Source organism: Cetorhinus maximus, chromosome 21, assembly GCF_964194155.1.
Source record: "Cetorhinus maximus chromosome 21, sCetMax3.hap1.1, whole genome shotgun sequence".
NCBI classification, from domain to species: domain Eukaryota; kingdom Metazoa; phylum Chordata; class Chondrichthyes; order Lamniformes; family Cetorhinidae; genus Cetorhinus; species Cetorhinus maximus.
Window position 1 is genome coordinate 20,771,291 of NC_135899.1, and position 70,058 is coordinate 20,841,348.

At 45.6% G+C, this 70,058-nt stretch overlaps 1 protein-coding gene across 5 annotated transcripts; it reads right to left on the minus strand.

The window, feature by feature from the left end:
• Positions 1-27,263: 27,263 nt before the first annotated feature.
• On the minus strand, positions 27,264-52,213 carry LOC144695737 (hepatic and glial cell adhesion molecule-like). Of its 5 annotated transcripts, none has more exons than XM_078566701.1 (5): positions 52,097-52,213; positions 44,834-45,130; positions 35,635-35,904; positions 34,426-34,503; positions 27,264-27,989 (listed from the first exon to the last, which is right to left on the minus strand). In XM_078566701.1, the coding sequence occupies exons 1-5, from the start codon at positions 52,155-52,157 to the stop codon at positions 27,973-27,975; spliced, it is 723 nt and encodes a 240-aa protein (XP_078422827.1). In that variant the 5' UTR covers positions 52,158-52,213; the 3' UTR covers positions 27,264-27,972. The 5 variants fall into 5 exon arrangements, with proteins under 5 accessions (XP_078422827.1, XP_078422828.1, XP_078422825.1 ...); XM_078566702.1 differs by having other exon boundaries at positions 27,270-27,986; XM_078566699.1 differs by lacking the exon at positions 27,264-27,989 and adding an exon at positions 28,612-29,016 and having other exon boundaries at positions 44,834-45,125.
• Positions 52,214-70,058: the final 17,845 nt, after the last annotated feature.

A 70,058-nucleotide genomic window follows, 5' to 3' on the forward strand; every position in this document is an offset into this window, starting at 1 on the left:
CATTCACCGAGTCTCCTGTTCGGCAGATGGTTACCTGACCCTTTAACTGTAGCTGGGATTTATTAATAAATAAACACATCTTCAGAAGTTTTGCTATATTGATAAATAATTATTAAGTTGCCAATGTTCTCTTCTGTGTTATAACATGTATAATAGTGTCAGATTGGATAAATTGCTCTCTACCAAGTATTTACTTAATGATTTTCACAATGAGTTACAGCAAAGTTACGACGCAGATACAACATTCTGGGAACCCCATGATATAACCTTCCTTCAATCCAAAGAACAACCGTTCACAATGAATCTCTCTTCCCCTCGCTCAGTCAATTTCACACCTTTGCTGCTCACGTCCCTTCTATTCCATCGGCTCCAGCTTTGCTGACATCTCTGAACTTTGTCAAAAGGCTTGTTAAACCCTCGTTGAAAATGTCAAACATCAAACGCTCATTCCCTCCTCAAAAATGTCCAAAGAAGTTAGTCAAGCACCTTCCCTTAACAAATGAAAGCAAAATACTGCAGATGCTGATAACCTGAGATAAAAACAGGAAATGCTGCAAAAAACTCAGCAGGTCAGACAGCTTCTGTGTTGAGAGAAACTGAGTGGAATGTTTCAGGTCAAGGAACTTTCTTCAGGAGGGTTTTATTTCCCTGAACAAATCCTTGCTGACAGTCCTGGATTCAATCGGGTTCTTTCTAATTGTCGATTGATCCTGTCCCACAGATTTTCTTTCCAGTCAAGTGTCTTTTTTGCTGATGCTGCAGGTGTTTATTTTTTATTTGAAACCAATGCGGTGTTTTATAACCAGCCTCCTGTGTGAAAACTGTGACTCGGGATTTTAAACTGTTCCTTCCCGAAGCTGATTCCTTGTTTTTGATGTAGTTGCAGCCTCTGGAAGCGGTGTTACTGTGAGGGTCCAGCAGAGAGAATTGAACGGGACCGTGACCCAGTCTGTCCTTCTCCCTGTCTCCTACTCCACACTCACACCCTACTCCGCTTTAAAGATACGGTGGCGTCTACTCCCGGGAGAAACCCCATTTGTGATGCTGACCCGATCAAGCTGCTCCCGACACCCTGACAGACCCGGTTATAACTGTTCAGATCGCACGGAGACCGCTCCTTCCTACCGGCACCGAGTTCACCTCTACCCGGGGAATGGATCCTTGTTGCTGTGGGATTTACAGCCCAGTGACAGCGGCGTCTATGTGATATCTGTTTATGCTGATGGTGAGGATGCAGCCAGGGAAGACAATGTGACTTTAACCGTCTATAACCAGACAGGTAAGAGTTCATACTGTTTTTATCGCATTATTTCTCTCCCGCCACCCCACCACCAACCCCGCCCCCACCCCCCCCCCCCCCCCCCCCGCCCCCCACCTTAAGCTAGCTTATATTTCACCCCTCTCCTAATTTTACTCAGTTCTGTTGAAGGGTCATGAGAAATCGAAACGGCAACTCTTTTCTTCTCCGCCGATGCTGCCAGACCTGCTGAGTTTTTCCAGGTAATTTTGTTTGTGTTTTGAGGTAAGAGCTCACACTGTTTTTATCACATTATTTCTCGGTGCTATTTGTTAATAAATGAACATGTTTTAACTGCACCTTCCTTGTCCCTGTCACTTCGAATTGAACTGAATAATGCGAACAATTTGATAAAGAATTATTAACTTCTCTTTTCAATTTAAGGGAGTGGGCGGTGGGGGCTGAGTGGTGTCATGGTAATGTCACTGTGCTAGTGATCTGGAGCCCCAGGCTAATGCCCAGGGGACACAAGTTCAAATCCCACCATGGCAGCGAGTGGAATTTAAATTCAATTAATAAAATCTGAAATAAGTAACGGTGACCACGAAACTATTCTCCATTGTCCTAAAATCACATCTGGTTCACTCATGCCCTTTAGGGAAGAGAATTTGCCAATCTTACCTGGTCCTTTCTACATGTGACTCCAGACCCACACAGCAATGTTGTTGACTCTTAAATGCCCCCGCGAGCATTCAAGCGCAATTAGGGATGGGGAGCGAATGCTGGTGCCCGCATCCCACGAAATATTAATTTAGAAAAAATGAGGTTTTTCTAAGTGTCAAAATTCTTGTTGCAGATTCTGAGACCCCTCCCCCGAGTGTCTCGGAGCGAACAGAGACCCCCAGAGATCTCCCCGAGCACCGAGCCGCTCTCCTGCTCCGTCTGACCATCTTTGGCGGTGTCAGTGTTCTCGGGGCCTGTCTGTACTTGTGTGTGAGCCGGAGATACAGACAGAAGCGACAGCGGCACAACAACACACACACAGCCGGAGATGCAGATGTTCAAATGTTTGGGTAATTTCATCTATACAAGCTCTGATGTGCCCATAATAACTTCATTCCACTGTCCAGGCCCAATTCAAACACTGCTGGAGCTGTCATTAGGGGGAATGTAGACACATATCCAGCCTATGGAATCGATGATGTCCTGTCTCTCCATTTTGCATCATCTATTTTCCTTCATTGTTTCAGTTTCTGGAGTATAAACGGGAAATGTTGCGGATAATCAGCAGGTCAGTCCGCATGTGTGACGGGGAAATGACAGGAGATTGACATTCCCATCGGGAATTTTCCAAACCACTGGCTGACTTTCGACACAATCCCAGAAAAAAATAGTTTGAGCGATGGTTCGTGCTGTTTCTCCAGGGTTTCTGCCGGTCTTGCCTCGACTTTCGGGCAGAGTGGGAGAGCTCCGCTCCCTCTTCGCCTCTCCCCAGGACATTTTCTCCATCTTGAACACTTTTGTGAAACCCGCCTGCGGAATCCCAGCTACAATCCCAGCGCTCCTGACCTCAGTGTGAACTGGGGAGATAATTGTGATAATTAAATTCGGGTTTGGTCCCGTCACTGCTGAATGAACATTGGGGCGCAGCCAGTGGGCAAAGTGAGGGCAGAAATAATCACTGGAAGTGATTGAGTGGACAGGAACAACTGGAATTGGATCGTTCCCTCCGGGACACCCTGGTCCACTCCTCCATCACCCCCTACACCTCAACCCCCTCCCACGGCACCTTACCATACAACCGCAGAAGGTGCAACACCTGCCCCTTTACTACCCCTCTCCTCACTCTCCAAGGGCTCAAAACACTCCTTTCAAGTGAAGCAGCATTTCACTTGCACTTCCCTCAATTTAGTCTACTGCATTCATTGCTCCCAATGCGGTCTCCTCTACATTGGAGAGACCAAACGCAGACTGGGTGACCACTTTGCAGAACACCTTCGGTCTGTCCGCAAGCATGACACAGACCTCCCTGTCGCTTGCCATTTCAACACTCCACCCTGCTCTCATGCCCACATGTCCATCCTTGGCCTGCTGCATTGTTCCAGTGAAGCTCAACGCAAACTGGAGGAACAGCACCTCATCTTCTGACTAGGCACTTGACACCCTTCCGTACTGAATATTGAGTTCAACAATTTTACATCATGAACTCTCTCCTCCATCCCCACCCCCTTTCCAATTCTCCCCCTCCTTTTTGTTTTTTCCAATAATTTATAAAGAATTTTCTTTTCCCACATACTTCCATCATTTTTAAGTGTATTTCCATCCATTGTTTTATCTCTACCTTTTAGCCTATTTCGATCCCTTCCCCCCACCCCACCCCCACCAAGGCTATCTGTACCTTGCTCATCCTGCTTTCTATCCTTAAGTAGCACATTCCTTTAGATAATATCACCACCTTCAACACCACTTTGTCCTTTTGTCTGTGACATCTTTTGGTTATCTCCACCTATCACTGGCCCTCTATCCAGCTCTTCTTGTCCACACCCCACCCCCCCACACCCCCCTTTAACCAGCTTATATTTCACCTCTCTTCTATGTTTCTTAGTTCTGTTGAAGGGTCTTTCGGACTCGAAACGTTAACTGTGCTCCTCTCCGCAGATGCTGCCAGAACTGCTGACTTTTTCCAGGTATTTTTGTTTTTGTTTTGGATTTCCAGCATTGGCAGTTTTTTGCTTTTTACTAGAATTTACACCTTTCACAATCTCAGGACACCACAGGGCCTTTCGCCCGCAGTAAAGTGCATTTAAAGTGTAGTGGCCATTGTAATGTCAGGAAACGCCAAAGGCAGCTCGTGCAGAGCAAGATTCCAGGAATAATAAAATAATCCTGTCATTGCAGGAATTATTTAGGTGAACATTTCTTAGACTACCTCCATGGCAATTATATCCTTCCTTAGTAAGGACACCAAAACTGTACACAATACTCCAGGTTTCACCAAGGCTCTATACAATTGCAGCAAGACTTCTTTACTCCTGTGTTCAATCTTTTTGCAATAAAGACCAACAAATCATCTGCCTTCCTAATTGCTTGTGGCACCTGTGTGTTATCTTTCTGTGACAAATGAACAAGGACACCCAGGTCCCATCGGACATCAACACTTCCCAACCTCTCACCATTAAAGAAACATTTGCCATTTCTGTTTTTCCTCCCAATGTGGATAACTTTACATTTTCCACATCATATTTTATTTGCCATGTTTTTGTTCACTCACTAAACCTGTCTAAATCCCTTTGAAGTCTCATTGGATCCTCCTCACAACTCATATTCCTACTTAGTTTTGTGTCATCAGTAAACCTGGAAACAATACATTTGGTCCCTGCATCCAAATTATTGATATAGATTGTGAAAAGCTGGTGCTGACTCGTGGTACCCCACTAGTCACAGCCTGGCAACCTGGAAACAACCAATTTATTCCTGCTCTCTGTTAGCTGTTCATTAAGCATCTGTTCCATGCCAGTATAATATCCCCAATATCATGTGCTCTAATTTTGCTCACGGACTTTATCAAAAGCCCCCTGAAAATCCAAATACACCACATCCATCTGCTAACTACACCCTCAAAAAAGTGTTTAACAAATTTGTCAAACAAGATTTCCCTTTCTTAATTACATGTTCACTCTGCTCGTCCTAATCGTACCATTATTTTCCCAGTGTCCAGTTATAGTATCATCCTTTATAGGAGATTCTACATTTTCCCTACTACTGATGTCATGCCAACAGGCCTGTAATTTCCCATTTTTCTCTCCTGCCTTCCTTAAATGGTCAGTTTACATTTTCTACCTTCGAATCTGCAGGAATCATTTAGTTAAACATGGACCCAAACAAGGGTACTTAGCACCCACTTGTGAAGTTTAAACACCCAATTGTGGAAGGATGAGCCAGAGTTTGAGAAATATAAAATCTCAAGGCTTTTGGCCTCCAAGTGCCATATTGAACGAAGGAGACATTTTGCGTTCAAGTTGGAGCAGAGGTGAGAATGAATGAGCATTGCCAATTGCTGTTGCTTCATGGTGGTCTGGGCCCCAGAAGTGTTAACCCTGCAGTCATGTGATAGAAATTGGTTGTCAGGCTGCAGCACAAACAGAACCTCAGCAAAGCAAACCTGGGTGTGTGAGTAACATCTGAAGCATCAGGAAACATCTAAACATCTGGACCCTCAGAGCTGAAAGTCTTCCAGTTCAGCCAAAGTACTGCACTTATTCCAGCTTCCAAGTCCACTTGAGAACCAACCTCCAAGCTATTCATCTACAAGAGGATTCACGGTTTCATGAGAATCCTTTGTTTCTAAAAGACATTCGCCCTCAAAGCATCAATCAACCAAGAAGACAACAGGCCTGCTGTGTTATAAAGACTGAGTTCTAAATTCCATTGTTAAAACTACAGCTTTAATTTTATCTGTGCCTTATGGTTCTTGTCGTCTGTGATTGTGTGAATGAGATGCCTGATTGAGACATTTCAAACATCCAGGGCAAGTGCGTGTGATGATAAATAAACCTTCTCTTTTTAAAAAAAATCTCCTGAAAGTCTGCTGCTGGAATTTATTTTGAATTAAGAAAAATCACTCTGAGGGTAAGGAAATACAAACACCTTACAGAAAACATCCTGATTACGGATCAGAAGGGACCACACAAATCCTATCCCGAACAGGAAGTTAAGTTTGTTTTAAACCATGTATTAATTCTTCAAATGCTAGCTATTGCCTAAACGATCATACCTTTTAATGCAGTTTCCTATCTACAGATAATTTGCCTCTCATACCTTTGTTGTTTCCTTTGTTTACATTTAAGATGCTAGTTTCAAATTGAACTACATCACTTTCAAACTTAATATAAACTTCCAGCATATTATGGTCACTCTTTGATGAAGGTTCCTTTCTCATTACACAATACTAGATCTAAAATAGCCCTATGTCTAATTGGTCCCTCAACACACTATTCTAGAAAATCATCTTGAATATATTCCAGGAATTCGCCCTCCGCAACATTAGTGCTAATTAGGATTACTCGGTCTATATGTAACACTAAAACAGTCATTAAAACAAGGGACTGTGGGAAGAGACACTGAGAGCCTATGTGAGAGAGGAGGATTACTGTCCGCACATAGTTTTCACTCCACACTCTCCAGAAGTTACAAGAATTGTTCTTCGCACTGCCCCCCAGCGGTGTCACTGGGAAATACTGAACGCTGAAAAGTGGCGGACATGTGGCTGTTTAAATTAAAAACACCGATCTAGATTCATACAAGTAGCCTGTGCTTTGTGTGTATTTCTACTGATTCATTCCTAGTGACAAGGAGTTGAAAACTTTAAAATATGGATGACCCAGGGAAGCAGGAACAACCATGAAGCAGTGCAGGAATAAAATTGTCAAGTTTGCAATAGGGAAGGAGACATATTTCATATCATCACTGTTCTTTGTAATGGCCTTCGATTCGGTGATGCTGATGAAATATAACACAGTTACAATGCGGAGATCTACAGAAACTAATGGTTATTGTTAAAATGAGAAAGTTTGAGCAGCGGAACGTTTAAGAATCAAATAGTCCAGCTCGAGAACCAGCTCAGTTTGTCCCTGAGGTTTTTTTTTGGAAGGGCGGGGAGGTACCAAGTGGGGGAGGGCGGGGGGAGAGAGAGGGGTAGGTGGAAGTGGGTGTGAGAGTGATGTTAGATTAATCTGCACATCTATAACAACCACTGTTACCATTCGTTTTATGTTGATAATTTTCGGAAGATTTATTAACGGGTACATCAAATCAAGGAGCCCATCTTTCACATATTGTTAACAATGCTGGAAACACCAGAGATAGTTTGGAGCTCCCTAACATCACTGCAACAGCTCAAGGCAGCGGCTCACCAGCACTTTCTGAAGGACAATTAGGGATTGGTAATAAATGTTAGCTCTGCCAGGAATGTTGATTTTTCATGATTGAAAAGAAAAACTTCTTTTGTCACTAAATCATCAAACTTGGCCAAAGCAGGTGGGGAGATGGTAACATTATGACAATGTCAGTGGATGAGTAATCCAGAGGCCCAGGCTAATACTCTGGGGACATGGGTTCAAATCCCACCATGGCAGCTGGTGGAATTTAAGTTCAGTTAATGATATTGAAAGCTAATCTCAGTCATGGAGACCATGAAATGATTGTTGTAAAACTCATCTAATTTACTAATGTAAGGAAATCTGCAATCCTGGCCTTCATGTGATGCCAGACCCATAGCAGGTTATGTCAGCTGGCAGTAATCTCACCTCTAAACCACAAGGTCCTGGGTTCCAGGGCTCTAATGGAGCACTGAGTGAGCATTGCACTGTCAGAGGTGCAGTGTTTCAGATATGACATTAACCCAAGGCACCATCTGCCTGTTCAGGTGGATGTAAAAGATCCTGTGACACTATTTTGAAGATGAGCAGAGGAGATATTCTGCGTCCTTGTCAATACCTGTCCTTCAATCAACATGATGCAAACAGATGTTAATCTGTGATGCTGACACAACCACAGGGGTAGTGTGGTTGACTCTTAACTGCCCTCTGGAGTTCAGAAGAATGAGGGGAGGATCCCATAGAAACCTATAAAATTCTAACAGGACTAGACAGGGTAGATGCAGGAAGGATGTTCCCGATGGTAGGGGAGTCCAGAACCAGGGGTCACAGTCTGAGGATATGGGGTAGACCATTTAGGACTGAGATGAGGAGAAATTTCTTCACCCAGACAGTGGTGTGCCTGTGGAATTCATTACCACAGAAAGTAGTTGAGGCCAAAACATTGTATGTTTTCAAGATGATTTAGATGTGGCTCTTGGGGTGAAAGGGATCAAAGGATATGGGGAGAAAGCGGGAGCAGGCTATTGAGTTGGATGATCAGCTATGATCATGATGAATGGTGGAGTAGGCTCGAAGGGCTGAATGGCCTACTCCTGCTCCTAGTTTCTATGCTTCTATGTTTCTATGTTTTTGTGCTGTAACTACTTTATGATTTTATGATTTTGCTGGAACCACTGCAAGTAGTCTCAAGCTCCAAGAAAGCCAAGGTTGAATATATCTCAGCAGGTCAAAAACAGAATTACCTGGAAAAACTCAGCGGGTCTGGCAGCATCGGCGGAGAAGAAAAGAGTTGACGTTTCGAGTCCTCATGACCCTTCAACAGAACTGAGTAAAGTTAGGAGAGGGGTGAAATATAAGCTGGTTTAAGGTTGGGGGGGTGGGTGAGGGTGGGGTTGGGGGGGGTGGGGGGAGAGAAGTTGTGGGGGGTGGTGGTTGTAGGGACAAGTAAGCAGTGATAGGAGCAGATAATCAAAAGATGTCACAGACAAAAGGAACAAAGAGGTGTTGAAGGTGGTGATATTATCTAAGAAAATATGCTAATTAAGAATGGATGGCAGGACACTCAAGGTACAGCTCTAGTTGGGGTGGGGTGGAAAGACTGACAGGGTATTACAGTTATGGATTTAAAAATAATGGAAATAGGTGGGAAAAGAAAAATCTATATAAATTATTGGAAAAAACAAAAGGGAGGGGGAAGAAACGGGAAGGGGGTGGGGATGGGGGAGGGAGTTTAAGATCTAAAGTTGTTGAATTCAATATTCAGCCCGGAAGGCTGTAAAGTGCCTAGTCGGAAGATGAGGTGCTGTTCCTCCAGTTTGCGTTGGGCTTCACTGGAACAATGCAGCAAGCCAAGGACAGACATGTGGGCAAGAGAGCAGGGTGGAGTGTTAAAATGGCAAGCGACAGGGAGGTTTGGGTCTTTCTTGCAGACAGACCGCAGGTGTTCTGCAAAACGGTTGCCCAGTTTCCGTTTGGTCTCTCCAATGTAGAGGAGACCGCATTGGGAGCAACGAATGCAGTAGACTAAGTTAGGGGAAATGCAAGTGAAATGCTGCTTCACTTGGTCTCCTCTACATTGGTAGAGGAGACCAAGTGACACAGATGCCAATCGTCAGCAAATTTGAGTCAATTCACATGATATCAAGAAATGGCTGAAGGCACTGCATATTGCAAAGGCTTTGGGCCTTGACAAATATTCTAGCAATAGCACTGAAGACTTGTGCTGTTCCAGTACAGCTACAACATTGGCATCTACCCGGCTATGTAGAAAATTGCCCAGATATGTCCTGTACACAAAAAGCAGGACAAATCCAACCTGGCCAATTACCTCCCCATCAATCTACTCTTGATCATCAGTAAAGTAATGGAAGGGGTCATCAACAGTGCTATCAAGCAGCTTGCTCAGCAAAAACCTGCTCATTGACACCCAATTTGGGTTCTGCCAGGGTCACTCAGCTCCTGACCTCATCACAGCCTTGGTTCAAACATGGACAAAACATCTCAACTCATGAGGTGAGGTGGGAGTGAATGTCCTTGGCATCAAGGCAGCATTTGACCGAGTGTGGCATCAAGGAGCCCCAGCAAAACTGGAGCCAATGGGAATCAGGGGGAAAACTCTGCTGGTTGGAGTCATACCTAGCAGAAAGGAAGATAGTTGTAGTTGTTGGAAGTCAGTCATCTCAGCTCCAGGACATCACTGCAGGAGTTCCTCAGGATAGTGTCCTTAGCCCAACCATCTTCAGCTGCTTCATCAATGACCTTCCTTCCATCATAAGGTCAGAAGTGGGAATGTTCACTGATGATTGCACAATATTCAGTACCATTCGCAAATCCTCGGATACTGAAGCAGTCCATGTCCAAATGCAGCAAGACCTGGACAACATCCAGGCTTGGGCCGACAAGTGGAAAGTAACATTCATGCCACACAAGGGTCAGGCAATGACTATTTCCTAGAAGAGAGAATCTAACCATCGCCCCCTGATGTTCAATAGCATCACCAATGCTGAATTCTGCACTATCAACATCTGGGAGTTACCGTTGACCAGAAACTGAACTGGGCTAGCCATATAAAAACTGAGGCTACAAGAGCAGGTCAGAGACTAGGAATCCTGCAGCAAGTAACTCATCTCCTGACTCCCCAAAGCCTGTCCATCATCCACAAGGCACCAGTCAGTAGTGTGATGGCATAATCTCCACTTGCTTGGATGAGTAAAGCTCCCATTGTCACTCAAGAAGCTTGACACCATCCAGGATAAATCAGCCCAACTGACTGGCACCCCTTCCACAAACATTCACTCCCTCCACCACCGATGCACAGTAGCAGCAGTGTGTACCATCTACAAGATGCACTGCAGGAACTCAGCAAGTTTCCTTAGACAGCATATTCAAAACCACGACCGCTACCATCTAGAAGGACAAGGGCAGCAGATAGATGGGAACACCATCACCTGGAAGTTCCCCTCCAAACCACTCACCATCCTGACTGGAAATATATCGTCATTCCTTCGCTGTCACTGGGTCAAAATCCTGGAACTGCCTCCCTAACAGCACTGTGGGTGTACCCACACCACATGGACTGCAGCGGTTCAAGAAGGCAGCTCACCACCACCTTCTCAAGGGCAATTAGGGATGGGCAATAAATGCTGGCCTAGCCAGTGATGCCCACATCCCAGAAAAAGTCAGTTGAAACAAAATTACCTTCACAGAGCTGTGCGAAGCTGCTCAACAAGGCGACACTAAAATGAAGCCCTCGATAGTAAGGTTGAGGCTAAATGATGACATGATACTCATACCGAGAGCACAAATGATATGAGAGCCCAATGCAATGACAAGAAGGAAGATCTACAGTTCGAGCTCATATATGGGACACAATGGCCACTCATCCCAGTTGAAGCAAGTCTATAGTTTGGACTGGTAACCCTAAACGTGTCAATAGGGATTTACAGTGTGTCAGAGCAAACAAAAGCAGAGATGGCAGCACAGATCCTGGAGGGGTACAAAGGTGCGTTTAGGGCTGGGATGTCTACCTGGAGAATATCATCTCGAAGTAGATGAGAGTGTAAGACCAATTCAGCTGCCCTCAAGTCAAACCTAAAAGATCGAAGAGCTGGAAAAGAGCAGAGTTATCAAAAAAACTGACAACTCTTCCAGACTGGGCTAGCAGCATGGGAGCAGTGAAACAACCTGGAAAGCTATGAATATGCTTAGACCCAAAGGATCTAAATAAAGCGCCGAAGAGACCTCGCTTCCCCATGCAGACCATCGAAGGAATTTTGCCACAGCTTGCCAGGGCAAAGATATTCACCACCCCGGATGTGAAGGATGGTTACTGGCGAGTGAAGCTGGATGAAAGCAGCAGCTTCCTAACTAGATTCTGGACACCACTGGGGGGGATACAGATTGTTACCCATGGCCACTTGGCATTTCTATGACTCTGGAAGAGTATCAGCGCAGACAGCTTGTAATAGTCAGTGATCTTCCCGGGGTGGAAGCCTTAGTGGATGACCTGCTAGTCTATGGATGTGGAGGCACAGTGGAAGGAGCCATAGCTGAGCATGATAAGTATTTAACAGGACTGCTGGAGAGAGCTCGCCAGATGAACCTGAAACTGAAGAAGAAAAATTGCAACTGAAGGTGCCTGAAGTCAAGCACATAGGTCACGCACTGACAGCAAAAGATCCTCACCCAGATCCTGATGAGGGGAAAGCTGTAGCAGCGATGCAGCTACCGACAGATGTGAAAGCAGTTCAATAATTTGTTGGGTTTGTGAAGTATTTAGCAAAATTTTTTGCCTAGTTTGTCGGCAGAGTGTGAACAATTACGCAAGCTCACTGCCAAGGATGTGCTATGGTACTGGGGAACAGGACAGGAGCAGCGTTCACTAAAATCAAACAACTAGTGACAACAATGCCAGTACTGAAGTACTGTGGCATCAATGGTGAAGTCACCTTGCAGTTTGATGACAGCGAGACAGGTCTTGGAGCAACCCTAATGCAAGAAGGACAACCGGTCGCATTTGCATCCAGCAAATGGAACGACGCTACGCTCAGATTGAGAAAGAGTGCCTGGCTACTGTTTTTGCCTGTGAGCATTTTCGTCAGTACTTGTTTGGGAAAGACACAGTAACAGTGGAGTCCGACCACAAGACCCTTCAGAGCATTTTTCGCCAAATGCTACTATCTGTCCCAAAGCATCTGCAAAGAATGTTACTTTACTTAAAAAAGGTATCATCCGGACGTGACATACAGGCAAGGAAAACAGATGTTCATCGCTGACATGCTATCAAGAGCAGCACTGTGCATGAAGAAAGTTGAGGATGTTACAACAGAATGTGAAATCTTCCAGGTTCAACATGAAGCAGCAGCTCGACATGATCTGAAAGTCAGAACCCAGCAGGGAAATTTGAATCTGACAGACAAGCGTCTTGCTCAAATCAAGTGAACTATTCACCGTGATGCAACGCTACAAACGGTACAAGAAGTAGTGATTAAAGGATGGCCTGAGGGCATCAAGGACACACCCATGGGCACAAGAGCCTATTGGGCATACCGCGATGAACTGACAGCCCAAGGTGGCATCTTGTACAAAGGAAACAGAGTCAGCATACCTAAGGAGATGAGAGGAGAGACGTTGAAGAGCGTCCATGCAAGCCATCAAGGAATTGAATTGAGAAAGGCAAGAGAAGTGCTCTACTGGCCAAACATGAGCAATGAAAATTAAAAACCTCATTGGTCTGTGCGGTGCGTGTAATGAATACTAAGCTAAACAAGCTGGAGAGCGATTGATGATGCATGACATCCCAGACAGACCAAGGATGAAACTGGAGTAGACCTCTCCATTTTGGCAGGAACTGATTATCTGGTCACTGCAGGCTACTATGCTGACTACTGAGAGTTGGATCAGTTGATTTCAATGACAACAGGAGAAATTGTAGAACGCCTGAAAGCAAACTTCAGTCGTTAAAGGCATCCCAGATGTTGTGATTAGTGACAATGGTCCTCAGTTCATGCATGAAGAATTCAACAGATTCAGAAAGGATTGCAAAATGCAACACGACACATCATCTACCCAGTCGAATGGAAATGCTGAGGTGGCAGTGAAAATCACCAAAGGAATGGTCAAGAAATCAAGAAAATCTAGCACAGACACATACAAAGCAATACAGGAATGAAGAAACACACCGACTGAAGGCATGGAAAGTAGTCTAGTCCAAAGACGAACGCCACAACACATGCAAGCTAATCTTTCAATACCAGGAGGAAAAATTGTTTCACCCAGAGTGTGGTTGGGGTCTGGAACAAACTTCCCAAGAGGGTGGTGGAGGCAGGTTTGCTCGAGGCATTCAAAAGGGAATTGGATTGCTGTTTGAAAAGAAAGAATGTGCAAGGTTATGGAGATAGGGCAGGGGAGTGGGACTTGGTGGAATGCTCTTTCAGAGAGCAAGTGCTGACTCGATGGGCCAAATGGCCTCCTTCTGCACTGTAAAGATTCTGTGATCCTGTGATAGCAAAAAAGCTACTAAAACATGAAGTATTTACAGGCGTGAGTGAAAAAAATCAAAGTGAAACGACAGAAAGCCAAATTCCAGTTTGACAAGACTGCCAAAACATTACCAGAGCTGAGCATTGGAGAGCCAGTCAGGGTACAATCCTTCAATGTTCTCAACAGGAGTCAGCCCATGTGGAAGCTTGGGGTAAGCATTGAGAAATTGTCATCTTGTTTGTACACGGTGGAAATGAACGACCAAATATACCTGCAGAACTAGCAAAGCTGTTCCTTCACAGCAATCAGCCGGTCAGGAAGAAGGGGTCTCACCAGCCGTTCTGAGTGCAGAACTACCATCAACCCCAGAGGTCCATGTGTTCCCAACAACTGTAATGGAACAACAGTTACCACGACAACAAGTGCTGTAGGAACAAGACCGACCGGAGAGGGAACATCACCCAGACCAACAGCCAATGTCAATGAGCATGTGTACTATTAAGAGAACCGCATGATTTAAAGACTGTATGCAATACAAGTGCAGAGGCTGTTGTTAATGCGTGAGAATAGTGGGTGTATAGTGGGTAGCTTGGGTAACTCACAGTTACATATGATCATGCAAACGTATCATTAGAACAAAAGGGAAACGTTTGGATCTTTTACGTAGAAACATAGAAACATAGAAAATAGGAGCAGAAGTAGGCCATTCGGCCCTTCCAGCCTGCTACCCCATTCATTATGATCATGGCTGATCATCAAACTCAATAGCCTGCTCCCGCTTTCTCCCCATATCCTTTGATCCCTTTCGCCTCAGGAGCTATATCTAACTCCTTCTTGAAAACATACAATGTTTTGGTCTCAACTACTTTCTGTGGTAATGAATTCCACCGGCTCACCACTCTCTGGGTGAAGAAATTTCTCCACATCTCAGTCCTAAATTGTCTACCCCATATCCTCAGACTGTGACCCCTGGTTCTGGACTCCCCCACCATCGGGAACATCCTTCCTGCATCTACTCTGTCTAGTCCTGTTAGAATTTTATAGGTTTCTATGAGATCCCCCCTCATTCTTCTGAACTCCAGCGAATATAATCCTAACTGACTCAATCTCTCCTCATATGTCAGTCCCACCATCCCAGGAATCAGTCGGGTAAACCTTCGCTGCACTCCCTCCATAGCAAGTACATCCTTCCTCAGATAAGGAGGCCAAAACTGCACACAATATTCCAGTTGGTCTCACCAAGGCCCTGTACAATTGCAGCAAGACATCCCTGTTCCTGTACTCACATGATTACAGCGTGTGTGGTGGGAAGGGAGGAGCGGCTGATTACAGTGTGTGTGGGGGAACGAGAGAGGGGCTGATTGCAGCGTGTGTGGTGGGAAGGGAGGGAGGGGCTGATTACAATGTGTGTGGGGGAAGGAGAGAGGGGCTGATTGCAGCATGTGTGGTGGGAAGGGAGAGGGGGTGACTACAATGTATAGGGGGGAAGGGGAGAGGATAGTTTGGGAGGCACTACTTTTAGCCGAATTTGCCTGTTTCTGCTCCAAGTGCAGCCTTTGTTACAACGGATTCTGTTTGTTACGAAAAGGGGGATGTTTGTCCTGTTTATGACATGCCCTATCTGGCTTGCCTTGGTCAGGTGACCTCTGCCATGAGGTAATCTCTGTAAGCAGCCATCTGACAGTTCAATAAAGACCTCTCATTGAGAAAACACTGAGAAGCACTTCAGTCCTCAAATACAAAACAGGGTGCAAGAGGGGCCTAGTTACGTGTATGTGTGGGGGTGGGGGTGGGGGGTGGTGCAGGAGAGGTTCATGGGGTCTTAATACTGTGAGTGGCGGGAGAAGGTACAGTGCTGTATGGTGGGGGAAAGGGGGAGAGAGTAGATTACAGTACTATGTGTATGGGGGAAGGGGGAGAGGAGAGAAGCTGATTACTGTGTTTGTGGAGAGGTGGAGGGATCTGATCACAATACTATGTGAATGGGGGTCAGAGAGGGGCTGATTATAGTGTTTGTAGGAGAAGGCGGGGGGGCTGATTACAGTCTGTGCGGTGAGAAGTGGAGAGGGACTGATTACAGTCTGTGTGGTGAGAAGCGGGGGAGGGGATGACTATAATGTGTAGGGGGGAAGGGGAGAGGATAGTTTGGGAGGCACTACTTTTAGCCAAATTTGCCTGTTTCTGCTCTAAATGCAGCCTTTTAGGGTGGCCTCTTTAAAAGCAGAACCAACTGGCTCTGACTGTTCTGTTGAAGGGTCATGAGGACTCGAAACGTCAACTCTTTTCTTCTCCGCCGATGCTGCCAGACCTGCTGAGTTTTTCCAGGTAATTCTGTTTTTGTTTTGGCTCTGACTGTTTGTGCTCCAGCAGCTTACAAAGCATGCTGCTGTTGAATGTTGAAAACAGCAGCTTAATATAAACATCATATGATAGGAAACTCCAAGGATAAGTTTCAGTGGGTGTTCAATGTTTAGCTTCTTTGTTGCAGGAAGAGGATTTCTTGTCAGGAGCAGAGAACATAAAGAATGCAACCTACGATTTAAATCCAGTACCGTGGGCATCTACTTCCAGCCTATACTATTTAACAGAGCTTTGTTAGAATCTTTATTGAAGAAACAAATTTAATTTCAATGTCGCTCCCTCCTTTGAGCACTGTACAGCAGTGGAGATGCAGGAACACAGATCTGCTCAAAACACAGGGGTGTACAACCATAGGACCAGAGTTACGGTGCAGAAAGAAACCATTCAGCCCATTGTGTCTGCACTGGGCAAGAAGAGAAAAAAGAAACTAGCTGCTCATTTTAATCCCACTTTCCAACACCTGGTCTGCAGCCTTGCAGGTTACAGCACTTCAGATGCAGATCTAGGTACCTTTTTAAATGAGTTGAGCATTTCAACCTTAACCCGCAACTTAGGCAGTGAATTCCAGACGCCCACCACCCTCTGGGTGAAAAAGATTTTCCTCATGTCCTCTCCAATCCTCCTACCAATTACCTTAAACCTGTGTCCCCTGGTAATTGACCCCCAAGTCTTTCCTGTCTGCTGTATCTAGGCCCCCCCATAATTTTGTACACCTCAATTAGGTCACCCCTTAGGCTCCTCTGTTCTAAGGAAAACAACCCTAGCCTGTCCAATTTCTCCTCACAGCTGCAATTTTCAAGCCTTGGAATCATTCTTGTAAATCTCCTCTGCACTCTTTCCAGAGCAAGATGTCCTTCCTGTAACGTGGTGACCAAAATTCCAGCTGTGGCCTAACCAGTGTTTTATACAGTTCCGTCATTACATCCCTGCTTTTGTATTCATACCTCACTCAATAAAGGAAAGCATTCCATATGCTTTCTTCACCACCTTGTCCATCTGTCCTGCCACCTTCAAGGACCTGTGACCATGCACTCCAAGGTCTCTGACTTCCTCAACCTCTCTCAACCAACTTCCCGTTTATTGACTATTCCCTTGATTTGTTTGCCTTCCCCAAACGCATTACCTCACACTTTTCCAGATTGAATTCCAGTTGCCAATTTTCCACCCACTCAACCAAACCATTGATTATTCTGGAGTTGACAGTTATCCTCTTCACTATCAACTACACAGCCAATTTTTGTGCCATCTGCAAATTTCCCAATCATGCCTCCCACATTTAAGTCCAAATCATTAATATACATGACGAACACCAAGGGCCCCAACACTGGACCCTGTGGAACACCACTGGAAACCATTTCCCATTCGTAAAAACATCCATCGATCATTAGCCTTTGTTTCCTGTCACTGAGCTAATTTTGGATCCAACTCGCCACCTTCCCCTGTATCCCATGAGATCTCACTTTGCTGACTCATCTGCCATGCTGGACCTTGTCAAGTGCCTTACCAAAATCCAAGTAGAGAACATCCACTGCACTACCCTCTTTAGCCCTCCTTGTTACTTCCTCAAAAAATGCCATTAATTTAGTAAGGCACGATCTTCCCCTAACAAAGCCATGCTGACTATCCCTGATCAATCTGTGCCTTTCTAAGTGACAGTTTACCCTCTCTCTCAGAATTATTTCCAATAATTTGCCCACCACTGAAGTCAGAATGACCGGCCCATAATTTTCTGGCTTATCCCTCGCACCTTTTTAAAATAATGGTACAACATTTGCAGACCTCTGGGATCTCACCTGTATCTAGTGAGGATTGGAAAATGATCCTCGGACCATCCGCTATTCCCTCCCCATGGCATCAACAGCTGATATACAATCCACCCGGCCCTGGTGATTTATCCATCTTCAAAGGTGCCAGTCCCTCCAATACTTCCTATCTCACTGTGCTTATTGTATCTAATGTTTCGCTCTCCTCCTCTTTACATAGGATGTCTGCATCATCCCTCTCCTTAGTGAAGACAGAGACAAAGTACTCATTGAGAACACTACCCACATCTGCTGTATCCACCCACAAGTTACCATGTACATCTCTGATGGGCCCTGCCTTTTCCTTAGTTATTCTCTTGCTCTTAATGTGCTGGTAAGACATGATTTTTCCTGCCAATATTTCTTCATATCCTCTCTTTGCTTTCCTAATTTCCATTTTAACTTCACCCCTGTACTCTCTATACCCATCTATGCTTTCTACAGTATTAAGTTACTTGTGACTGTCATAAGATTTCTGCTTTTGCTTCATCTTGACCTGTATGCTCTGGATAAACAGGGGGCTCTAGATTTGGCAGTACCACCTTTTTTCTTTGTGGGGACATGTCTGCACTGTGCCCATAGAATCTAACCTTTGCCTCCCACTGATTTGACACAGTTCTTCTTTCTAATGACTGTATCTAGTCCACTCTCGCCAGTTCACTTCTCAGTTTTGTAAAATTTGTCTTCCCCCAATTTAGAACTTTTGCTCCTGTTCTATCTTTTTCCTTTTCCATAACGATGCTAAATCTAACTATACTATGGGCACTATCTCCAAAATGGTCGCCCACTGCTACTTCATCCACTTGCCCAGCTTCATTTCCTAAGACTAAAACTAGAATTGCACCCTCTCTAATTGTGCTTGTTACGTGCTGGCTAAAAATGTTCTCTTGAATGCAGTTCAAAAAATTTGCGCCATCTGTGCCTTTCACAGGTGGTTAACTCACCAATTCCAGACACTCTCGAGCTGCATATAATCTCAATTTAACCACAACCCCCTCCCCCCCCATACTGCCAGAGAGAGATAGGACTCTGTCAGTTAAAACAGCACTGCAGGAAGTGAAATTCATGGGATGGATCAGCATTAGCTGGGGGTGAAAGTGAACATCAGCGTGAATGGTAAACAGATGCCCATGTTACAACGCTTTCAATATTCATTTCCATTGAAATGAACAGAACTGAAGTTAGGGTGGGCTGTACATGATTATAATACAGAATTCACAGTCTGGAACGAGGTTTATGTGGAGCATAAAGACCGGCAGAGACCCATTGGGCACCACAAATGGCCTGTTTCTGACTTGTAAATTCAATTTGTAAAACATCAACCCATATGTTTCTGCCTAATTTGTGTCCATTTCCATGGTCCAATTTTTTTTATTCATCCATGGGATGTGGGTGTCGCTGGCTAGGCCAGCATTTATTGCCCATCCCTAATTGCCCTTGAGAAGTTGCAAGTGAGCTGACTTCTTGAACCGTTGCAGTCCATGTGGTGTATGTGCACCCATAGTGCTGTTAGGAAGGGAGTTCTAGGACTTTGACCCAGCTACAGTGAAGGAACGGCGATATATTTCGAAGTCAGGATGGTGAGTTACTTGGAGGAGAACTTCCAGGAGATCTGGTGTTCCCATATATCTGTTGCCCTTGTCTTTCTAGATGGTAGTGGTCGTGGGTTTGGAAGATGCTGTCAAAGGAGCCTTGGTGAATTCCTGCAGTGCATCTTGTAGATGGTACACACTGCTGCTACTGTGCATCGGTAGTTGAGGTAGTGAAGTTTATGAATGGGGTGCCAATCAGGCTTTGTCCTGGACAGTGTCAAGTTTCTTGAGTGTTGTGGGAGCTGCACTCATCCAGGCAAGTGGAGAGTATTCCATCACACTCCTGACTTGTGCCTTGTAGATGGTGGACAGACTTTGGGAAGTCAGGAGGTGAGTTACTCATCACACAATTCCTAGCCTCTGACCTGCTCTTGTAGCCACAGCATTTTTATGGCTACTCTAGTTCAGTTTCTGGTCAATGGTAACCCCCAGGATGTTGATAGTGAGGGATTCAGTGATGGTAATGTCATTGGACATCAAGGGGCGATGGCTGGATTCTCTCTTGTTAGAGATGGTCATTGCCTGACACTTGTGTGGCGCAAATGTTACTTGCCACTTGTCAGCCCAAGGTCTTGCTGCATTTGGACATGGACTGCTTCAGTATGTAAGGAGTCGTGAATGGTACTGAACATTGTGCAATCATCAGTGATCATCCCCACTTCTGACTTTATGATGGAAGGAAGGTCATTGATGAAGCAACTGAAAATGGTTGGGCCGAGGACACTACCCTGAGGAACTCCTGCAGTGATGTCCTGGAGCTGAGATGACTGACCTCCAACAACCACAACTATCTTCTTTTGTGCTAGGTATGACTCCAACCAGTGGAGAGGTTACCCCTGATTCCCATTGACTCCAGTGTTACTAGGGCTCCTTGCTGCCACAAGTTCTGGAGCACATGTCTTCAATACTAATGCCAGAATGTTGTCAGGGCCCATAGCTTTGCAGTATCCAGTGTCGTCAGCCGTTTCTTGCTATCATGTGGAGTGAATTGAATTGGCTGATGACTGGCACCTATGATGCTGTGGACCTCCAGAGGAGGCCAAGATGAACAATCCACTCGGCACATCTGGCTGAAGATTGTTTCAAATGCTTCAGCCTTGTCTTTTGCACTGATGTGCTGGGCTCCTCCGTCATTGAGGATGGGGATATTTGTGGAGCGTCTCCTCCAGTGAGTTGTTTAATTATCCACCACCATTTGCGTCTTGATGTGGCAGGACTGCAGAGAGCTTAGATCTGATCCGTTGGTTGTGGGATCGCTTAACCATGTCTATCATTGCTGCTTATGCTGTTTGGCACTCAAATAGTCCAGTGTTATAGCTTCACCAGGTTGACACCTCACTTTTAGCTATGCCTGGTGTTGCTCCTGGCATGCCCTCCTGCACTCTTCATTGAACCAGGATTGAACCCCTGGCTTAATGGTAATGATGGAGTGGGGGATATGCCGGGCCATGAGGTTACAGATTGTGTTTGATTACAATTCTGCTGCTGCTGATGGCCCACAGCACCTCATGGATGCCCAGTCTTGAGTTGCTAGATCTGTTTGAAATCTATCCCATTTAGTGCGGTGGTTTTGCCACACAACACGATGGAGGGTATCCTCAATGTGGAGGTGGGACTTCGTCTCCACAATGACTGTGCGGTTGACTCCTACCGATACTGTCATGGGCAGATGCATCTGCGGCAGGCAGGTTGATGAGGATAAGGTCAAGTATGTTTTTCTCTCACCGCCTGCCACAGGCCCAGTCTAGCAGCTATGTCCTTTAGGACTTGGCCAGCTCGGACAGTAGTGGTGCTACCGAGCTACTCTTGTACACACACCACCTCCTACCCCACCCTCTCCTCATCTCCTCCCACTTCTTTCTTCCTCTCCATCCCTCACCTCTCACTGCTCTCTCTGCATCTTCCTCTCAACTGCTCACCTCATCATGGCCCTCTCTCCACCTCCTCTCCTCTTTCCTCATATCCTCCAACCTCTCTTTCACTGTCCCTCAACTGTTCACCTCACCGCACCTCCCCCCATCTTCCACCCCACCTTCCCCCAACTCCTTACCTCCCCTGCCCATACCTCATCTCAACCCCAAATCCTCACCACCACTTCTCCCTCCTCACAGCCCTCTCCTTAGCTCCCCCAGCCATCTAATCCCTTCCCCCATAATTATCAACTCTGCTCCACTCCTCACCCCCTCACAGTTCATCAACAGTCCACATTCCTGTCTGCAGACAAAAATTCAAATGAGCATGAAGTTGGCAATCTGCCTCCATGTTAGTTAACAGATGTGAATTAATTGAGATTTTAGCTATTTTGATCCACATTAGAAGAATAGTTTTTTATTAAGTGTACAAAAAGCTTCTGATCTTTCAAACTTCAATGTTTAATTGTTAATTTCCTGGCAGAAGTCAAGACAGTCAATAATCAGCATATTTGTTGAGATATTTTGCATCTTATTTTCTTATTTCGTCATTGGGATATGGGTGTCACTGGCAAAGCCAACATTTGTTGCTGAATCCGATTTGCCCTTGAATTGAATGGGTTTCGAGACCATTCCAGAGGGCAGTTAAGGGTCAGCCATATTGCTGTGGGTCTGGAGTCATATGTAGGCCAGAAACCTGCCAGATAGGCAGATGTCACTGGGCTAGAATTCCAGAGACCCAGGGTAATGCTCTGCGGACCCAGGTTCACAGAATCACACAGTGCAGAAGAGGCCCTTCAGCCCATCGAGTCTGCACCGACACGGCAGATGGTGAAATTTGAATTCAATAAAAATCTGGAATTAAAGAGCTGATGATGACCACAAAACCATTGCTGATTGTCGTAAAATCCCATCTGGTTCACTAATGTCCCTTAGGGAAGGGAATCTTCCTTACCTAGTCTGGCCTCTGTGACTCCAGACCCACAGCTATGTGGTTGACTCTTATATGCCCTCTGAACAAGGGCAATTAGGGATGGGCAATAAATGCTGCCTAGGCAGTGATGCCCACATCCCATGAACGAATAAAGAAAAATTCCTTCCTTCAAGGGCATTAGTAAAGCAGATAGGATTTTAATGATGATTGATGATAGTTTCAGTATTAGCGATAATGAAACGAACTTTATTTTCCGGATTTCTGAATTATACCGCCCCTCCCCATCTATTTGCAATGCTGAGGGTATTATTTGGTCCGTCGCTCAGTCCTATAGTAGCACCTAGTAATTCAGTGAACAACTAGTACACCTTTCTCTTTCCAGTACGTGTGTCTATGTGCTTTTCCTTGTGTTTGTATTCGTACTTGTGTGTATATTTATATGTGTGTGTGTGTGTGCGCGTGTATTCATACATATGTGTATTCATACTTGTGTGTGTGTGTGTGTTCGTTTGTGTGTGTGTATTCAGATGTGTGTGTGTGTTCGTACGTGTGTGTGTATTCGGACGTGTGTGTGTGTTCGTACGTGTGTGGGTTCGTCCGTGTGTGTATGTGTATTCATACGTGTGTGTGTGTATTCGTGCGTGCATGTGGTTTCATGCGTGCGTATGTGTCTGTTTGTATGTGTGTGTATTCATACGTATGTGTGTTCATACGTGTGTGTATATTCGTATGTGTCTGTGTGAGAGAGTCCGTACATGTGTGTATTCATACACGTATGTGTGTGTGTATTTGTACATATGTGTGTATTTTTACTTGTGTGTGTATTTGTACTTGTGTGTGTGTGTATTTATACATGTTTGTATTTGTACTTGTGTGTGTATTCATTAGTGTGTGCATTCGTATGTATGTGTATATTCGTATATGTGTGTGTATTTGTACATGTGTGTGTATTCCTACGTGTGTGTTCGTACATGTGTGTGTATCTGTACATGTGTATTCGTACGTGTATGTGTGTGTTCATAAGTGTGTGTTTGTGCATTCGTACGTGTGTGTGTGTGTGCGCGCGCACTGGTACGTGTGTGTGTGTATTGGTACGTGTGTGTATATTGGTACGTGTGTATATTTGTACATGTGTGTGTATTCATATGTGTGTGTGTATTGGTACGTGTGTGTGTATTCGTATGTGTGTATTTATACGTGTATGTGTGTGTTCGTACGTGTGTGTGTATTCGTATGTGTGTGTGTAATTGCACGTGTGTATGTATTTGTATGTGTGTGTGCACATTCGTACGTGTATGTGTGTTGGACTGGTAAATACATTGCTTTGCTTTCATCATCACTGGATCCAAACTTTGGAACTCCCTAACATCACTGCAACAGCTCAAGGCAGCGGCTCACCAGCACTTTCTGAAGGACAATTAGGGATTGGTAATAAATGTTAGCTCTGCCAGGAACGTTCATTTTTCATGAATGAAAAAAACTTCTTTTGTCACTAAACCATCAAACTTGGCCAAAGCAGGTGGGGAGATGGTAGCATTGTGACAATGTCAGTGGATGAGTAATCCAGAGGCCCAGGCTAATTCTCTGGGGACATGGGTTCAAATCCCATCATGGCAGCTGGTGGAATTTAAATTCAATTAATGATATTGAAGGCTAGTCTCAGTCATGGGGACCATGAAATGATTGTTGTAAAACTCATCTAATTTACTAATGTAAGGAAATCTGCAATCCTGGCCTTCATGTGATGCCAGACCCATAGCAGGTTGTGTCAGCTGGCAGTAATCTCACATCTAAACCACAAGGTCCCGGGTTCCAGTCCCACTCCAGGGCTCTAATGGAGCACTGAGTGAGCATTGCACTGTCAGAGGTGCAGTGTTTCAGATATGACATTAACCCAAGGCACCATCTGCCTGTTCAGGTGGATGTAAAAGATCCTGTGACACTATTTTGAAGAAGAGCAGAGGAGATATTGTGTGTCCTGGTCAATACCTGTCCTTCAATCAACATGATGCAACCAACAGATTATTGGGTCATTAGCGCACCATCAACCACGTTCATAATAAACTTTTTGGTGAAATACAGATGTTAATCTGTGATGTTGACACAGCCACAGGGGCAGTGGTCGACTCTTAACTGCCCTCTGAAATGGCCAATTAGGGATGAGCAACTATTGCTGGCCTTGAAAGCAACACACACATTCCATGAAAGAAGGAAAAAAGGAGCAAGAGAATAAACAGGCAAAGAGATCTAGGCGGAGGGGATTTCAAAGCTTAGGATTTCGGCAGCTGAAGGCACAGCCATTACTTGGGTACATGCAAGAAACCAGATTTGGAGGGGCACGGAGACATCAACGGCAAAGCTGGAGGGGATAGGGAGAGGCAAGATGGAGGGATTTCAAAAGTAGAATGAAAATGTCAAACCTGGTGTCACTAGATGGGGAGCTAAAATAAGGGGTAAAATTAATAACAAATGCAGCATAACTAGTAACACAATTGGTTTAATTGACAATGCAGCTACAATAAAACAATAAATAAATACAAATATAATGCAAATATTAACAGATTATCTTAATAATCTTAATTAAAAAAATATTATAATTAATTATAATTAATCCTTAATCCTCCAAGATTGTTGCAAGGAGCTTTGTAAAACTGCATTCACTGCTAGGAAACACAGATTCACCAGAATGCTACTGGAGTTGAGAAGTGTTAGTGTTGTGTCTTGTCTGAACTCGGGAGTATTTGTCCTTCCTATTTTTGGTTTTTCCTATGTTACGTTGGGTTGTGTAATGCTGGTTGATCACCTTCGTGTCAGCCATCATTTCTGACAGGCTTAACAGCCAGTGGCACTTCCTGTCACTAACCATTCCCATTTAACTGGGGCGGGAACTGGCAGTGATACACACAGGCTTGTGTGCACCAGTGGCTGGATGCTTCTGTGGCCAGCAAGACCTGGAGTGGGGCTTGCAACGGGAAGGCCCCAAGTTCCGAGGCAGAAGAACTACCCACTGAGCCACGCCAGCTTCAATTTGTGAGTGTCAGTGCTGTACATCATCTCAACTGTGGAGTGTTATCCCTGAGTGGTATCTGAATGGAGTGGTACTCCTGAGTCAAATTACACATCTCCCACTGTATGAATGTCGTTGGTTGGAGACCTGACACTGCCAGGCTACAGCAGGAGAAGATCAAGTGACACATTCCATAACTGATAGTGTCACTGCACTTTTCTCCATTAATTGTTAACGTTGATTGTGTTATGCTGCAGTTAAAAGGATTCCGCAGTATCTATTAGGCAAATCATGAATGAGGGGATATAGCTTAACCAATGAGAAGGGAAATCAGGATATATATTTACATACAGTAGAAATCTGGAACGCCCCCCAACCCCACCCATCCCGGCACCCACCCCCAGCCCCCACAGGGGGAAAGGATGTGGATGATGGGGAACAATTAGAGTTTTCAATTGCGTTTAGAAGAATGGGAGAATTAAACATACAAGATACTGAAGGAGCTTGATACGGTAGACACTATCGTTTCTGCTGGTCGGGGAATCTAAAATACAGGGCACAGGGTAAAGGGTCAATTATTTAGGACTGAGATAAGGGGAAATTACTTCATTCGAAGGGTTGAAAATCTTTGGAATTCTCTACCTTAGAGGGTTGTGGATGCTTTGTCAGTGAACACATTTAAGGCTGGGATAGACAGGTCTTTGGTCTCTCAGGGAATTAAGGGATATGGGGAGTAGGTGGGAAAGTGGATTTGAAGCTCAAGATCAGCGATGGTCGCACTGAATGAAGGATCAGGCTCGACGGAGTGTACAGTCTATTCCTGCTTCTGTCCCTTAGGTGCTCTTGTTCAGATAAGGAGATTGATAAATTTTTGTTAGCTTACCAAAGGGAAACAGACTTTAGACTCAATACAGTTAATATGCAAATCTAACTGAATGGAGTGTTTGAACAGCCTTCTCCCCCATGTGAAAGGCAAATACTGTGGATGCTGAAAATCCAGAAGTAAATTAAAAGGCAATGTCAGAAACGCTCAACAGGTCAGGCAGCGTTTACGAACAGAAAACGTGTTCAACCCCCAATAGCTGGCAGGGTTGATCCAATGAATTGCTAATGCAATTTATTTCTTCGCACAGATGCTGTTGGATCTGTTGAGTGCCTCTTTTTCAATTTGTTATAAAGGCATGACTGACTCCGCGGTGCTAATTTGTGAATAAATTGACATAATACTGTGAGCTGTTCTGAGCTATGAAATAGGGTAGCAGGTTTTTGTGGTCAATTCATTATAAAGGTATGACTCCACGGTGCTGATTTGATAATAAATTTACATATTATTTTGAGCCACTCATTAAGCGTAAGAGTTCTAAGCTATGAAATACTTTAACAGGGTTCTGTGGTTTCTGGAAAGCTGCAGATTCTTTCAGTCCCGTCATGTTGAAGAGAGTTTAGTGTTCCCAAGACAGCCAAAACATCACAGCCCACTACTCCAGAATCTTTGGCAATCTGTTGGTAAATAAAACAGCATTCTGAGTTACTACTATTGCCCCAGTTTAACCTGCTTTATAAAATCGGGCCTAGTTCCTAAGGCTCCGCCACTAGGAAGTGGGTAGAGCATAACAATTATTTAGAGTTGGAATGAGGGCAAATTTGGTCTCCCGATGACACCTCCCTCTGAAGTAAGGGACTCCTCTTCCTTCTCGAGCCAGCGGCCCGGTATTCAGGGGGACGAGCCAAGCCCAGGTGGACTGTACCAGTGCCACACTGCCTCACAGCACACCTGCTCAATTGCAGCAACATCAAATCAAGATTTATTGTGTTTAGCTCATTTTTTCAAACAGTTTATTTTAGTTCTATTTCCATCAAATGGCAATGAAGTTCCCGCATCTGCTACTCTCTGTTCTTGACAGTTCCTATAACAAACATGATAATTGTTACTGCAATGTCAAGCAAATGCACTGGCTCAGAAAAGGAATAATTTAAATTGTTCAGCCTCAATCCTGCATTTAGTCAATTATTCTTAATAATTTTCTTAAATTTAAAATTTAAGACTTTTTTTCTCTTTTTGTCTCTCTCTCTCTTTCTTGATCCATTCTTTTCCTCTCTTCATTTTCTTTTCATTGTCTGGTTTGTGTCTAATTTATTCCCACTTTTCCAATGTTCCTCAATCCTTAAATCTCTTTGCCTGTACATCCCACCGTTCACTAATGCTTATGCTGTTCTTGCTGCACTGCTAACACCTTACACTTCCATCACTCTGCAAATTATCCTCAAGCTGAAAGGTGCAGCGGAAGAAAAATCTAACTAGAGTCTTAAGCTGCAAGATGCAGCCCACCAGCAAGATTCGGGTTGTTATATAATTGACTTGATTTTATTAACCAGATGTTTCATAATCGCCTCGTCCTCAAAATTAAGCAATGTAAAGGGTATACGATAATATCCTAAAATACCTACACTGAAGGTAAAAAAGGCTTAATTCCACAACAGTACAAATTTAAAGAGAACAGATATATAAAAATATATATTTTTTATAAAGCCTAACTTGTAGGCCTTGGCTCTTACCTTCACTGGGTAGATTCAAGACCGGCTCCCAAAAGGATGAATGGGCATTGTGTTAACTCATTACATCACCCATTTTCCAGGCTATTAGCAACATACTATTTCACCGGTCGAATCATGCTGAATGAGGCTGAGTTTGCTTGAGCCAGCATTGAAAGAGTTAACAGTTGCTTACCATCCTTCATGCGTCTCACTAACTTCACCATCCTTCAAGGCTTTAAGCTGGTCTTCCTGCTGAAATATAAGATTAATTATAGACTTCACCTCTACTTCTGCTTTTCTTAAATGATCATTTAATAATTTCAATGTGATTTATCCATCGCTCTCCCCCATTTCCCATTGATTTACATCATGTCAAAGAAAGTTAGAAGGACTTGCATTTATATAGCACCTTTCGCCACCTCAAGCCATCCCAAAGCACTTTACAGACAAAAAGAATCTTTGAAATGCAGTCATGCATTTGAAATGCAGGAGTTGCAGCAGTCAATTAAAATGCAGCAAAGTCCCTCCAATAGCAACAAAGTGATCACCGTTTACCTGGGCCAAGAATCTTTCTCAGCTCTTCTTTGAAATGATGCCACAAAATTTCATATGTTTATTGGCTGGGCAGGTGGAAATTCAGGTGAACTTTTACGCGGGGGAGGATGGTCATATTCCTCGCCACTCACCCAACAGTTTAAAATTGGGTCAGCACCACACCAACCTGAAATCCAGCTGCCCTGTGGCGTTAATATGCTGGGGACGGCCTTAATACTTGAGAGGGGGATTTCCGCCCTTTGAGGGACAGTAAGTCACCACCTGAGGTCTTGAGAGTTGCCGGCTGATCTGATTGGCAGTCCCAGTAACGTAAGCCGAGGCCACAGTAGAGACCCCTGAATGGGAGGGGCAGGGCATGGCAACCAGTAACTACATCCTGCCAATTTGAGTACATATCCATTATTATTCTCCGTCTCCTAACTAATACCCTACCCAGGTCCGCAAGTAGCCTCTATTCTTGAAAGCCACGTTTAATTCAAGTACAGGTAGCCTCCCTGATTTTCAGAAGCGTACTGGACTTAGTGCCTCTCTATAGCTACCAGAGTGTTGAGATTGTTGTAATTAGAGGTAGGCTTACTGTCAGCTGCTTAGAGCAGGCAAATTGTGTTAACACCAGGATGCCTGCTACAAGTGCTGAAGATTGTAATATCTTTGCCAAAGCAGCTGTCTCCTTTGGCCAGTGGTAGAGAACACACCAATACTGTTGGAGGCCCCAATTTACAGCCTGAGGAAATGTGAAAAGTGAAATCAAACCAATGACCCTGTACTGTTAAAACCCTACAATACAATGCCTCATAGTTGGCACTTATCAAAAAAAAACAGCGACAGAAATAAAGAACTTACTTTTATACATGTAATTTCACATCCTCAAGCATGGCACAAGCCACTGAAGTACTTCTGAAGTGCAGTCACTGTCAGAGGGAACTGCATAGATCTGCACACAGCAGGATCCCACAAACAGGAAATGAGAAAATTGATGGTTCTCATGGCACTGATTGGCCAGGGTATGAGGAGAACCGCATGAGGAGAGCTTTCAATTTGATTAATCTCCACGGGATCTTTTATATCCACCTAAACAGGTACATGGAGCCTCAGTTTAACATTTTGTTCAAAGAGAAATCTTCTCACAATGCTGCACACTCTCAGTACTGAAATCAAGTTTCATCCTGGAATACATGCTAAAGCGCTGTAGTAGGGCTTGAACTGAGCATTATCTAGAAGGCACAGTTTCCTCTTTGGTGTTCACTGCAAGAGCTGGGCTGCTGGGAAATGGGGTGCAGCTTGTGCTCGATTTTGTACCAGGGCCTCCATGTTTTCCAACATTAAGCCAAATCTGGCCCCTGAAGATTTTACATTCATGTGACAGTTATTCGAGTTTTGTTATACTGGAGCAGGCCCAATGACCATATGGTTTACTCCTACCCTTATTTCTTGTATTCTTTACATCAGCTGCACAGGCAGCTGTTTACTGTAAATGCATTGCTTTCAAAATATCTGTTTACATACCAAATACGTATGACATTTGGAATGGGAAAAGTCTAAGGATAGATTTAAAGGGACCACCTAGTTTAGATCATTAGACATAGATGATAGTATTATTGTGATTAAACACACAATCCTCACTACGGTGAGCTCTGTGAAGAGATCTTCCTCTTTCACAAGGGAACCAGGAATGTAATAAATGTGACATAAATTAACGCTGCAACAATATTCAGTTGATTGAAGGCACTAAAAAAATTATATTGAGACAAACATGTTTTCCTTGAATGGAGTGTGATAGTGAAAATCAGACTGATAATAGTTACTCTTATCCAACTACTGGCTGTATGGGGAATTCAACACTGATAAAATTAATCAATGGACAATAAATTTAGATCAGAAGGGAAGCCATCAGAAACCTCCCCATCCGTGGAAAGGCTGCCTCTCTTCAGAATAGAATTTTACATTTCATGAAAGCCCCTCTTTTCTGCTTTTTAAACTGGTTGACTAAGTATCTACAGAGTGCGCCAGCTCAACATCATCTGAAGGAGCATTCTAGACTTATCAATTACTTCAGTTATATTAGTGTGGAATTGTCCTCTTGCCCAAGTTAAAAGGTTGTGGCTTCAATCCCATTCCAGAGATTTGAGCACATAATCCAGGCTGACATTCCCAGTGCAGTTCTGACACTCCCAGGGCAGTTCTGAGGGAGTGCTGCACTTTCAGACCTCACCCTCGAACTCCCAATGTCGCATCTAATGGACAAAAATCTTTGATTAATCCCTGATAGAAGGAAACCTCTTTTATTATTTTAAATTTAAATGAATATTGCACATTATGTTGATGAACGTAGATGATCCCACACAGCAGTACTTTGAACAAAATTAAGGAAGTGCTCCTGTATCTGACACCAGGCCTCTATCTGCACTTAGGTGTTAGTTTTGGCTCTGCGCACAGCACTGAGGATGTGGGCAGTGAGAACAAGGCCAGCATTTATTACCCATCCAGAGATGCCCTTGACAAGGTGGGTGGCGGGTCTGCTTATTGAACTGCTGCAGTCCATAGGGTGAAGTGCTAGATAGAAGTAACTAATACTGTGCGGTTAGATAGTCAGTTCCAGGTTTTTGACTGCATGATGAAGGAATGGCAATACATTTCCAAGCCAGGACATTGTATGACTTGAAGGGGAATTAGGAGGTTTTGGTTTTCTGATGCATTTCCTGCTCTTGATGTTCCAGGTGGTGACGATCATGGGTTTGTCAAGAAACTATGGCAGATTTCAGCAGCGCATCCTGTAAATGTGGAAACAATCCCAGCTGTTAAGACAGGTAAAACATGGAATGAGCAGAGCTGGGGGAGGAGCAGTGCGCTATGCACAGGTGCCCTCACACTGGTAGCTTAAACTTATAGATTGAGTCACAATGTGCCCAATACGTGAAGCATGTGGTCTGAAGCAGTGGAGATGAGCACACTGGGGTAGGGAGAAAGACAAAGGGCAAGTCAGATTGCTGATGTTGAATCTCTCTGACCTGCAGAATTTCTCTTACAGAAGAGGTGTTAAACCAAGGCCCTGGCTGCCCTATTAGGTGGATTAAGAGATGCAGCTTAATTTTTTCAAAGAAGAGCAGCGGCGTTCCTCTCTGGTGTCCTGGTCAATATTTATTCCTCAACCAATACACAAACCAGATCAATTCATCATCATCTCACTCAGGTTTGTGGGATCTTGTGTGCAAATTAACCACTAACTCACCAAATATGATTCAAGAGTTTAACTGAATCGCCAAACATGAGGACAGAGCTTAACTACATAACCAAATACTCAGCACACACAAGGAGAGAGTTTAACCGGATCACCAGTACCACACCAGAGGACAGCGTATAACGGGATCACCAAATACGAGAACAAACTTTAATTACAGACATTGCGCGGAATTTTAGGGCCGTTTTGGCATGGACGGCGCTGTAAAATGTGGTGAGCTATTAAAAGTCCATTGACTTCGGCAGGGCTGTAAAATCCTGCTGGCTAAAATTCTGCCCATAGTAACCCTCACGAATATACTTCAAAGGATCCAATTTCTAAATAAAATTAAGCCTCATGCACAGTCTCGCAAGAGGGCTCCAAAATAGCGAGACTAATTAAAGCTATTCAGAATCATAGCATTTTGTAGATTGCTGGGCTCTGCTCCTCCCCAGATAGATCATGGTAAACAAAAAAAGGGGGAGGTGATGGTGTAGTGGTATTGTCACTGGCCTAGTAATCCAGAGACCCAGGTTCAAATCCCACCATAGCAGATGGTGGAATTTGAATTCAATGAAAATCTGGAATTTTAAGTCTGATGATGACCATGAAACCATTGCTTTGTTGTAAAAGGCCATCTGGTTCACTAACGGAAGGAAATCTGCTGTCCTTACCTGGTCTGGCCTACATGAAACAGGAACAAAGAGTCTGACGTTTAAAGACGAAGTTGCTTGGAATACACCTTGAAAGCACTGATACATTGAAAAAAAATGGGAGTCATTTATCTGAGATTCATTTCAGTTTTTAAGATCAGGTTTTACAGTACATGCCTAATTCAGGCAAGTTTACTTTGAAGCTGTAGCCAGGTTGCAAGAATAGACTGGGTGCACTGGGCCCAGCCTCTGTAATACACAGAGGGCTTGGGTTTTCACGTTGCCTATCATGTCAGAACGGAGATTTGGAGGGGGGAGGGGGTTTAAAAATGGTGGGCAGGACAAGATTCTGGGACCCAAGTTCCATTGCATTCTGAAATGGTGGAAGGCAGGTAGCAAGCCTGCATCATGCACTCCTGAACAGGCCAGCTCCGTTGCAGGGGTAAGCAATGGAGCTTATTCCAGGGACCTTGAAACCATTGTTGATTGTTGTAAAAACTAATGTCCTTTAGGGAAGGAAATCTGCTGTCCTTACTTGGCCTACATGTGACTTCAGATCCACAATAATGTGGTTGACTCTTAAATGCCCTCTGGACAAGGGCAATTAGGGATGGACAATAAATGCTGGCCTAGCCAGTGATGCCCACATCCCATGAATGAATAATAAAAAAAAAACACCTTGGCACTCATCTGCCCCCATGGTCCACTCTTCTATATCATCCCCACCTTCCCAGAATCCTTTACACTGAAGTGAATCCACCGAGCCAGGAAATTTTCCCGACTCGAGCCATCCCCCTCGGTAGTGAAAATCAGGCCCAGGGTGCTTAATGCCAGCTCCCATGGTTGTTGACTGCTGTAGTTTAATGTGGCCAGCAACAGGGTAAGTGTAACAGCCACAGCCCCAAGTACCATATGTTAACTGTCTCTCTCAGTAATTACTGTCTAAGACATAATTGGCCTGTGAAACACATTAAAGCTGCTTCCTCATTAACAGGGTGCAGAATCCATGTTACAGCAACAGTTAAGGAGCTGAGTCAGGTCTTGTGTTGTCAGTTATTTTTCTATTATAGAAGTCTTAGACTTTTGTGACATTCTTCCATTTTTGTGATCATGATCCAAAGGTAATAATTAAAAACAGTACGGTGTTTGTAAATGCCAGAGGTTTTTATTTGCAGAATTATAATATTATGGTGCAGAAACATGTAATTTGGCTGGCTGTGTTATAGACTCTTCTAAGTTGGCCCTCTTATGTCCTGTTCAAAACACAGTAAGTATGGAAAATAATCCCTCCAGTGATCTTCAGAAGCTATAATTGGAAGCATGAAGTGGATTCCACTGCTTCCAGTTGCAATTTTACTTAAATCTCATGAGGCTCCTCAGCTATTTCATCTAACTCTGTAAGCATTACTTCACTTTATTTTTACATCATGAATTATGACTGTGACCTGGAATGTACTGCATGCAAGAATGGTGAGAAAAGAGGCAATAGCAACAACTAAAAGGGATTTGGACAAATATTTGAAAGTGACAAGGCCATATGGAAAGAGCAGGGGAATGTGATTAATCAGAATAGTTCTACTCAATAGCCAGGGAGGTCTTGTGGCACAGTGTATAGCGTTCCTGCCTCTGAGACAGAAGCCCTAGGGTTGAGCAAGCCCACCCCAGGACTTGGTGGCCAAGGAAGGTATGTTCATAACGCGGCCAGATTGGAAGGATTTGCAGGTTGATATCCAACACACGCCAATGGCAAACAGCAAGAGTGGGAGAGATTCCTGGTCAGCCATGCGATGGAAAGGAAGTTGGAGCCTCTACCATCACTATCCACAGCTCCAGACTACAACCTGCATGTAAAAGTGCATGTTTCCGCTGCAGCTCAGGTTTCACTGAGTGAACTGTAATACATCACCACACCAAAGAGCCAGTATAGACACGATGGACTGAACGGTCTCCTTCGGCATTGTGCCATATCATTCCACTGTGGTGGAAGAGTGGATCCTTCACACGTGCAGGGATAAAAGGCAAGGTTTTTTAAAAAGCATTTTCAGATGCAGAAATATTTCTATGAAGTGATCAGACCTGTTTGGGATTAAATAAACTTCATTATTGGTTTATAAGCTACCTTCAACCTGTATTATTTTGTTTGAAAAAAATTTCTATGATTTTTCCATCAAAACTCTTGGATTTTTAAAGGTTTGCCAATTATTATCTTTGCCACTTGGTTTGAGATAGTGTAGTTGGCAAGTCGGTATCACGGAATACTCACCATACACGAGAACAAAGAGTATTGGCACATTCAGACCAACAGCCAGGATTAATCCATGTCGCCCTCTGGGTTCATCATCTAAAAGAAAAAATGAAATGAATCGTTTTTGACTAACCCTCATCAGTGTCGGTTCAGTACCCAATCCGGAGTCAAACACAAAATCTAGGTCAACACATTAGCATCTTAAAGATAGCATCTCCAATGATGTAGCCCTCCCTTACACTGCATGAGTGTGTTTAACACGCTGCCTCCACAAAGGCAATTATCTTACAATATCAATTTAATGAAGAGCAGGGGAGTTCTCTTGGTCAATATTTATGTCTCAGCCAACATCAATAAAGATTTTCTGGTCATTGCAGTTTGTGGGACCTTACAATTTGTAAATTTGCTGGGGGTGTTTCCTACATTACAACAGTGAATACACATCGAAGATTAATTTACTGGCTGTAAAGACTTTCGGGGCATCCTGACGTTATGAAAGGCATCACAGTTGTGGAGGTACCTGAGGGTTTGTGTTGTCTATGAAATGCTACAATGGTATCGATCAGTTAGGCAAGGGAGAAAATAGATAATCCCTCAAATCAAATGTCGACGAATGAAATTGTGAGCGAGAAACTGGGTTTCAAAACATATTTAAAAAGAAGAACAGGACACCAAGACAAGGTTAACATCTTGTTCCTGAATGTAAACCAAGGTACAGAACCTTGATTTGACCAGAGTTAGAAAACATGTTCTTCAGATTATATAAAAGATATTTATAGGGATGGAAGGCCATAATGTATCAGGAAAGATTATATATGTTGGGGCTCTTATCTCTATAAAAATAGACTGAGAAGTGACCTGGAGGTGTTTTAAGATTATGAAAAGGTTAAACAGAGTAGATTTAGAGATGTTTCCACTTGCAAGTGAGATCAGAACTAAAGGCCATAAATATAGTCATAAATTAAGTAGAAAATTCAGGAGAACGGTCTCCACCCAGAGAAAGGTTCGATTGTGAAATGTGCAACCCCTGGAATGGTTGAGATGAATAGTATATTTATCCTCCCCTTAAATGCATCTAAACACATGAGGGAGAATGGAATAGAATATACAGTGGTTAGGTTGCTGTGGAGTTAGTGTGGAACATAAACTTCAGCATGGACCTACTGAGCCAAATAGCCTGTTTCTATGTAATTCTAGAGTATGTAATTAGATGCTACCCTGGCTTACCCTTGATGGACAGCTGATAGCTGTTGCTCCTTCGACTGACTGGGTTTTCGATAGTGCAGTTATAATAGCAAGAGTCTGATTCCTCTACATTCCTAATGGCTAAAGTACTGTTGTCTGCGGACAGGAAATAACGCTCGTCATCTGGGAGTGCGAGCCCTCCTCTGGTCCACCAAACGGAACTGGCTGTCCCGCTCTGCACCGCACAGATCAGAATAACCGTGTTCTTCACAAGGCTGTCACTTCTGATGATGTTGGGTGTGGAGAGGGGATCTGGAGAAAGACACAAACAGAGGGTATGTCACTTAATTAACAAATTCATCAATTTGCAGTTATACAGCATCTTTCACAAACTCAGGAAGCGCCAAAGTGTTTTAAACCCAATGAAATACACTCGAGTCGAGGGAACTGTGGCACAGGGATAACATTACTGCAGCAGTAAACCAAAGGCCCCGACTGATGAGCTCAAACCCCACCATGGCAGCACCTGTCTCAACAATGGTGACCATGAAACTACCAGATTGTCATAAAAACCATTCTGATTCACTGATGTCCTTTAGGGGACAAAATATGCCCCCTTACCTGCTCTGGCCGACATGTGACTCCAGGCCCACAGCAACACGGCTGACTCTTAAATGCCCCCTGAAATGGGCTAGCAAGCTAATTATACCAGCTGCTACAGAAAAGTCAAACAAGGATAAACCCAGATCGCTTGACATACCTAGGCACCAGAAACAACAATGGCACACCTCACCTCATCAACCCTGCAAAACCCTCCTTACTAACAACTGAGGGCTGGTGTCAAATCGGGAGAGCAGACCACAGACTAAATCAAGCAATGGCCTGACACAGTCATACCATGTCCCAGACTCCTCCATCACTGTCCCTGGGTCTGTTCCATCCCAGCAGAAGAACAGAGCAGAAGAGAGGGGGCAAGACAATGGAATATAGTTGGGATAGAGCCCTCAATGTTGACCTGATGTTGTGAGACTCAGCAGAGTTAAATTAAGGGTGAGGATTACCAGCCATCACCCTCCCCTCAGCTAATGAATCAGTGCTCTGCCATATTGACCACCACTTAGAAGAAGCATCGGGGGTAGAAAGGGCTCAGAACGTCCTCCAGTGAAGAATGTCCACACCCATAATCAAGAGTGGTTTGGTAGCACCACTACTGTCCAAGTCCTGAAGGGCATTTCTGCCAGCCTGGGCCTATAACAGATGATGAGAGAACCAACAAGAGAGAAATGCCTACTTGACTTGGCTTTCACTAATCTACCTGTCACCGATGGAGCTGTCGATTACAGGATTGGTAGACGTGACCACCACACAGTTCTTCTGGAGAAAAAGTCCCATCTTCACTGAGGACACACTCAATCATGCTGAATGGTCCTACCACCACGCTAAACAAGATAGCAGGACAGTGTGCCAGGGCAGTACCAGGCATACCAAAAAATGAGATGCCAACCTGAAAGTACAAGATAAGGCCTACATGCATGCTGAAAGAAATAGGAACATTTAATAATGATGTTTTTTAGATTTGTATGGAACCCTTATGGAACTAGCTGGCACAGCATTAATACTCTTTCTCCCTTTCTGAAAAAAAAAGGTGAACAATTCTAAGGGAGCCAGAGGCCAAGACAAGGTAAAGGCGTGGATCACAAAATTTACACCTCCCACATTGAGGTCGCTAGACTCTACAGGTATTTGTGAACCAATAGCAGAAACCCTTCTGGCACCCTGCATATCCCCAGCGCCTGCAAGACAGGGTGACAGACAGGAGGGTGGTACCGGTCAGGAGGGTAGTATTCACTCTAACATCTTGACTACTTGTCCTCTATCCATTAGTCAGAAGGGTTTGATTGACCCTGGGTAGGCTACCAGCCCCTAGAAATAAAGGCCCATAACTTAATCTCCACGGCGTCATACCCAGGGGTTTTGGGAGGGGTGGTGTGGTCACAGTGGGGAACTGCTCTCCACAACCATTCCTCCCGGTTACAGAAAGTCCCTACATAAGGATTGTGGAGCAGTTGCCTAGGAAGTTCAAGCTACCGTTACGCAATTACCCTGAACTAGGAACCATCCCCCCCCATAGGGTGATCTCATAGAAACCTATAAAATTCTAACAGGACTAGACAGGGTAGATGCAGGAAGGATGTTCCCAATGGTGGGGGAGTCCAGAACCAGGGGTCACAGTCTGAGGATATGGGGACTGAGATGAGGAGAAATTTCTTCACCCAGAGATTAGTGAGCCTGTGGAATTCACTACCACAGAAAGTAGTTGTGGCCAAAACATTGTGTGTTTTCAAGAAGAAGTTGGATATAGCTCTTCGGGTGAAAGGGATCAAAGGATATAGGGAGAAAGCGGGAGCAGGCTATTGAGTTGGATGATCAGCCATGATCATAATGAATGGCAGAGCAGGCTCTAAGGGCCGAATGGCCTACTCCTGCTCCTATTTTCTATGTATGTTTCTATATATCTGATACTCCGATTTAATCAAATCGGTCTTCGGGTAGTTCCGACTGTCTTATAGGAATAGGTACCCACTCAAGGCTGGAACTAAAACCACTTCTAACCCATGGGTAACTATAGTATCGAGCATCCACAACTACCCTCCTGACCCATCACCACAGATCACTCCCGCTACTGCGTACTTCCACTCTCACCGATCACCCGGCTCTATCCACTGAAACCTCACGGGACCCTCCTCCTCCTCCTCCTCCTCCCTCCCTCACTTCTTCCTCTTCCCCACTCCAACTGATTGCCATTACACCTGGCTTTTCAACCTACACCCCACTGATCACCCAAACCCCACCCTCCCCTTCACCGGTCCTCTGACTACTGATCACCCTAGCACCTTGTCCTACTGACCATCCAAACCACCCCAGCCCCCTCACTGATCACCCAAAACCCACCCCCCCCACTGGCCACCACCACCCCGCTCCACCTGACCTCAGTGTGAAGACCCTCCCAACCCAACATCCTCCAACCTACCCGCTTACTCAAAGTATCTGGACCTTTAGCCTTACCTGCTTAGGGCAGCTAGTGCCATTAAAAAAAGAAGAGGCATGCTTTCTTTTCCCTCAGCTCCCTTGCACTCAACGGAAGGCCATAGGAACCTGCTGCACTGCAGCTTTCTCACTCAGCCCATGTCGGAATGGTTGGGTGGGAAAGGTGCGGCTTCACTTCAGTGTATACGGGGGTGGAGCGGCAATCTGACTGGGATTGCCACTCCACGGAATAGAGTCATAGAATTTTACAGCACGGAAAGAGGCCCTTCAGCCCATCATGCCCATGCTGGTCATCAAGCCCCTGCCTACTCAAATCACATTTTCCAGGCCCACAGCCTTGCAGGCGATGGAGCTTCAAGTGTTCATATAAATTCTTCTTAAATGGAATCTATGGCCCCCAAAGAATGTTAATGAGTCCTAGTCAGGAAGCCAGTCCCCATCTGGTGGCTGCCTTCTTCAGATGGAAGATGAACTAGGGAAGATGGAGGAAGACTGGGAGAAAGAGTTTCCTAACAGCTTGGCTTGAGAATGTTACTATCACAAGCTACTGAGATCAACACACTTTGTGCCAATCATCTGTTCATCCTCTGGGATCAATGAAACATTCTCCACTGGCAGGGGTTATGTATTTTTCTTGTCTATTAAGATATGATGCATTTGCTGAACTGTTACTTCATAAAATACCTTAAAATTACTTACGGGTACTCGACTTATGTATCTGTGACTCCCGAACCAGAAATCTTACAATGTTAAGCAGTGGTAGCAACATGCAATAGGCAGAACTAAGCAACCCCAAAACGAGCGGATCAAAACAAAGTCTGCAGTCCTGCCACATCCAGTTGTGAATGATGAACAATGAAACAACTAATCAAAGGAGGAGGCTCTCCATGCAACAGGACAGCATTCAAGCTTGGGCTGATATGTAGCAAGTAACACTTCCACCACACAAGTGGCCGGTAATGACCAAGGGAATCAAACCTTCGTCCCTTGGCACTGAGCAGCATTTCCACCAGTGAATCCCCACCTGGGAAACCAACATCCTGGGGGTTACCATTGACCAGAAACTGAACTGGACTAGCCATAAAAATACTGTGGCTACAAAAGCAGGTTAGAGGATGGGAATTCTGTGGCAAGTAACTCACTTCCTGACTCCCCAAAGCCTGTCCACCATCTCCAAGACTCAAGTCAGGATACACACAAATGTACTGCAGCAACTGGCCAAGCCTCCTTCTACAGGGCCTTCTAAACCCAATACCTCTAGTGCCCTGTAGCAAAAGGGTAGCAAACGCATGGGAACACCACATGCAAGCAACACACCATCCTGATCTTAAAGGTTTCAATCAAGTTGCCTCTTGCTCTTCTACATCCCAGTGGATACAAGCTGAACTTGTCCAACCCTTTCCTCACAAGTCAACCTGCCCACTCCTGGTATTAGTCTAGTGAACCTTCTCTGAACTGCCTCTAATGCATTTACATCCTGCCTTAAATAAGGAGACCAGTATTGCAAACAGTACTCCAGGTGTGTTCTCACCAGTGCCCTGTACAAGTGAAGCATAACCTCTCTACTTTTGTATTCAATTCCCCTGGCAATAAGCAATAACATTCTATTAGTTTTCCTAATTACTTGTTAATAGAATGTTATTGTTTATTGTCACAACTGCACAAAGCTGACTGTTGTGTGTCACCTTTAAACGAACGTGAACTGGTTGCAATGAGGTTCCTGTGTGCTGCTGACTTCATCTTGAAGGCCGCGCTTAATTTGGTTTTAAGATAATAAGTATTCATGGTATGCAAATGTAGTACAAGTCGGAACCCATGCCAGGGCTGCATGAGGCTTGACCTGCCACTGCCTTGCCGACAACATTTTTTATTCCGAATCTGCTGTTGTGATTGACATTTTGCCCGCTGCCTGATTTACTCAGTGCACCCGCCATATTTCCCCTCCCAGAGTCTTCATTAAATTCTACCCAAAGATTTGCTCTGCTAAAGACCACCTACTCCAGGTATTGGGTGCACAATCTACAAGTTCAAGCTAGCAGCGTAAGGTTATCTGTGCAGAGCGCTTTGCCTCTCTTGAACCCCTGCTTGTTCTGCAATTTGCTTGCTCTGTTTAAAAAAAAAATAGCTGGAACTATTTCCATATTCACAGAATTACACAGTGCAGAAGAGGCCCTTCGGCCCATCGAGTCTGCACCGACACAATGTCATCACTATTTTTTTTAAACCCCTCTACCACTTTAGAAGGTCATGCCCAGTCTAAATACTCACTAATGGGTGTTAAGTTGTGTCACAATAACTCCAACCCCACCATGACATAAATAAAGAGACCAAACTCTTAAGAATCAAGACCTCTCATGCAAAAGGCACAAGTTGCTTTTCCCTCCCCCGTCCCCCACCAAACATAAATCAATATGGATTGACAGATGGTTTAAACATTATTCATAGCCTATTTAATCTTTAGCAGGGTATGTTCATAGCCTATTTAATCTTTAGCAGGGTATATTCATAGCCTAGTTAATCTTTAGCAGGGTATATGAAGCTCAAAACTTAGTCCCATAGTTTTCCCCCAAGAAGATAAAGGCAGAACCAGAGTGTGGTTTGAAACATTAACTGGGTCGCTCTCTCCACAGATGCTGCCAGGCATGCTGAGTATTTCCAGCATTTTGTTTTTAGGTTGACTTTTCAGCACCCGCAGTATTTTGCCTTTGTTTTAGTAGATAAATGGAAGTTCTTTCTTTGCTACTACACCACCCCCTCCACCCTAAAAAACCCCTCATCCCCCTCCACCCCAACAAACTCCTCATTCCCCCTCTCCTCTCCCCCTCACCCCCCCTCCCCACCACAAACCCCTCATCCCCCCTCCCCTCTCCCCCTCACCCCACTATAAACCCCTCATCCCGCTCCCTTCTCCCCACCACCTCCCCTTCTCTCCTCCCCACCCCCCTCCTCCTCCCCTCCCTCCTCCCCCACCCCCTCCTCCCCCTGCCCGCCCTCCCCCTCCTCCCCACCACCTCCACCTCCCTCCCTCCCCCATCCTCCCCCTACCCCACACCTCCCCCTCCCTCAACACCTCCCCCCGCCACCTCCCCATCTCCCCTTCCCACCCGACTCCCCCCCTCCCCCTCCCCCCGCCTCCCTCCCCTCCCCCACACCTCCCCCTGTCCCCACACCTCCCCCCACACCTCCCCCTCCCCCACACCTTCCCCCCTCCCCCCCACACACCTCCCACCTCTCCCCCTCCCCCCCCTCCCCCTCCGCACCCCTCCTCCCCCCTCCCCCACCCCCTCCGCTCTCCTCCATCCCCCCTCCGCCCCCTCCTCCCTCCCTCCTCTCCACCCCCTCCTCCCCACCGACTTTCACTCCCTCCTCCCCCCTCCCCCTCCTCCCCACCCCCTCCCTCCTTCCCAGCCACCTCCCCCCTCCTCTCCTCCCCCTCCACCCTCCTCCCCCTCTCCCCACTCCCCCCACCACTCCCCACTCCCCCAACCCCTCCCCCTCCCCCCACCCCTCCCCTTCCCCCCACCCTCTCCCCCCCACACCTCCCCTTCCCCCCACCCTCTCCCCCCATCCCTCCCCTTCCTCCCACCCTCTCACCCTTCCCCCCACCCTCTCACCCTTCCCCCCACCCTCTCCCCCTCCCCCCACCCCTCTCCCCCTCCCCCCCCACCCTCTGCCCCTCTCTCCCACACCCTCTCCCCCTCCCCCCCACACCCTCCCCCTCCTCCCCACACCCTCCCCCTCCCCCACCCCTCCCCTCCCCCCCACCCACCCCTCCCCCTCCCCCACACCCACCCCTCCCCTCCCCCCTCCCAACCACCTCCCCCCTCCTCCCACCTCCCACCTCTACCCTCCCTCCCCTACTCCCCCCTCACCGCCTCCTCCACCCAAGCTACATATATGTAAGCATACACAAGTATGCAAACGTAAACAGGCTGTGGAGAGGTAATAAGAATCAACTGCAAGATAATAAAATCATACTGGGCCTATTTTTCCATAGCAACGGGAAACATGGAGATAAATAAATCATAGAATCAAGTACAAAGCGGTCACCATTACCCACACAGCCCAGCTCCTGCACCTAACACTGGAAGAAAATCTGCTTTATAAACTATAGAGCACTCAGTCTAAGCCCTGCTATAAGATAACAGCACTCAAATGCAGCCAACACTCAACTGCAGCACAGAGAGTGCAACATTGTCAGAGGTTCTGAGCTTTGAACGAGATGGTAAACCGAGGCCCCATGTACCCATTTAGATGGACATAAAAGATGCCATAACATTAACCAAAAGAAGAACAGTGATGTGCTCCTCATGCTTTGGCCAATTGATACCATGATAATTGCAGTAACTGATTAATCATTTCATTTTCTGTTTTTGGGAACTTGCTGTGTCTCATATGGATGACACCTTTCCCTACAATACAGTAGTGACTGCATTTCAAAAGTGCTTCACTAGTTTGTGGAGCAGTCGGTGATGTCCTGAGGACATCAATGGGGACGTCTTGGAAGGATTAGCAGGCTGATTATCAACCTGTCGAACCACATCATGAATGTTCCATCAAAGGCCAATAGATTCTTGTGATTGCTGAAAAAAAGGAGACACGTCAAAGCTTTTTGTCCTGCACTCACAGACACTTTGGAAGAATACCAATAAAAGGGGAAAACAACAATTTATACTGTACATGAAGAGAGTGCTGATTGGCTGGCAAGTGGACTCTGATTGGTAGAGGAAAATGCACCAATGATGGTGAGTGATGGTTAACTGCCAAGCCTTGTTTGAAATTTAAACCAGGCAGCTTTACTTTTGTTAGGCAAGTGAATCAAAGGTTATCAGGGGGGAGATGGGAACATGGAATTTGAAACAAACGGATCAGCCATGATCGTATTGAATGGCGGAGCAGGCACGATGGGCCGAATGGCCTACATGCGCTCCTATTCCATATGTTCATATGTCCTGGAGTGGGACTTGAACCTTGAGCTTGACTGAGCCACAAGATTTCCATCCTAAGGAAGCAAAATGTCCTGTATAAATGTTAGTGCTTTGTTTCGCTCGCTATTGCTGTTTGTACCAATAACTGCATTTCAGTGCTTGGTGGGACAGGAGAATGGGTTGATTATAGCTTCATATGTAATCAAGAGGCCAAAAATTGGGGCCTTCAGTGGTATTAAGATTAGCCATTGCTGGCCAAAGAGGATAGCTGTTATAGCAGTGATACAACAGCTGGGAACACTTATAGTAGACGTATTGATTTTGGCGCATTTGCCTTTTATCAGTAGCAGGTGGGAAACTGCACCTGGTTATAACAGTAACAATGGCTGGAGATCTGCCAAGTTCATTGCAAGTTCTCGGAAGCAGACGCACTGTGAAAGTAAGCTGATACCACAAAGGATTAAACTTCACACTATCCCTGCGAAAAGCTGCTGAAGCTGGCAGTCAATTGAAAACTTCAAAACGGAGAATAATAGATTGATGTTAGGCAGGGGTATCATGTTTTACAGAACCGAGACAGGTAAAGGGAGTTCAAACACAGGCCAACGGCGATGTAATTCAATGGAGGAATGGGCTGGAGGGGCTGAATGACTTTGTGTTCCTATGCTCTTTTCTTCAGAGTTTCAAGTAGTTTCACAAGCAAATGTATGTCATTCAGAACTCTTTATGGGCCAGCTGGTTTGAGACTCATGGTCCAGGTGTGTGACCTGATGCACTATGTCAGGATTGTCCAGCCCGTGGGCCAGATGCGGCCCGTGAAGCCCCTCTATTGTGGCCTTCCGGAGCCACTGTTCAAAATGATGGTCAAATGGGTGAGTGGAGCGGAAGATTGTGCAAGGAGCTGTTCCTCCAATCACAGGCCGTTCCTCTCCCACAGCAGCAAACGTGGGAGAGAAACAGTGTCTGATTGGAGGAGCATCAAACACCAGCGATAGTGAGTGTGCTGGGAGAAGGGAGGTTTTCAGGGCTCGGGGTAGAGACCATGTGACAGAGTGGACAATTTTATTGGGGGATGGGGTGAGGAAAGGGAATCCTCATCCATACGGTTGAAGGGACAGGAAAGAAGGAATCACTCAATTGCTGTTAAAAATTGGTTTCACCCACAATCACTAGAGTCAGATCACCATGGCAACTAATACGTCTAAACAACATTAAATATACACTTTGTTCAAACAGTGTGCATTGGAACATCTGTAGCTACTTACCATACACTGTAAGATTTAGAATTCTAGTCCTGGTCGGGTCCAAATCCACAGTCATTTTGTATTTGCCAGTATCCGCTTTGTGTAAATCTTTTAGCAATAAAGATCCACTTGATTTTCTAAATTCAACTCGATTCTTGTACTGATCATATATTTGTTCATAGTCTACACCACAATCTAAAATGGGAAGAGTCCTGCTCGGATTAGAGAATTCCCAATGGAGATGACGGAATTCTCTATCAGTTCCAGGGAATAGAACGGAGGAACCTGTAGCATTCACCATGTCTTTCGTCACCTGTGCTAAAATACAAATGAGTAAATCAGAACAGTTTATACAATACTACCAGAGAGATTTAATCATCACACAAACAGGAAGGAGGAGATGTGGTCAATGAACTCAGCTTCTCCCCTTAGCAATAGACACTAACATTCTCCTCCCTTTCCCCATCTCACTGTCACTATTTAAACTGTGCCAGTCTCCTTGGGAGATTTTAGTTATTCTCCAACTGTTGCCCAGTCCATGTAGACCCAATTTAATTAATGTTAAAATGATATACCTTTAGATAATACCAGTGGACACACAGGGCTTCAGTCTTAGGCAGAGACTTCCAAGAGGGAAGAGCACCATCAGGATCCAGAGTTGTACGACTGAGTATCCAAAATACAAACAGCAAACTAATTTAAAGGATGTTGATCAGCTCATGAAGGAGACGGTTGCACTGTAGAGGCTGGGTGTGGTGATGCAGTGTGAAAGGTCTTTATGGTAAGGAGCCTAGTTTCATTTAATCGTACCATGCAAAAGGAAGCCATTCAGCCCATTGCACCTGTGCTCTCTCTTTGAGCCATCCAAAGTAGCCCCATTCAATTCCATGAACTGCCCCACAACCCTATACATTTTTCCTTTCCGAGTATATATGCAATCCCCTTTTGAAAGTTATTACCGAATCTGCTTCCAACACCCTTTGTGTGCCAGATCACAACAACACATTGCCATAATAAAAGTATTTCTTCATCTCTCCCTCTAATTCTTTTGACGATTACCGTGCTGCTTCATGCTCTCGTCTGGACCTGGAAAAATTTATTAATTTTGCTTTCAATCTCCACCCCTCCATCATTTTCACATGGTCCATCTCTGACACTTCCCTTCCCTTCCTTGACCTCTCTGTCTCAATTTCTGATGATAGACTGTCCACCAATATCCATTACAAGCCTACCGACTCCCACAGCTACTTCGACTACAGCTCCTCACACCCCGCTTCCTGTAAGGACTCCATCCCATTCTCTCAGTTCCTTCGCCTCCGTCGCATCTGTTCTGATGACGCTACCTTCAAAAACAATTCCTCTGACATGTCCTCCCTCTTCCTTAACCGAGGTTTTCCACCCACGGTCGTTGACAGGGCCTTCAACCGTGTCCGGCCCATCTCCCGCGCATCCGCCCTCACGCCTTCTCCTCCCTCCCAGAAACATGATAGGGTCCCCCTTGTCCTCACTTATCACCCCACCAGCCTCCGCATTCAAAGGATCATCCTCCGCCATTTCCGCCAACTCCAGCATGATGCCACCACCAAACACATCTTCCCTTCACCGCCCCCCTGGCGGCATTCCGTAGGGATCGTTCCCTCCGGGACACCCCGGTCCACTCCTCCATCACCCCCTACTCCTCAACCCCCACCTATGGCACCTCCCCATGCCCACGCAGAAGATGCAACACCTGCGCCTTCACGTCCTCTCTCCTCACCGTCCAATGGCCCAAACACTCCTTTCAAGTGAAGCAGCATTTCACTTGCATTTCCCGTAACCTAACTTAGTCTACTGCATTCGTTGCTCCCAATGCGGTCTCCTCTACATTGGAGAGACTAAACACAAACTGGGCGACCGCTTTGCAGAACACCTGCGGTCTGTCCAAAAGAAAGACCCAAACCTCCCTGTCGCTTGCCATTTTAACACTCCACCCTGCTCTCTTGCCCACATGTCTGTCTTTGGCTTGCTGCATTGTTCCAGTGAAGCCCAACGCAAACTGGAGGAACAGCACCTCATCATCCGACTAGGCACTTTACAGCCTTCCGGGCTGAATATTGAATTCAACAACTTTAGATCTTAAACTCCCTCCCCCCATCCCCACCCCGTTTCTTCCCCCTCCCTTTTGTTTTTTTCAATAATTTATATAGATTTTTCTTTTCCCACCTATTTCCATTATTTTTAAATCTACAACTGTAATACCTCATCAGCCTTTCCACCCCACCCCCACTAGAGCTGTACCTTGAGTATCCTGCCATCCATTCTTAATTAGCACATTTTCTTAGATAATATCACCACCTTCAACACCCCTTTGTTCCTTTTGTCTGTGACATCTTTTGATTATCTGCTCCTATCACTGCTTGCTTGTCACTACAACCACACACACCCACCCCCCCCAACTTCTCTCCCCCCACCACCCCCCCACCTTAAACCTGCTTATATTTCACCCCTCTCCTAACTATACTCAGTTCTGCTGAAGGGTCATGAGGACTCGAAATGTCAACTCTTTTCTTCTCCACCAATGCTGCCAGACCTGCTGAGTTTTTCTAGATAATTCTGTTTTTGTTTTGGATTTCCAGCATCCTCAGTAGTTTTTTGTTTTTACCTTAAATGTATTCTCTGGTTAATGTCCTTCTTGCCAGTAGAAATAATTTCTCCTTGTGAACACCTCTTATTAAATCTCTCCTTCACTTTCAGATTAATCCCAATTTCTCCACATAACTGAAGTGTTCAGTCCTGCTAATATTCCAGTAAATCTAATCCTCCACAATCTCGCCAAGGTCGACTGCCAGGAAAGCTTAGAGGAAATGTAGCAGGCTGAGGAAAGACAATAGCAGTAGATCTATATGCTAATTTACTGACACAAAAATATGAGGATGAGGAACAAAGAACAGGGAGCAAATTAACAGTTAAGAAATGAAAATTAGGATGCAAATTACACCAAAATTTCCCCTCAGCTTCATAAAAAACATTGGCTCTTAGGAAACCTGTGCTAGATATATTGTAATAATATCTATCTAATAGTATAATGAAAGTAACCGCAGTAGAATTATGAGTTGAACAGTTCCAATCTGAAGCCAATATTTGAATAAGTATATTACAAAAATTAGATTGTAAACATCCCCACAAGCAACCATTCATGAAAAGGATTATTCCTTTGTTTAGTTTCATCAGAATGAATTCAAGGGCTGGATTTCACGTTTTTCGGCAAGGCAAGGGAGCAGGGATGCAAAGCAAGTGGTCTGCTCACTCCCGCCATCTAAGATGATTAAATCAAGCTTCGGGTGGCCAAAGGGTGTGGTGGGGGGGGTTCTCTGCATCCAATTGGGAGTCTAGGCTGGGACATCATATGGCAGAGGTGTTATGCTGCGAACAGAGGGTCCAGTCATGGGCTACAAATTCTAAAGGCCTCCCACTCTCCCAATCAGTCTTTATTTTTTGTACTGAAGGCTCAAAAGAGTCCCGTCCCCCCCACCCCCCCGCAAATAAAAAGGGAACTGAATAGTCATACAGACACTGCCACCTTCAGCAGCAGAATCTGTTGCTACACGCAGCCCTGGGGCTGAACAATACGGTGGTGTGCTGAGAGGGCAGGGTTTCTGCACCCAGAAGTCGGTGGAGCTCCGACTTCCAGCCCGCCTATGGAATGTGCCCGATAACATGTAAATTGCTGCTCGTTAGTGTCAAGGGTGGGTTAGAGGCCTTCATCCTGCCCAATGAGTGGCATGTCCCGCAACAAGATCATGGCCAGCACTTTAAAGGGTTCCCTGGCACTGGACAGTGTCAGGCAAGCCAGCGGATGAATAATCTTATGGAATCATTTTGGAAATAAAGACCTGCGCAGTTTCCAGTCTCACAAGATAAGATCATTTAATTTTTCAGTAGCCTCTGCAAACCTGGTCACTCTTCATGGGTGGCAGTCTCAATGAACAGCAGCAAGTCTCCCACCTCTTGACATGGAAGCGTTGTACATTTTACATGCTTCCACACTGAGGAACCCGATTTTGGAAAATTTGAAGGGCATTGAATCTTGGACATTCTTCATCCAGAGTTATTTTATTTATTATTTAACATTTTTTTAAAAAAGTTTTCAATATTAATTGAGGCTGTGAACATGCCATTCTCCGAGAAACACAGGTCAAGGCGGACATCCGGCAAGGAACACCTGGAGAGGGTAGAGATACTTTGTAGATCTAAGTTGACAAAGAACTGCTGTTGCTGGGCTAAAGGCTCTTGCTGACTGGTTAAAAACACCTGGCCTAAGTGAAGTATTCTTTGAACATCACAAGTCTTCAAAAGAAAAAGACTCATAGGCAGAGTCAGTGACTGCATGTGGGGTGTGCCTTAGAAGCAAGCTGCAAGGAAAAAGACTCCTTCTCGCTCTCTGCCCCAACTTCGTGCTGGAATAACAGTATCAAATGGCAACACCGATTGTCCAGTTTTGTGGGTGAATTAAACATCTAAACTATTGTTACAACCTGTGGAGAAGTGGGCCTAGAACTGCTATCATGGTCTGTAACAATACATAGATATCTGCGCCATTGGAACAAGGGGAGGGGTAGAGCAGAACGGCCAAACCAGCCCCTAGGTTCAGGGAGGACGAATTCAGAGCCTTTCTCAGTGCAATATCAGAGCAATGTGAGCAGCTCATGCCAACCGCTGGCAAAAAGAGGAAGCCCAGCCAAATACGTGCTGCCTGGGAGCAGCTGATGGCTGAGGAGGTCAGCTGTGTTGGGATGGTCAGAAGGATATGGTCCCAATACCAGAAAAATCTCAATGGCCTAATGAGGGCAATCAAAGTGAGTGAGACCTCAAACAAAACAAAACATCAACTCTGTCTGCCTTTCTCTCCACAGATGCAGTCAGACCTGCTGAGTTTTTCCAGCATTTTTTGTTTGAGTTTCAGATTTCCAGCATCCGCAGTATTTTGCCTTTATCTTAGTAAGGCCTCAGTATGTGCAATCTTGTGCCAGTCTGCTACTGGGCACACTCACGAATGCAGGAGGAAAGTCAGTTTGGCTGGACCTCAAAGGCAGCTTGATTCAACAAGGACACAGCTGTCTTCAGCAATGTAATTGTGCGTTTAAAGCTTCGGTCCAGTGGTTAGCAGAATGAGCATATGACAAATGAACACAGCATCCAGGCTGGTACGAGCTTAGCTAATAATGGGTAGAGGCATACCATAAAATAATCTGAAATTGTTAATAAGTGCACTCTTTACACCTCTATTCAGGAGAAGCAGGACCTCAATGCCCATCTCCTTCAGATACTTTATAGCCCTGGGAGATGGCCAGGAACAAAATATAGCACTCAGCAGAGCACTCAGCTGAGAAAAGGCCTCTAACTCATGATTTGAAACGGACAGTCTGCTCATTCAAATGAGCACCCCCAGTAGCAACAGGTCTACTAACTGCTGTGCTGAGACTCAGGGCTCAGCTGTAGCTTTTAAACCACCCCTAACAATCTGTTCCTTAAACAAAAACAGGAACCACACATGGCGTGAATCTGATGCTAAAGGTGTATCATAGCGTTCACGCTGTGTTATGGTAATTAATTGGGTCACTGATGACTTTAAATATACTGTTAATTGACATTTATATAACACAGGCAGGGTCCCGGCTTTTATGCTCACCCGAAACACAGGAGTAGATGGCATTGGCAGCACCATCCAACATCATCACGCCCAATAATACCTCTCCAGATGAGGGGAACGCTCCCGATTTGGGAGTGTTTAATTCTGCCCATGGTCCCAGTGGCAGGCCGTTTCTCCCGCCCTAGTGCTGCCTAGTTATACATCCTGTGTAGTGCTCCCAAACATTTTTCCGTCCGACACCCGAACAGCAGGGGGCGACAAAAACTTGTTTATAAGTAGCTCTTGTTAATTAGCAGCATCAAAATGGCAGATGGGCTTCCAATTTTGGCACCCACCCTCCTTCCATAATTTCTGAGGCTGGCGTGACGACAACTGGATCCCGCCGCACTGCATTTCATGTTTGCACAGGTCAGGGTTGATTTGCGGCCTTAAAATCCAGCCCCACAAGTCAGTGCATAGAAGATGCAACATAAAAATCAATACCTACAGCTTTTCTTTACCAAGTTTGATGGAGGATGAAAGGGAACTATATTTCCCTCAAAGTAACGTGTACACACACACAATTATCCCTCAAAACACATTTGGGTAGAAGATGCTTGTTTATTTAGACAAGATAAAGAGGTGTCAAATGCCTATAGCTTCTGTTGATGATGCTTTAAAGGTCAGGATGATTGACACTTTTATAGGGTTGTAGCAACAGCAGTTTTTAATTAAGAAAATGGGTTTTTAAGCAGTTGCACACATGCCACTGTTACTATAGTATTCATTGGTTCTGTACAGAGTATATAGCTGGTCAATGTCATGCGTTGGCATGGAGGTACATGAGGGGCCATGAGCTGGCACAAGTTACCATTCAAAATGTTCCAAAATCAAGTCTATGGTAATCAATCCCTTGGAAACCCTCAAACCACGAGCTATGAAGGAATTGGCCTGACTCCACAAAAATTGTTGGGGGCTAGGAATTCCTACCTTTGCAATGGACCTGGCCAGGTTGGGAGAGGAAAAATGAGAGTGATGCATTGATCCCCACTTTTTCCTGTTCCTCCAGACATTTGGCTACAGGACTTATTTTCTTGGACATCACTGTGACGCAAAGCTCCATATGATTGAGCTGAATCAGATTTTCTGTGTTTTGATCATTAACCTCACTCTGTCCAAATGCTCCTTCCTGGGAAACACCTCACGGTCAATCCTGTCACTGGGATATGGGGGGGGGCAAAATCCAACTTAGGGCAGAATGTACACAAGACACACGGTACCAAGCGGCTGCTTTGTTCTACACACAGACCAACAGCCTTTCCAGTACAGACACAGGGAGTAGAGGGTGTCCCGGAGGGTGGGCAGTATAAAATGAGAGTATCATCCAGCCAAGCTAGTGAATCGGAAAATGAAGCCAATTCCATTTTGCTTAAGAAAACTTTCATCTCCCACAGCCCCATCCTCAACACCATGAAGACCCCAGACTCCTTCCTCTGTTACTGAGCGACTCCAATCGATGTTAAAAACAAACACCGCGGAAACGAAGCCAATTCGCCCGAATGTCGGATCACCAGCGGTTTATTCCCTTGTAAGATCTTCTGTTTGATGATACAGCGAATTTTTATTTTCATTCCCCGTCACTGTGGATTTAAAGAGACTTTTAGAGACGGTTTTACCTGAAAACGGGTCGGTGAGAAGCTGCAGAAGATAAAGAACAGGGAGGATAAAGATCGTCATCTGGGCGGAGATCTCGACCCCTCAGCCATAAAATAACGGGAAGCAGAGGAAATAAGGCTGAAAACTCAGAATCGGAACTCGACCCAGAGAGAGAGAGAGAGACAGGAAACCAGGGGTGGAATTAGAGGGTTGGTTGGCTGATAGCTGTTGGGCTGGACGTGACTATTTAGAAAGGGATGTGGTAATGCAGGAACTTAAAGGGTCGGATGAGAATTTTAAATTTGAGGTGCTGGGGATCCATGAGCTAATGTAAGGACAGGGGTGATGGGTTCACTGCAATTGTGCGGGATAGAATACAAGCAACAGAGTTTAGGATGAGCTGAAGTCTATGGAGGGTGGAGGCTGTTGTGTTACTCCAGGGCTGTCATTATGTTCCATTATAAGTATAAACAGAAAATGCTGGACAAAACTCAGCAAGTCTGGCAGCATCCGTGGAGAGAGAGAAACAGAGTTAACATTTCAAGTCCGTATAACTTCTTCAGAGCTCTGAGGACGGGAGTCAGTAGATTATTTATTTTAGCCAATACAGGAGCATGTTCTAGACACGTCTTACTCTGTTAGACTACACCCACAGCTAACTGGTGTTGTAAGTATCCAGCTCATGGTTCCTGTGTTTTAGAATATAATTTTTAGTTTTAGGAATTACATTTTAACTGTGGAAAATGGGATAAATGAAACAAAAGCACCTTGGAGTCTATTACACCTAAAAGGCTGGGGCCATGTTGATTCAAGGGGTTAACAGCCAGAAAAGGAAAATCCTAAAATAGCAGGTGGGCTTAGCTGGAGACATGATGTCTACACGGTTTGAGAAAAGATGCAGTCCAAAGAAATGTTTTGCTTTGGGAGTTTGCTTTTAAAGTAATTCAGTTCTTTTAGTGAGCCCATTTACTTCATGGGATCAAAGGAGGAATTGTCAATAAGGGATAATTAATCTAAAGGGCAAGTTGAGGATAGCTCAGAGCAGGCTACATCATCATGGAGATGGGTGGAGCTTCAGAATGTTCTCTGGTTTCAGTTTATCTAAGTGAGTTTCTCAGAAGCAGGGAATGAGGCTCCACGCAGCTTAAGTGCTGTTATTAACCGGTCCTGCACAGTTGTGGTTCAGGGAAGCCCAAGGAGCCATTTGGTAGTTCCATGCAGTTGGGCTTCAGGAGAAGTCTTGGGGAGCTGAGAAGATGGTGGGTGAAAGGTCACTGTCTGTCTGCTGCTCAGGGGAAAATGGCTCAGAAGAAACCCTGGGAGCCATTGATAGCTCCGTGCAACTGAGGGTTGGGGCTCAAGAAAGTCCAGGGCAGTATTTGCTTAGTGCAGCTGGGGAGACTGGAGTTCGAAGAATCACAGGGAGTGGGTGGGGGCAGTGCCAACTTACTGAAGCTAGCAGTTTGCCAGAGAGTTGGAATTGTGCTGGTAGTTAGAGGTGGGAGAGCAATTTTGTGAATCCCATGGAATGCAGTCTCAGGAGAAGAAATTAAACCACCGGGATGTGAGCAGTCGTTCAGGCAGTTCATGTTGGAGCAGGTCTTGAGGGAATTCAGAGGCTAGCTCTTCTAAAGTGAAGAATTGAAATCCCTCATGAGGGAGACAGAGTGTTAATAAGATTTTGTGACTCAGTGGTTACTGAGGTCTGGGTGCGTTGTGAGAAACCTGTGGGATCTGCCACGTAATGTGAAGTGTGGTATGTTTGACCATTGTGTGTCTGTTAATCTATTATTTATCTTATGTTAATTCTGAATGTTAAGGGTATAAGATAGCTATTGTAGATTGTTTTACTTTTCTGACTTTGTATCGTAAAGTTTATTTTCTTTGTTTAAAACTGTGGAATCTTGTCGCTTTATTCTCCTTGTGGGTAACTGGGATTCAAACCTGGTCTACTTTAAACAAAAAGTTCCTGGTCCCTAACCGGATTGTAACATTGTGAGGTGGTGGTGTAGTGGTATTGTCACTGGACTGGTATTCCAGAGTTCTAGGGTAATTCTCTTGGGATTGGGGTTCGAATCCCTCCAGTGCAGATGGTGGGATATGAATTCAGTAAAAAAACCTGAAATTAAAAGCCAAAAGATGACCATAAATTGATTGTTGTAAAAACCCATTTGGTTCACTAATACCCTTTAGGGAAGAAATCTGCCATCCTTACCTGTGTGGTCTACTCCAGACCCACAGACATGTGGTTGACTCTTAAATGCTCTTTGAACAAGGGCAATTAGGAATGGGCAAGAAATGCTAGCCTAGCCAGTGACACCCATATCCCATGAATGAATTTTTAAAAATGACAATATGACACCTTCCTTCAGGGGCTGATCACTTACATTATCTTAAAGTGATCCCATACAAAGACTTATCAGGGGATTATTGGAATAGTCACATCTGGAAGATGGGGATGGACTCAAGAGTGACAAAAGGAGAGAGAATGAAGGGGTGCTCAGTTTCTGATCATCCAAAATGTCCAAACAATTGGACACAGTGGGAATTCAGGTAACATAGAAAAAATAGATAAAAACAAAAAGCTAAAAGCTACTGCGGATGCTGGAAATCCAAAACAAAAACAGAATTACCTGGAAAAACTCAGCAGGTCTGGCAGCATCGGCGGAGAAGAAATCAGTTAACGTTTCGGGCCTTCATGGCCCTTCGGCAGAACTGAAGCATAGTTAGAAGAAGGGAGAAATATAAATTGGTTTAAGGTGGGTGGGGGGGGGGTGGGGAGGGGAGAGAGAGAGAGAGACATTGAGGGTGTGGTGATTGTGGAGATGAGCAGATAATCAAAAGATGTCACAGACAAAAGGGTCAAAGAGGTGTTGAAGGTGGTGATATTTGTCTGAGAAAAGTGCTAATTAAGAATGGAAGACAGGATATTCAAAGTACAGCTCTAGTGGGGGTGGGGTGGAAAGACTAACAAGGTTTTAGTTTAGATTTAAAAATAATGGAAATAGGTGGGGAAAGAAGAATCTATATAAATTATTGAAAAAAAAGCAGGGTGGGGGGGAAGAAACGGGGTGGGGATGGGGGGAGGGGGAGTTTAAGATCTAAAGTTGTTGAATTCAATATTCAGCCCGGAAGGCTGTAAAGTGCCTAGTCGGAAGATGAAGTGCTGTTCCTCCAGTTTGCGTTGGGCTTCACTGGAACAATGCAGCAAGCCAAGGACAGACATGTGGGCAAGAAAACAGGGTGGAGTGTTAAAATGGCAAGCGACAGGGAGGTTTGGGTCTTTCTTGCGGACAGACCGCAGGTGTTCTGCAAAACGGTCGCCCAGTTTGCGTTTGGTCTCTCCAATGTAGAGGAGACCGCATTGGGAGCAACGAATGCAGTAGACTAAGTTAGGGGAAATGCAAGTGAAATGCTGCTTCACTTGAAAGGAGTGTTTGGGCCCTTGGACGGTGAGGAGAGAGGAAGTGAAGGGGCAGGTGTTGCATCTTCTGCGTGGGCATGGGGAGGTGCCATAAGTGGGGGTTGAGGAGTAGGGGGTGATGGAGGAGTGGACCAGGGTGTCCCGGAGGGAACGATCCCTACAGAATGCCGCCAGGGGGGGTGAAGGGAAGATGTGTTTGGTGGTGGCATCATGCTGGAGTTGGCGGAAATGGTGGAGGATGATCCTTTGAATGCGGAGGCTGGTGGGGTGATAAGTGAGGACAAGGGGGACCCTATCATGTTGCTGGGAAGGAGGAGAAGGCGTGAGGGAGGATGCGCGGGATATGGGCCGGACACGGTTGAGGGCCCTGTCAATGACCGTGGATGGAAAACCTCGGTTAAGGAAGAAGGAGGACATGTCAGAGGAGCTGTTTTTGAAGGTAGCGTCATCAGAACAGATGCGACGGAGGCGAAGGAACTGAGAGAATGGGATGGAGTCTTTACAAGAAGCGGGGTGTGAGGAGCTGTAGTCGAGGTAGCTGTGGGAGTCGGTAGGCTTGTAATGGATATTGGTGGACAGTCTATCATCAGAAATTGAGACAGAGAGGTCAAGGAAGGGAAGAGAAGTGTCAGAGATGGACCATGTGAAGATGATGGAGGGGTGGAGATTGGAAGCAAAATTAATATTTTTCCAGGTCCCGACGAGAGCATGAAGCAGCACCGAAGTAATCATCGATGTACCGGAGAAAGAGTTGTGGGAGGGGGCCGGAGTAGGACTGGAACAAGGAATGTTCCACATACCCCATAAAGAGACAGGCATAGCTGGGGCCCATGCGGGTACCCATAGCCACATCTTTTATTTGGAGGAAGTGAGAGGAGTTAAAGGAGAAATTGTTCAGTGTGAGAACAAGTTCAGCCAGACGGAGGAGAGTAGTGGTGGATGGGGATTGTTGGGGCCTCTGTTCAAGGAAGAAGCTAAGGGCCCTCAGACCATCCTGGTGGGGGATGGAGGTGTAGAGGGATTGGACATCCATGGTGAAGAGGAAGCGGTTGGGGCCAGGGAACTGGAAATTATTGATGTGACGTAAGGTGTCAGAGGAATCACGGATGTAGGTGGGAAGGGACTGGACAAGGGGAGAGAGAAGGGAGTCAAGATAACGAGAAATGAGTTCCGTGGGGCAGGAACAGGCTGACACGATCGGTCTGCCAGGACAGTTCTGTTTGTGGATTTTGGGTAGGAAGTAGAAGCGGGCCGTCCGAGGTTGGGTGACTATCAAGTTGGAAGCTGTGGGAGGAAGATCTCCAGAGGAGATGAGGTCAGTGACAGTCCTGGAAACAATGGCTTGATGTTCTGTGGTGGGGTCATGGTCCAGGGAGAGGTAGGAGGAAATGTCTGCGAGTTGATGCTCAGCCTCCGCGAGGTAGAGGTCAATGCGCCAGACAACAGTACCACCCATCAAACCCGCTGACAAGGGTGGTACTGTTGTCTGGCGCATTGACCTCTACCTCGCGGAGGCTGAGCATCAACTCGCAGACATTTCCTCCTACCTCTCCCTGGACCATGACCCCACCACAGAACATCAAGCCATTGTTTCCAGGACTGTCACTGACCTCATCTCCTCTGGAGATCTTCCTCCCACAGCTTCCAACTTGATAGTCGCCCAACCTCGGACGGCCCGCTTCTACTTCCTACCCAAAATCCACAAACAGAACTGTCCTGGCAGACCGATCATGTCAGCCTGTCCCTGCCCCACGGAACTCATTTCTCGTTATCTTGACTCCCTTCTCTCTCCCCTTGTCCAGTCCCTTCCCACCTACATCCGTGATTCCTCTGACACCTTACGTCACATCAACAATTTCCAGTTCCCTGGCCCCAACCGCTTCCTCTTCACCATGGATGTCCAATCCCTCTACACCTCCATCCCCCACCAGGATGGTCTGAGGGCCCTTAGCTTCTTCCTTGAACAGAGGCCCCAACAATCCCCATCCACCACTACTCTCCTCCGTCTGGCTGAACTTGTTCTCACACTGAACAATTTCTCCTTTAACTCCTCTCACTTCCTCCAAATAAAAGATGTGGCTATGGGTACCCGCATGGGCCCCAGCTATGCCTGTCTCTTTATGGGGTATGTGGAACATTCCTTGTTCCAGTCCTACTCTGGCCCCCTCCCACAACTCTTTCTCCGGTACATCGATGATTACTTCGGTGCTGCTTCATGCTCTCGTCGGGACCTGGAAAAATATTAATTTTGCTTCCAATCTCCACCCCTCCATCATCTTCACATGGTCCATCTCTGACACTTCTCTTCCCTTCCTTGACCTCTCTGTCTCAATTTCTGATGATAGACTGTCCACCAATATCCATTACAAGCCTACCGACTCCCACAGCTACCTCGACTACAGCTCCTCACACCCCGCTTCTTGTAAAGACTCCATCCCATTCTCTCAGTTCCTTCGCCTCTGTCGCATCTGTTCTGATGACGCTACCTTCAAAAACAGCTCCTCTGACATGTCCTCCTTCTTCCTTAACCGAGGTTTTCCATCCACGGTCATTGACAGGGCCCTCAACCGTGTCCGGCCCATATCCCGCGCATCCTCCCTCACGCCTTCTCCTCCTTCCCAGAAACATGATAGGGTCCCCCTTGTCCTCACTTATCACCCCACCAGCCTCCGCATTCAAAGGATCATCCTCCGCCATTTCCGCCAACTCCAGCATGATGCCACCACCAAACACATCTTCCCTTCACCCCCCCGGCGGCATTCTGTAGGGATCGTTCCCTCCGGGACACCCTGGTCCACTCCTCCATCACCCCCTACTCCTCAACCCCCACTTATGGCACCTCCCCATGCCCACGCAGAAGATGCAACACCTGCCCCTTCACTTCCTCTCTCCTCACCGTCCAAGGGCCCAAACACTCCTTTCAAGTGAAGCAGCATTTCACTTGCATTTCCCCTAACTTATTCTACTGCATTCGTTGCTCCCAATGCGGTCTCCTCTACATTGGAGAGACCAAACGCAAACTGGGCGACCGTTTTGCAGAACACCTGCGGTCTGTCCGCAAGAAAGACCCAAACCTCCCTGTCGCTTGCCATTTTAACACTCCACCCTGTTCTCTTGCCCACATGTCTGTCCTTGGCTTGCTGCATTGTTCCAGTGAAGCCCAACGCAAACTGGAGGAACAGCACCTCATCTTCCGACTAGGCACTTTACAGCCTTCCGGGCTGAATATTGAATTCAACAACTTTAGATCTTAAACTCCCCCTCCCCCCATCCCCACCCCGTTTCTTCCCCCCCCATCCTGCTTTTTTTTCAATAATTTATATAGATTCTTCTTTCCCCACCTATTTCCATTATTTTTAAATCTAAACTAAAACCTTGTTAGTCTTTCCACCCCACCCCCACTAGAGCTGTACTTTGAATATCCTGTCTTCCATTCTTAATTAGCACTTTTCTCAGACAAATATCACCACCTTCAACACCTCTTTGACCCTTTTGTCTGTGACATCTTTTGATTATCTGCTCATCTCCACAATCACCACACCCTCAATGTCTCTCTCACTCTCTCTCTCTACCCCCCACCCCCCCCCCCCACCCACCTTAAACCAATTTATATTTCTCCCTTCTTCTAACTATGCTTCAGTTCTGCCAAAGGGCCATGAAGGCCCGAAACGTTAACTCATTTCTTCCCCGCCGATGCTGCCAGACCTGCTAATGTTTTTCCAGGTAATTCTGTTTTTGTTTTAGAAAAAATAGAGCTTAGTTATAAACAGAGGAGAGTGAATAGACAATATAAGTTTTTAACCACTTATAAAAACAAGCATTTGGATTCATGACCCCACATCAAAGACAGCTGATCCTTTAATAAACTCCTTGAGCTGTCAATCAAACTGAACTGGATAATATCAGAACTTGGACTGGTCTCTCTATGCGACAGGCAATGAAAGCAGGGGAGAACAAAAATCAGTGGAGAGAGATTGTTCATAGTGTGGCCAACCATCAGAACAACGACAGATGAAAGACAAGACAAGGAGATATTCAGCAGATCTGGCAGCATATATGGAGAGGGAAATAGTTAACATTTCGGGCAAATGACCTGTCATTGGATTCCCCTATCTTATCATGACCCCTATAAGGTGGAGAAGCACAACATTTCAAATTTTTAGATGAAATCCTCAGAGAATTTCTAGCCTCAGTGTTGGGAAAGTTTTGGCTAAGTGCCCCAGAAAATCTCCTTATGTCTGTTAAGATGTCTCTTCACAGCTCCACAGCAAGTGGACATGAAATGGTGCATATCCCTTTAAGTATTGTTTGAAATCCATATCAACTGTGTCATTCCCAAACAGCTCACTGCTGTTAAAAGGTGAGAGGACAAACTCCTCCCACCAAAGTGCTCAGCAACCTCTTGAATGAGAGCTAACAGATATTTTAAGTTGCAATCGCAGCTTAATGATCCTCTGGCAGCCCATCCAAGCACAAACTTCAACTCCTTTACCAAAATGGATCCGGTGCTAAATATAGACTGAGCCAATGTTTCAGCACAACACCCTATCTTTGCCACCTTGGAGGGTTGTTAGCTCCTGAACACACTGGCAAAAATCACCCCTGTAGGCTTTTGAAATGCAGACTTTTCATCAGAGGATTGGGGATTGTGAGGGAGTACAATGCTGCAATATACAAGGCAATGGTTTCTGTTGCTATACAGCATAACGTATAAAGAAAGCTATGACTCAGGAAAAGCAGGAATAGGAAATAGTGATATGATATGGTAGGACATGGAGGCCCCTCATTCCTGTCTAGAAATATGTTCAAATATCTAGACTTATAGCACACTCCATAACGTGGAATCCAGCAGGAACCCGAATTGTTCAGTTGGAATTTTTGCTGAACTTCATGATCAGGTAATGTGAACAGAGTAGGATAGGCCATTCTCATGGTTTCCACCTTGTTCCCCGCACAGGGATGTAGGATTACACGTGTGTTACTCAGCAATGAACCTGGAGAGGTTGATCTAGGGGTTCAGGAGATGTGTCTTTGTGGCTTCAAGTATTATTAGCATACATCTACACAGTACTGAAGTGGACTGAAGTATTGTCCTGGATTATGTGTTCACTCCCTGCAGTGGAACTGAATTTGCAACTTTCTGGCTCAGTGATGAAAGCACTACCAACACTGGAAGTATCAAAGCCAGCTTCACTCCACTTTAATTATACTGTTATCAATCTCCAAAACTAAGAGAAGGAGATATGTTTATTAGCCTGAACAAGGGGAAGCCTGGACCTTTTCCCTGATACAAGTACTTCTGGAGTTTAATTCATTTTGCAGAACTTGCTAATTTTAGTTAATCCTTGTCTTGGCTAAATTAACCATCTTGCCTCACGCCTTCATGCCCAGTATAGTCCTTGGATGTCTTCGATCTCGGTTCTTCTTTCACCTCAATGTTCCATCTTAGCACCGTGAGACAAATTTCATACGCAGGGCTACGCCACGATTGGGCTACATTTATTAATATAAAAGAATTGAAGAAACAGTTACAGAGTTTAAAAGTTTTTGTATATTAAAAGGTAAATAATATGTTGGTTTACAAGTGCAACTACATCTTTCCTGTAACGTAGTGACCAGAATTGTGCACAGTATCCTAGCTATGGCCTAACTAGTGTTTTATACAGTTTTGGCATAACCTTCCTCCTTTTACATTATATGCCCCAAGCTAATAAAGACAAGTGTCCTATCTTAACCACTTCATCTATCTCTCTGTTATCTTCAGGGATCTGCAGACATGCACAGAGTCACAGAATTTTAATTGCACAGAAGGAGGCCATTCGGCTAATTGTGTCTGCACCGGCTCTCTAAATCATTATTGTGACCTAGTGTCATTGCGCTGCCTTTTCCCCAAACCCTTGGACATTGTTTCTATTTAAATAATCATCTAATGCCTTCTTGAATGCCTCAATTGAACCTGCCTCCACCACATTTCCAGGCAGTACATTCCAGACCTGAAACACTCGCTGTGTGAAAAAGTTTCTTCTCACGTCTTATTTGCTTCTTTTGCAAATCACTTTAAAACTGTGTCCTCTCGTTCTTGATTCTTTTTCGAGTGGGAACAGCTTCTCCCTATTTAATCTGTCCAGCCCCCTCATGATTTTGAATATCTCTATCAAATCTCCTCTTAGCCTTCTTCCCTCTAAGGAGAACAGTCCCAACCTCTCCAATCTATCTTAGTAACTGAAGTTTCCCATCCCTGGAACCATTCTTGTAAACATCTTCTGCCCTCTCTCTAATGTGTTCACATCCTTCCTACAATGTGGCAACCAGAACTACACAATACTCCATCTCAGGTCTAACGAGTGTCTTATATAAATTCAGCATAACCTCCTTGCTCTTGCAGACAAGAACAAGTGACTTTTACGGCAGCCTCACAGCATAGAGGAGACGAAGGGAGTATTCAAGAGTTCACTCACAGAACAATCAAAGTGACAAAGCTTATACTCACAGCCACACGGCCCCTAAGTGCCATTGCTCATGAACCCCCTAGAGCAGTGATGGGCAACCGAGGCTAGTGAGTGGGCTATGAGTGACCCTCCTTCATCTCAATGGGCTGTAAGATTGAAATCGGGCATCGTAGCAATGCTTTGATTGGACACAGAGGGAGAGCACAGTTCCCACAGTCAATGTTGTGTACAATCTGCATGGACCTCACTTTACGTGCTGTTGCTTTGCGTGTGGACCACTTCAGTAATACCAGTTGGAAAAAAAAATATGTGGATGGAAACCAGCGGAATCTGGCAACCCTTCAACGGTCGACAAAATGTCTCATGGGCCGCAGTGAGAACCCTTAAGCCGCACGCAGCCCGCGTTCTGCACTACCACCGACCTGAGGGAGACTCTTCTCTCTCTCAAAAAAAAACAACTGAATACCATACCAACAACTGAAAACAACACACGGAACCAAACCACATAGAAAATCAGACAGACACAAGAATTACAAATATCCCTACAGCTGACACACACACACAATTTGCCTTTTTCATGGTCACGTACAGCAAACCTCACTGTGGTTTGTTTCTAACCTAACTTACTCTGACCATCGTCTTTAAATTCAAAGTTTACTTCATTTCTCTCACTTTCCCTGTGTACACAAAAAATACCGACAGCAGCAAAACTAGTTAGTTTCAGTTTAAAAACACTTAAACTGTAACACCCGTTTAATGCATTTACTGACTCCTAAGTAGCTACTGATAACTATAATCATGCCCTTTTCTTCTTTGTCCTTGCTCTGGGCATCTCATCACCCCTTCTACTCAGCTGGGACAGGGGGCGAACCCCACCCTTTCTTTCTCTTTTTCTCTATTAGTTTCTTATTTTTATCTGTTAAAAAATTGGTTATCGACTCTTCCTGTCCGCACTCATTCTCATCTAGTCTGGACGTGGTTATACAGTACCTCGCCTCTGGCCTGCGCGGTGGCGGTTCGGACCTGCCTGTCTCTCTATCTGCCCTGTCGCCAAGGGATGGTTCTGACCTTCCTACTGGCCGCTCGTAGTTGACTGCACAGCTCCTGCTTCCTCACCTTCGGCCGACTCTCGGGTTCGGGTCTCTGCAAACTGTATCACACGATGACCAGAAAACTACTCACCTGCCTGGTATGTCCAACTGATCAGTTCCTCAATCACTGGTGGAGACCCTGCTCACAACCCCAATTGTTGTGGAGTATCTAAAAGACACTTGGCACAGAGTCAGCTGTAGGTAAAAACACGCAGCGTTTTATTCAGTGTAAGTATACGAGCAGGGGAAATGCTCTGTCTGAATGGCCTGAGAGGCAATTCGAAGATACACAGTTTCTGTCAGTTATCTAAACCATTTTTGGGATACCTCATCATTAACTCACAATATTCTTATCTTGTATTTCTAGTTCAGTATATCCACAATTACAGATGAGTTTACAAAACAATCATGGAATGAAGTGTTCTGTGCGTCCACAATTACAGAGGAATTTACAAAACGACTACAGGATGACCTGATTGTCAGCTTATTCCAAAATGCAAACTTTGATTATCTATCCTGACGTCTTACTGCAGTGCCTAGTCATCTGCACAGCTTAGCTTGACCCAGAGGTCAGGCAATCATACCTTAGCTTGACCCTGAGGTCAGGCAAACAGCTTTATTACAGTATAGCTCATAAAGCATTCATCAACTTATTCTATCCTGACCCAAAGGTCACATTCCTTAGCTTATCATGGACAAGCCCATAGACTATTCATCAACTGCCTGGCCATAAGGTCACATCCCTTACTACAGAAATGCTAGTTTTTTATACTGCAAGCACTTAAAGGTTATATTCATAACTTGCCCAAGCCTGGGTGATCCCATGATGCATCATAATACACCACTTCATACAGTAAAAAATACCCATAGTTAACACCAAAACAATTATGATCCAAACAAGTTATAATAATACACACCAATACTGTAATAATACACTCAAATACAAGTAGTCCATTCTCACAGCTTGTGATAGAAATGACCATTTTGCACTTTTTGTCCATGTTGAGATGGGGGGTGCCATTGCTTGGAAACGGAACGCTTTCCTATTCCCGGCACATAGCAACAATAATAAGCACATCCAGGTCAGAGGCAAAAAAGGAATAAAAAAAAAAGAAACTGTAAAATTTGTTGCGGACATAGAAGAACATAATAAATAGAAGCAGGAGTAGGCCATTCGGCCCCTCGAGCCTGCTCCGCCATCCAATAAGATCATGACTGATCTGATTGTGGCCTCAACTCCACTTTCCTGTCTGTATCTCATAACTCTTGATTCCCTTGTCAACCAAAAATCTGTCTAACTCAGCCTAGGATATATATATTCAATGAACCAGCCTCCACTGCTCTGTGGGGAAGAGAATTCCACAGACTAATGGCCCTCTTAGAGAACAAAATCCTCTTTATTTTAGTCATAAATGGGAGTTCCCTTATGTTTAAACTGTGCCCCTAGTCTCTCCCACAAGGGGAACCATCCTTTCAGCGTCCACCCGGTCAAGTACCCTCAGGATCTTATATGTTTCAATAAGATCACCTATCATTCTTCTAAACTCCAATGGCCATAGGCCTAACCACTCAACTTTCCTCATAAGATAATCCCTTTAGCCCAAGAATCAGATGAGTGAAACAGCTCTGACTGCTTCTAAAGCAATTATATCCTTCTGTAAGTTAGAAGACCAAAACTGTACACAGTAGTTCAGGTGTCAGCCCACATGCGGTGTAGTCAACTCCTCCCACAAAGCCCGAGAGCCCTCCCCTGGCAATTTTCTTCATCACATGTTTTTCAACTTGTGTCATTGGATCAGCTTGAAAAATGGTGGTGCTGAGGTATTACTACCAGACAAGCTTCCAGTCCACCCATGACCGTCAAAATACTTCCCTTCACGCTGGAAGAGCATCATGTTCAGGTCTCCCTCTCTCCAATCATTGTCCTTCACCCTCCCACCCAACTCTCATCCTTGATCCCAGCGTTATCGTTGTTGATATCTCTGTCCTCCTCCCTGAACTGTTTAGTGCTGATGTCCCACTGCCCCATGTAGACCTGATCCCTCCCCATCTTGAGGCCCATTGTACAGTGACTTACTGACACTACCCCAATGAGACCATCAAGTGACCCCACCTATACTACCTATTCTGCATTCACAGGCTGCAGATACCTCCCCTGACCGTGACTGTGCCATCTGCAGCCTGGTATCAAGCCACCACCCCCCCGGGACCGACATGTTTGAAGGGCTGACCATGCCCTGCACACCATGCAGAGCACAACTGACATGGGACTGACAGGCCCTCCCTCTCCCTGGACTGGGACCGGGACAGGCATGCCAAGCACAACTCTAAATTGTGGTGCAGATCCACGGGACTGACTATGCTTTCTGGCCCCAGCTACCTGTTGTGCTATTGCCCAGGATTGTCTGTGCTTTCTGGCCCCGACTAATTTCCTCAACCCCGCCCCTGCCCCCTGAGTCATGTGCCTGTGCTCTCTTCCCCAGTCATCCCCCCACCCTTCCCCCAGTCATGTGTCTTTGAGTACCCTTTCCCCTGGGCTCCATTGCCCTCCCCACCCCCAGTACAGCCTTTGCCCTCCAGCAACCCCATAACCACCCACACCACCCCCACCACCCTCCATCACCTTCCCACTGGTCATGCCTGAGCAGACTTGGCATGGATTTTTAAAAAATTTATTTATAGGATGTGGGTGTCGCTGGCTAGGCCAGCATTTATCACTCATCCTTAATTACCCTTGAGAAGGTGTTGGTGAGCTGCCTTCTTGAGCCGCTGCAGCCCATGTGGTATAGGTACACCCACTGTGCTGTTAGGGATTGACTCAGCAAGAGTGAAGGAATGGTGATACATTTCCAAATCAGAATGGTGAGTGGTTTGGAGGGGAACTTCCAGGTGGTGGTGTTCCTTGTCCTTCTAGATGGTAGCGGTCATGGGTTTGGAAGGTGCTGTCTAAGCAGGCTTGAGTAATTTCTGCAGTGCATCTTGCCTCCTTAGAGCAACCATGAGCTCAGCGGAATGGAATGTAGGTGAACGTTGTGCGCGCAAACCTCAAGGTCATGAGTGAAGTGCTGCTCACCAGGTGCACGCCAGTCATATCTGGTTGTGAATCATGCCAGTCTAATTAGCCACCGGCATGGCCATTTGGTCTGGCATGGAAGTGTGCTTCTGCCGAGCTGGGTTTTTAATGAGTATTCATTACATGGAAATATATGCAAATGTGGTTCCCAACATGGCATGGGTGGCTACCCATCCAGCCATGAAAGTCAGGAGCGGAAAATCTGAAACTATTTTTACGGTGACTGACGCTTGGGTGCTCTCTACATTTTCCTGTCCCACCTGCTGCGGCAGCTGCTGCTGGCGGGACCGGAAAATCCCACCTAAAGGGCAGAATTTTCCACCACTGTTGGCACCGGGCATGAGCAGAGAAAATAGTGCGAAGGCCAAAAATTGATTTTGTGCTGCCCTGGAACCAGTTGGCGATTGTCCACTCCACCTATCAATGGCGGGCCACCTTTTCCAACGTCGAGAATCTAATTTCATTGCATTTGCGTCTCATCATCTTGCCAGCTGGCCGGAATCATCCCCCCCCCCGCCAAATCAAATTTACTGCCCATGTTGGCGTGAAAACACCCCGACCCAGAACACATCCAGATAAGTATGATGTGCAGAAGCGAGACTTACCGTTAGGGCCTTACTCAGATCACGGATATCCGAGGAGCAGAAGATGCTGGATCCCTGCGGCTACCGGGCCCTGGAGGAACACGTGCGTGGCATGCTGGGTGGATTCTCATGGACATGGCTCAGCTGCAAAGCAGCTCACAGAAGGTCGAATATGTGGGGGATCTCCGGATCTCTGTTGCTAGCTGGGGTCTGCTTTGGGACATCACGGTCTTGGCCATGGGCTGCTATGGATGATCAGCGAGGGGGTGGTGGATGGTGCGAAAGGAAGGTCCAGCTGTGAGTGGGAGAGGGAGGTGTAACAGTGGTGTTGGGAGGGGAGTGGGGGCAGGTGGGGAAGAGGAAGGTCTAGGTTTGACCGAGAGATGAAAGTGTACAAGGGGTGGGTGAGGTTGGCAGGGGAGTAACGAAGGTGTCGGTGGGGGTGGTGCAGTTGGGAGGGGGGGAAACAAAGGTGCCATGGGGGTGAGGTTAGGAGGGGGAAGGGAGAATGGATGAGGAGGGTGTACCGAGGCGAATGCGGCAAGTGGGGAGGCAGTTGTAAAGGGAGAATAAGGTGTAAGGGAAGGAGTTCAGAGAGGGTAATGAGTTCAGAGAGGGTAATGAGTTCAGAAGGGGTAAGGAGTTCAGGGGAAAGAAGGAGTTCAGAGGGGAGAAGTAGTTCAGAGGGAGGGAGGGCTTTGGAGGTGGGAAGGACTTTGGAGGGGTGAAGGAGTCCATGAGGAGAAAGGAGTTTGGAGGGGGCAAGGAGCCCAGGGGAAGGTAGGAGTCTGTGCAGAGGAGGGAGTAAGGGTGGAGGAGGGAGTAAGGAGGATGTCAAGGTGAACATGCAATGGGAGCGGTTTGTGGGGTCAATGACTGCCTCCAGGGGAGAGAACTGAGGGTTGGCATGGTACGAGGGAATGGTATGAGAGGGGGCAGGGTGAGCCAGAAGGCTGAGGGTGTGAAGGGAGCGGTAAATAGCGATGGAGAGGGTGGGGCCTCAGAGGCAAACATGGACCCCGGGGGAGTGGGAAGGAAGAGGTCAGGGAGGTCAATGTGGATGGGGGTGGGATTGTCAAGAAAGTAGGGAATGTGCATGTTCAGCTGGGAGGTGGAAGGTGATGCCAGGGTGGGGGTGGGGAGGGGTGGTCAACAGCGATGGGAGAAAGGACATGGGTGACTGGGAAAGAGGAAAGGCCATGGGAGGTCAGAACTTAATGAGTACCATGGCTGTCGAAATCGAAAGTAAGCAGAGCCTCGTGTTGGGCGGGAACAGGATCTGCATGGGAGTGTGATCAGTGGGTGGGCAGAGATGCAGGTCAGCTCAGATGGACAACTGAAAGAGAACCCCAGCAGGCAGCATTGAAAATGCTCAGGACATTGAGATGAGTGTGATGGAGGAAGGATCCGCATGTGTGAGAAAATGCTTGCACGAGGCTCCGAAAGGCCCTGCCACATACACACTTCTCCTGCCAGATTCATTCGTTCTTCAAGCCATGAGGTGTTACAGAAAATTAGAACATGAGTATCAGCGGAGTGCTACGAACCTCCACTAGTTTGGTGAGAAGTCACCGGTCCATTCGGACTATTTGGTTTCAGCAAGAGGGCAAAGGTCAGCAGTTCAAGGATTATTCTAAATTTAATGTCAGTTGGTAGAAATCTCCACTCTTTCAGAAGGCGTGGGTGTAGGTCTCACTCCAGAGACTTGCACACGTAAGGCATGTTGACCCTTTAGTCCAGTACTGAAGCTGTGCTGCACTGTCGGACTTACCGTCTTTCAGGTGAGATGTAAAAGAGAGGGAGGTAACAATTCTGGGGCAAATAGGGAATTCCAATGGGGTCAGTTCGGGCAGGAGTGCTCCACAAACCTGACTGGCCTCCATACTACAAGTACAGTCAGGGCCAAGCGTCACGTTTTTAGTGGTCTGGATGTCTTTGGCCATGAACTGGATATCTACAGTGCACGTTGCCAAAGTTAATGTCCTTGTTTAGTCTTTCGAACAATCAGGTAATTAAATAAACAAATTAACATATAGTCAGTCCCTTTAAAGGGGCACTTTCATGTAATCTTTTTCCAAAAATATTTTATTAATATAATTTGTAGAAGTACATTAGAAATATTTTGACTTGGGAATTACAGAAGTGCAATAAAATTCAAGTTGTCTCCATACAGCATGCTCCACTCTGAGAAGCCTCAGCACATCTGTAATAATATTTGAGGGAAAAACACTTCAGATTGACAATTACAGAAAATGCAATAGAATTCAACTTTTCTCCATATGGCATGTTCCGCTCTGAGATGCCTCAATATAATTTCAACACTCTTGATATTTACAATGTACGTTCCTTGTCAGGCATACTGCCCAAGGGATTCTACAGAATTTCCAACCTCTCAGATTGTGGGACTGCAGTTCCTGAGGGAGGTTCCAATGTGAAATTTGGTCTGAATGGGGGTCAGCTCGGATGGAAGTCCACCGCACACTTGAGCCGCCTCAACGCCACGAGTGCAGTCGAGTCCGAGCATCACTGTGTTCAGGCTGTGGATGACTTTGGCTGCGAGCAGACATTAACAGATGCTCACCTGGCAAGCTCTTGCCGCATCATACAGCCATAGAACCATAGAAAAGTTACAGCACAGAAGGAGGCCATTCGGCCCATCTTGTCTATGCCAGCCCGAGGACACCCAGGTGACCTTTCTAACCCCACCTTCCTGCACCCAGCCCATAGCCCTGCATCTTACTGCACCTTAGGTGCAGATCCAGGTACTTTTTAGAAAAGTTTAAAGTTTCTGCCTCTACCACCAATTTGGGCAGCGAATTCCAGACACCCACTGCCCTCTATGTAAAAAAGTTCTTCCTCATGTCCTCCCTACACTTTCTGCCACTTGAATCTATGCCCCCTGGTTCTTGAATTCTCCATCAAGGGAAACAATTTTATCCTGTCCACTCTATCTATTCCCCTCATAATTTTGTACACCTCAATCAAGTCACCTCTCAGCCTTCTTTGTTCTAAGGAAAATAACCCCAACCTATCCAATCTCTCCTCATAGCTACTCTTTCCTAACCCTGGCAACATTCTTGTAAACCTCCTCTGCACTCTCTCCAGAGCTATTACATCCTTCCTGCAATGTCGTGACCCGAACTGCACACAACACTCCAGTTGTGGCCTCACCAGTGTTTTATACAATTCCAACATTATATCCTTACTTTGATATTCTATACCTCTGCCAATGAAAGAGAGCATTCCATATGCCTTCTTTACAACCTTGTCTACTTGAACTGCTGCCTTCAGGGACCTGTGTACTTGTACGCCAAGATCTCTCACTTCATCTACCCCTCTTAGTATATTCCCACTTATTTTG

Coding starts and splice junctions, on each gene's coding strand:
- LOC144695737 (XM_078566698.1), bottom strand. CDS start 52,157: ATGACGATCTTTATCCTCCCTGTTCTTTATCTTCTGCAGCTTCTCACC. Junction 34,504..35,634: donor CTATCAGCTGTCCATCAAGG/GTAAGCCAGGGT, acceptor TTTTTCTTTTAG/ATGATGAACCCAGAGGGCGA. Junction 29,017..34,425: donor ACTCTTTGTTCTCGTGTATG/GTGAGTATTCCG, acceptor ACATTTCCTCAG/GCTGTAAATTGGGGCCTCCA.